At 41.4% G+C, this 72,089-nt stretch overlaps 4 protein-coding genes and 1 pseudogene across 4 annotated transcripts; 2 read left to right on the forward strand and 3 right to left on the reverse strand.

Annotated features, from left to right (window-relative positions):
• The first annotated feature begins 627 nt into the window (after positions 1-627).
• On the forward strand, positions 628-2,052 carry OR10H2B (olfactory receptor family 10 subfamily H member 2B). Its single transcript, XM_002688587.3, has one exon. The coding sequence runs from the start codon at positions 1,063-1,065 to the stop codon at positions 2,050-2,052; it is 990 nt and encodes a 329-aa protein (XP_002688633.1). The 5' UTR covers positions 628-1,062.
• An 8,556-nt stretch (positions 2,053-10,608) lies between these two features.
• On the reverse strand, positions 10,609-11,538 carry OR10H4G (olfactory receptor family 10 subfamily H member 4G). The gene has a single exon (NM_001390201.1). It carries the CDS (start codon positions 11,536-11,538, stop codon positions 10,609-10,611), a length of 930 nt encoding a protein of 309 aa, NP_001377130.1.
• A 28,319-nt stretch (positions 11,539-39,857) lies between these two features.
• OR10H1G (olfactory receptor family 10 subfamily H member 1G) lies at positions 39,858-40,712 on the forward strand. Its single transcript, NM_001389899.1, has one exon. It carries the CDS (start codon positions 39,858-39,860, stop codon positions 40,710-40,712), a length of 855 nt encoding a protein of 284 aa, NP_001376828.1.
• OR10H4JP (olfactory receptor family 10 subfamily H member 4J, pseudogene) lies at positions 60,705-61,545 on the reverse strand (annotated as a pseudogene).
• Positions 66,356-67,207, reverse strand: OR10H4 (olfactory receptor family 10 subfamily H member 4). Its single transcript, NM_001389774.1, has one exon. It carries the CDS (start codon positions 67,205-67,207, stop codon positions 66,356-66,358), a length of 852 nt encoding a protein of 283 aa, NP_001376703.1.
• Positions 67,208-72,089: the final 4,882 nt, after the last annotated feature.

Raw genomic sequence — 72,089 nt, forward strand, 5'->3', positions numbered from 1 at the left:
CATTCATCTGTCGATTGACATCTAGGTTGCTTCCATGTCCTAGCTATTGTAAATAGTCACTTAGCATAAATTCTTTAAGGGTCACCCATGTAGTAGTATGTATCAGTTCTTTATTCATTTGTGTGGCTAAATGGTATTCCATTGTAGTGATATAGCTCATTTTGTTCATCCACTCATTCACTAATGCACTTTCCAGTTTTTAAAAGTATTTTATTTTTGCATCAACCTTGCTAGTGGCAGGGAGAGAGAGAGAACCAGAGGGAGAGAGAGAACCAGAGGGAGTGAGAGAAGTACAGCTGATGGAGCAGGTGCCTGGTTAACCTTATAAGCATAAAGTTATTGACAGGAGAGTGGCATAGAAGTTGAAGAGAGGCAGGGAGCTTCAGAGAATAGCACTGGGAAGTGACCAGAGAAAGAGAGCCCAGGGGGGATCAGAGAACAGGACTCTATTGTGATGTCAGTCAGGACCACGTCCTGTGAGGGACTCATGCAAGTTAGACCACACAGCAGTAGTAGCTAAGTGCTTTAAGGTCCATTACCTCATTTAAGCACCACAGACGCTCTATGGAAAAAGGAATATTACTCCTTTTCCAGGTGAGCTGGTAAGTAGGGTTGATGAGAGATAAACTGAGCCTAAGTCCTTTCCATGTGGTAGGGGACAGTTGGCTTCTAGCGGAAAGTTGAAATTAGGGGGTAGCCTGACCTTCAAATTTAGGAAGGAGTTGGTCTCATGAAGATGGGGATAAGCACAGAGCAACCAGCATGCTCAAAGACAGAAAAGCATGGTGGGGGTGGTCCTGCATGGAGTTAATTATAGTAATAATAGTAGTCTTATTGTTATTATCAGTATTTTTTAAATTAAGTTCTTGCTATGTGGCAGTATGTGTGTTAGGGCACTTAAGATGCACAATCATTATTATGAACACCATTTTGCAGATGGATTAAACATGGCTTGGAGAGATTAATGAGCCTCTCCAGGAAGTCTTCCCAGGTAGGGCTCATTACAGCCTCTAAATTCCTTCCCACTGGGTCTTCACTCTCTCCTCAAGCAGGTATGCTGCCATGTTGGGGCTAAACTACACCTCCGTGTCTGAATTCATCCTCATCGGCTTCTCCACCTTCCCTCAGCATCTCCTGCCCGTCTTCTTCCTTCTGTTCCTGCTGATGTACCTGTTCACGCTGCTGGGGAACCTGCTCATCATGGCCACCATCTGGAGCGAGCGCAGCCTCCACACCCCCATGTACCTCTTGCTGTGCGCCCTCTCCATCTCTGAGGTCCTCTACACCTTCGCCATCATCCCGCGCATGCTGGCTGACCTGCTCTCCACCGACCGCTCCATCTCCTTCACGGCCTGTGCCAGCCAGATGTTCTTCTCCTTCACGTTTGGCTTCACCCACTCCTTCCTGCTCACCGTCATGGGCTACGACCGCTACGTGGCCATCTGCCACCCCCTGCACTACAACGTGCTCATGAGCCCCCGAGGCTGCGCCTGCCTGGTGGCCTGGTCCTGGGCTGGAGGCTCAGTCATGGGGTTGCTGGTGACATCTGCCGTTTTCCACCTCCCCTTCTGTGGTCTCAGTGAGGTTCACCATTTTTTCTGCCACGTGCCTCCGCTAATGAAGTTAGCCTGTGGAAATAATGTACTGGGAGTGGCCCTGGGCGTGGGCCTAGTCTGTAGCATGGTCTTGTTGGGTTGCTTTCTCCTCATCCTGCTCTCTTACGCCTTCATCGTGGCCGCCATCTTGAGGATCCCTTCCGCCGAGGGCCGGCACAAAGCCTTCTCCACGTGTGCGTCTCATCTGACTGTGGTCGTTGTGCACTATAGCTTCGCCTCTGTCATCTATGTCAAGCTCACAGGTCTCCACTCTCAGCAAGGCAACATCTTGATAGCCATCACCTACACGGTCCTCACACCTTTCCTGAGCCCCATCATATTCAGCCTCAGGAATAAGGAGCTGAAGAACGCTATGAAGAAGACTTTCCTCAGCAAACTATCTTTTCAGCGTCTGAGTGGCCCGTGTGGAGGTGGTCAGAATATGGTAGAAAGATGAGCATACCCTCATCTGTAAATGGGATTAATAATGACTACCGTGCATGGCTATTGTACATTGGTGTGTGTGTGTGTGTGTGTGTGTGTGTGTGTGTGAGTGACAGTACTTATCACCTACTGAGTAGGTGCTCAATAAATATTAACTGTTTCCTCCCGCTACCTTTGTCTGTGTGTCTGATAATTTTGTATTTTAATCAAGCAGCTTTGTTGAGATATAATTCACATATTGAAAGTACACAATTCAATTGGTCTTTAGTATATTTATAGAGTTATACAGTTGTCACCTTAATCATTTAAAAATAGTTTTGTCACTCTGAGAAGAAACCCATGTCCCGTCCTTTATTATCAATCACTTCCTACTTCTTCCCAATGCCCTTACCTCCCAGACTCAGGAAATGGCTTTGATGATTTATCTGTTTTGCCTATTCTGGATATTTCATATAAATGGAATCGTACACAATGTGGTCTCTTTGAGTAGATCCTTTAATTTAGCACATAGTTCAAGGTTCTTCTATGTTGTAGAATGTACCAGAACTTCATTACTCTTTACTGCCAAATAGTAAGTATGGATAAGTATGGATGGTCTTCCCAGGCAGTGTTGGTGGTAAAGAATATGCCTGCCAATGCAGGAGACATGGGTTTGATCTCTGGGTCAGGAAGATCCCCTGGAGGAGTGCATGGCTACCCTCTCCAGTATTCTTTCCTGGAGAAACCCATGGACAGAGGAGCCTGGTGGGCTACAGTCCAAAGGGTTGCAAAGAAGTTCCACAAATCAAATCTCAATCAAAATATGTAACTCTAGGAAATCCCTAGAAATCCATTGGTTAGGACTCAGCACTTTCACTACCAGGGCGTGGGTTCAGCCCCTGGTCAGGGAACTACGGGTGGATAGTGATAAGAGATAGAGTAGGATAAGTAAATAGTAGTTTGAAAGTCCCACTAGGGGATTGAATACAGAGACGGAACTTTAAGGGAGTTTAGGAGATTGTAAATTAATGACCACTCAATAAAAGAATCCGGTAACCAAGCCATAGTCCACACATGTAGTTAAAGCACAAGACCATAGATATACTGTCTATATCTTGTTACATAAAGTCAAGGAGTTAATGGACCTTGAGGAGTTGCATTTTTGAATGTAGCCAAGATAGGAATATAGGTGAAAGGGGCAAGAAATTAGGCAAAAGGGGGCATCATAGCATATGTTACCACACTTCTGCTAATATATATATGATTTAAATAGTGCCATGATAGTCCTGGTTAGACCATATATATGGTCAAAGGAAGAATTAAGGATTTAACCCTTGACGTCTGTCCCAAAATGAGAAAGAAGGTGGTCTCCCCCTCCTTTCTTTTCCTTTGATTATAAAAATGTAGCCCTCATTGTTCTCAGGGCTGCACTCCCTTGCCTGACTGCTTGTATCTCTCGCAAGCATCCTATGCTAATATACTCGTTCTTTGTCCATTGCCTTGTCTCCCTCTGAATTCTTTCTGTGATGAGACAAAAGAACCCGAGCTTCAGTAGGTCCTGACACCAGGTGAGCAATTTCAATGAAAAGGTAGTGGGTTCAAGTCTGCTCCTCAGCTCCAGCTTGTGGGATCAAGCTCCTATCTGAGGTGTGGCTGGGTTTGAGTCTCAGCCCATGGGTTCAAGCTCCAATATGAGTTTTGGCTGAGTGTGAGTCCCATTTGAGAAGGAGTGCAGTTTCAGTAGTACACCCTAAAAGGAATTTTAATGAACCTAGATTTTTGAATCATCCCCTACATAGAATATATACTAAAACCATTAACAGATTTTTACCCTTGTGACTAGCAGTAAACTTTTACTTGGTATGGACTATGCTCCACATAGTCCCTGGTAAAAATCATATATATACATATATATGTATATGTACACACACACACACACACACATACTGGCTCCTTCTGCTTTATTTTCAGAGCAGTCCCCTCAGAGTTACTGAAAGGCTGTCTTCTGGGCTAAAATCCTCAGTAAGATCTTGAATAAAACTAAACTCACAACTCTCATGTATGTTTTTCTTTAACACTTTTGGAGACCATGAAGGGACACAGAACAGACTTCTCTCCTTTGCCTGAACCCTATGAGTATCCAGAGCCTTGGTACCAGCAAGGGCTTCTTGTGTCTGTCCATCTTCTTGGCAAGTCCAGACTGGAGGGTTTCTTCTGGGCCTCAAATCTCTTGTCTTGAATGATTATCCTGAGATTTATTCAGTGGTTATAAACTCCTCACTGCAAGAAATGGATTTCCTTGAACTTAAACTCAAGAAGAGGTATCTGGATTCCCCAGTTGAAAGACACTGGGAAGGTTCTGACTGGGTGATTAGGTAAGGGCTGACCTGGTATCTTTCCTTGAATTGGTTACATTAACAGTTTGTCAGAATAAAAGTGAAAATATCATATGAGAGCCTTCAGATCTAAAGATAAGGGACATAGCTTCCACCAGCTGGTTGTGGCTTTCCCAACTAACTGAAAAAAGGAGAAAAGGAAAGATACATGCATTTGAATGCAGAGTTCCAAAGAATGGCAAGGAGAGAAAAGAAACCCTTCCTCAGTGATCAATGCAAAGAAATACAGGAAAACAATAGAATGGGAGAGACTAGAGATCACTTCAAGAAAATTAGAGATACCAAGGGAACATTTCATGTGAAGATGGGCTCGATAAAGGACAGAAATGGTATGGACCTAACAGAAGTAGAAGATATTAAGAAGAGATGGCAAGAATACACAGAAGAACTATACAAAAAAGATCTTCACGACCCAGATAATCACGATGGTGTGATCACTCACATAGAGCCAGATTCCTGGAATGTGAAGTCAAGTGGGCCTTAGAAAGCATCCCTATGAACAAAGCTAGTGGAGGTGATGGAATTCCAGTGGAGCTATTTCAAATCCTGAAAGATGATGCTGTGAAAGTGCTGCACTCAATATGCCAGCAAATTTGGAAAACTCAGCAGTGGCCACAGGACTGGAAAAGGTCAATTTTCATTCCAATCCCAAAGAAAGGCAATGCAAAAGAATGCTCAAACTACTGCACAATTGTACTCATCTCACACGCTAGTAAAGAAATGCTCAAAATTCTTCAAGCCAGACTTCAGCAATACGTGAACCATGAATTTCCACATGTTCAAGCTGGATTTAGAAAAGGCAGAGGAACCAGAGGTCAAAATTTCAACATCCACTGGATCATGGAAAAAGCAAGAGAGTTCCAGAAAAACATCTATTTCTGCTTTCTTGACTATGCCAAAGCCTTTGACTGTGTGGATCACAATAAACTGTGGAAAATTCTGAAAGAGATGGGAATACCAGACCACCTGACCTGCCTCTTGAGAAATTTGTTTGCAGGTCAGGAAGCAATAGTTAGAACTGGACATGGAACAACAGACTGGTTCCAAATAGGAAAAGGAGTTCATCAAGGCTGTATATTGTCACCCTGTTTATTTAACTTCTATGCAGAGTACATCATGAGAAACGCTGGACTGGAAGAAACACAAGCTGGAATCAAGATTGCAGGGAGAAATATCAATAACCTCAGATATGCAGATAACACGACCCTTATGGCAGAAAGTGAAGAGGAACTAAAAAGCCTCTTGATGACAGTGAAAGTGGAGAGTGAATAAGTTGGCTTATAGCTCAACGTTCAGAAAATGAAGATCATGGCATCCGGTCCCATCACTTCATGGGAAATAGATGGGGAAACAGTGGAAACAGTGTCAGACTTTATTTTTCAGGGTTCCAAAATCACTGCAGATGGTGACTGCAGCCATGAAATTAAAAGACGCTTACTCCTTGGAAGGAAAGTTATGACCATCCTAGATAGCATATTCAAAAGCAGAGACATTACTTTGCCCACAAAGGTTCGTCTAGTCAAGGCTATGGTTTTTCCTGTGGTCATGTATGGATGTGAGAGTTGGACTGTGAAGAAGGCTGAGCGCCGAAGAATTGATGCTTTTGAGCTGTGGTGTTGGAGAAGACTCTTGAGAGTCCCTTGGACTGCAAGGAGATCCAACCAGTCCATTCTGAAGGAGATCAGCCCTGGGATTTCTTTGGAAGGAATGATGCTAAAGCTGAAACTCCAGTACTTTGGCCACCTCATGCGAAGAGTTGATTCATTGGAAAAGACCCTGATGCTGGGAGGGATTGGGGGCAGGAGGAGAAGGGGGCAACAGAGGATGAGATGGCTGGATGGCATCACTGACTCGATGGACGTGAGTCTGAGTGAACTCCGGGAGTTGGTGATGGACAGGGAGGCCTGGCGTGCTGCGATTCATGGGGTTGCAAAGAGTCGGACATGACTGAGCGACTGATATGATCTGATCTGAATGGTATGTCTACTTAAAAACATTAAGTATGTCTACTTAAAAAAAAAAAAAAAAAAAAATTTTTTCGGATTTTTGATAACTTGAAACTGTAGAATTTTGATAAGTTAAATATTAGAAATTTATTGAATATTTAGATCATTCCCAGATAAAATGATACTGAAACATTAATTATGGAACATAAGCTTTATTTTTAAAGAGAAACTTTTTATGGCTATTAATAAATATGCTTGGTTCCACACTGAGAAGCTTTCTATAAGAAAGCTTGCTTTTAAAAATTATAAATAGCATTTAAAATTTTTCTAATCTATAGAATGCTAAAGTAAAAGACAGTTTATAATTGCATACTTCTTAATTTTCATTTTAGGTTTTAAAGGTTAAGGATTCTAACTAATACATATAATCAAAACTACCATTGTTTTTTTTTTTTTTAAAACTTTGTGTGGAAAAAAATGTATAAGGAATGGAAATGTATTTTGTTAAAAGGAAAGAAAATAATTTTGTCCTAAAGAGAGGTTATGAAAGAGAGAGAGAGAAATACACAAAGTATAGGACAAAATCTGAAGATAATCTGAGTTATAAAAGGTTTATGAGAAAGCGATGCTGAGAAAAAACAATCAGGACTGAATAAGATTAGGATAAATTTAGTTGAGTAAATTAATTTTTAAAGTTGAAGTATAGATGATTTACAAAATAAATATTTGTTTCAGGGGTGCAATATAGTGATTCAGTATTTTTATAGATTACATTCTAAGTAAACAAAAAATACTGGCTATATATTCCCTGTGATGTATATGTATTTTTGTAGTTTACTTACTTGTATTTTATACATAGTAGTTTTTACCTCTTAATCCCTTACCCCTGTATTGCCCCTTCCCTCTTCCCACTCCCCAGTGGGAACTGCTAGATTGTTCAATCTGTATGTTTCTGTTTTGTTATATTTATTTCTTTGTTTTATTTTTTAGATTCCACATATATGTGGTAACATAGGTATTCGTCTTTCTTTGTCTAAGAAAGCATAATACTAAGCATAATATCCTCCAGGCCCATCAATGTTGTTGCAAAGGCAAAATTTTATATTTTTAATTGCTGAGTAATATTCCATTCCATATATACACCACATCTTTATCCACTTACCTGTTGAGGAACACTTAAGTTGCTTCCATATCTTGGCTATTACAAATAATGCTGCTATTGACACTGGGGTGAAAATATCTTTTCAAATTAGTGCTTCGCTGTCTTCAGATATATACCCATGAGTGGAATTTCTGGATCACATGGTAGTTCTACTTTGTTTCTTTGAGAAACCTCCATACTGTTTGCTTCCCAGTGGCTCAGCGGTAAAGAATCTTCCTGCAATGCTAGAGTTGCAGGAAATGAAAGTTTGATCCCTGGGTCAGGAAGATCCCCTGGAGAAGGCATGGAAACCCACTCCAGTATTCTTGCCTGTAGAATCCCATGGACAGAGGAACCTGGTGGGCGGCAGTCTGTAGGGTCACAAAGAGTTGGACACGACTGAAGCAATTTAGCATGCACGCAGGCCATATGTTTTCCATAGGGGCTGCACCAATATACAGGGTACTAGGGTCCCTTTCGGAGAAGGTGATGGCACCCCACTCCAGTACTCTTGCCTGGAAAATCCCATGGACGGAGGAGCCTGGTGGGCTGCAGTCCATGGGGTGGCAAAGAGTCGGACACGACTGAGCGACTTCACTTTGACTTTTCACTTTCATGCACTGGAGAAGGAAATGGCAACCCACTCCAGTGTTCTTGCCTGGAGAATCCCAGGGACGGGGGAGCCTGGTGGGCTGCCATCTATGGGGTCGCACAGAGTCGGACACGACTGAAGTGACTTAGCAGTAGCAGTATAGTCATAAGGGATTTGATTTAGGTCATACCTGAATAGTGTAGTGGTTTTCTCCACTTTCTTCAATTTCAGTCTGAATTTGGCAATAAGGAGCTCATGATCCGAGCCATAGTCAGCTCCTGGTCTTGTTTTGGCTGACTGTATAGAGCTTCTCCATCTTTGGCTGCAAAGAATATAATCAATCTGATTTTGGTTTGGCCATCTGATGATGTCCATGTGTAGAGTCTTCTCTTGTGTTGTTGGAAGAGGGTGTTTGCTATGACCAGTGCATTCTATTGGCAGAACTCTATTAACCTTTGCTCTGCTTCATTCCATACTCCAAGGCCAAATTTGGCTGTTACTCCAGGTGTTTCTTGATGTCCCACTTTTGCATTCCAGTCCCCTGTAATGAAAAGGACATCTTTTTTGTGTGTTAGTTCTAGAAGGTCTTGTAGGGCTTCATAGCACTGTTCAACTTCAGCTTCTTCAGCGTTACTGGTTGGGGCATAGACTTTGATTACCATGATATTGGGTGGTTTGCCTTGGAAATGAACAGAGATCATTCTGTCATTTTTGAGATTGCATCCAAGTACTGTATTTTGGACTCTTTTGTTGACTATGGTGGCTACTCCATTTCTTTTAAGGGATTCCTGTCCACAGTAGTAGATATAATGGTCATCTGAGTTAAATTCACCCATTCCAGTTCGTCTTAGTTCACTGATTCCTAGAATGTCAACATTCACTCTTGTCATCGCCTGTTTGACCACTTCCAATTTGCCTTGATTAATGGACCTAACATTCCAGATTCCTATGCAATATTGCTCTTTACAGCACTGAACCTTGCTTCTATCACCAGTCCCATTCACAACTGGGTGCTGATTTTGCTTTGGCTCCATCCCTTCATTCTTTTTGGAGTTTTTTCTCCACTGATCTCCAGTAGCATATTGGGTACCTACTGATCTGGGGAGTTCATCTTTCAGTGTCCTATCTTTTTGCCTTTTCATACAGTTCATGGGGCTCTCCAGGCAAGAATACTGAAGTGGTTTTTCATTCCCTTCTCCAGTGGAACACATTCTTTCAGACCTCTCTACCATGAAAGATCCCAAATGAACACCTGAACTTTACATCTCAAAGAATTAGGAAAAGAACAGACAAAGCCCCAAATTAGTAGAAGGGAGGAACTAAAAAGAAATCAAAGCAGAAACAAATAAAACATAGATTAGAAAAACAATAGAAAATATCAATGAAACTGAGAGTTGGCTCTTTGAAAAGAGAAACAAAATTGACAAAACTTTACTAGACTACTCAGGAGAAAAAAGAAAGAAGGCTCAAATAAAATCAGAAATGTAAATGGAGACATTAAAACTGATACCATAGAAATGCAAAAAATCAGAAGAGACTATTATGAACAATTATACACCAACTAATTGGACAACCTAGAAGAGATGATAAATTCCTCCAAACACAAAACCTACCGAGACTGACTCATGAGAATTAGAATATGTGAACAGATTAATAACAAGTAAAGAAATTGAACAAGGAATCAAAAATTTTGCAACAAAGAAAAGCCCAGAACCAAATGATTTCACAGGTAAATGTTACCAAAGGATCAATGCCAATCATTTTCAAACGCTTCCAAAAACTCTTTTTAGTTCCTTCTTCATCCTGAAGAAGAGGGGACACTTCCAAACTCATTAACAATGCCAGCTTTGCCATTATACCTAAGTCAGATAACAACAATACTAGAATAGCAAACTCCTGGCCAATATCCTTGACAAATATAAATTCGAGTAATCTCAACAAAATACTAGTAAGCCAAGTTCAGAAGCACATTAAAAGAATCATAAACCAAGGGAGAGAGGCCAAGATGATGGAGTAAATAATTTTTTTTTTGTGGAGACAAATACTTTATTTTCTTTTGTGTATTTCTTATGATTTAAATAGTAATGATGATAAAACACTAGACACACTGCTTGACACATGGAAAAGATCCAATTCTGGTGGCATTTCTTATTATGTTTTGGTTATTTTGTTTATTCTTATTTTGGGGGATGGGGAAATAAAATCTTCTCTTGTTAATCCATTCAAAAAAAATCATGTGCATTAGGGTCCTGACACATCCATATGGTGCTTCCCACCTGCCTATAGATAGAGAACATATTCTTAGGCACAGACAATGGGATAGAGTTAATCTCACTGGGTATAAATAGGAGACTATGATGGCTTGAGATAATGCAAGAGGGAGAAAAATTTGAGACAAATAAAGCTAGTATGCACCTAACTTCTATGAAGTGTGGGCATTTTACAGACCAGAATCATTAAAAAACTATTATAAAGACAGACATTATTATTTCCAACCCTTCCTTCAAACTTTCCATCAGGAACTTAGGGGACAGAAGGTTCTGCAGAAGGTTCTTTTTATGGCATTCTTCAGCTCTTTATTCCTGAGGCTGAAAATGATGGGGCTAAGAAAGGGGGTGAAGATTGTGTAGGTGGTGGCCAGCAGAGTGTTACTGTCCATGGAATGGGCGCCTTTGGGCTTGAGGTAGATGAGGGAGGCAAAACCGTAGTGCACGACCACTATGGTGAGGTGGGAGACACAGGTGGAGAAGGTCTTGTGCCGGCCCTCAGTGGAGGGGATCCTCAGGATGGCAGCCACGATGAAGACATAGGAGAGGATGATGAGGAATAAGCACCCCATGAGGGCCGTGACACAGACCATGATCACAACCATGGTGACAGAGGCTGTCCCCTTCCCACAGGCCAACTTCAAGAGGGAAAGCACATGGCAGAAAAAATGGTGAATCTCATTAGACCCACAGAAGCTGAGGTGAAAAACGATCAATGTTACCATCATCCCCATGACTGAGCCTCCAGCCCAGCACCAGGACACAAGACGGGCACAGTCACGGGTGCTCATGAGCACGTTGTAGCGCAGGGGGTGGCAGATGGCCACGTAGCGGTCGTAGCCCATGATCATGAGCAGGAAGGAGTGGGTGAAGCCAAACGTGAAGGAGAAGAACATCTGGCTGGCACAGGCCACAAAGGTGATGGAGTGATGGGTGGAGAGCATGTGAACCAGCATGTAAGGAGTGATGGCAACAGTGAACAGGATCTCGGAGATGGAGAGGGCACACAGGAAGAGGTACATGGGGGTGTGGAGGCTGTGCTCTCTCCAGATGGTGCCCATGATGAGCAGGTTCCCCAGCAGTGTGAACAGGTACATCAGCAGGTACAGCAGGAAGAAGATGGGCAGGAGCTGCTGAGGGAAGTTGGAGAAGCCGATGAGGATGAATTCAGACATCATGCTGTAGTTTTGATTAGACAAGAATGCTGCATCTGGTGAGATCAGAAACAGAATGAAATCACAGTGGTTAAAACAGATTGATCACATGCAGAAGATGGAAGAACTAGTTAAATGACACCACAAGGAAGCACTCAGACAAATTCAAGGTGGATCATTCCACAGAACAATTGGTCTGGTCTCATTAATAAGCCAGGATCAAGAAAAGGATAAGGAGAAATTCAGGGGACATAACAATAATATGCAATATTGGGTACTAGATCAGATACTGATTTAGATAAGCTAGTTGTATTTTTAAGGAAATAGAGAAGATTTTGATTGTGGTATGGATAAATGAAGAAGTACAAATATTAAGGGGTTATTATTAATTAATTTTTGGTTTCCCTGGTGGCTCAGATGGTAAAGAATCTGCCTGCAGTATTGGAGACCTGGGTTTGATCCCTGGGTTGGGAAGATCCCCTGGAGGAGGGCATGGCAACCCACTCCAGAATTCTTGCCTGGAGAATCCCCGTGGACAGAGGAGCTTGGTGGGCTACAATCCATGGGGTCACAAAGAGTTGGCCATGACTGAGTGACTAAGCAGAGTACATATTAATTAATTTATTAATATTTTGTTTGGTTTAATTTTTTTGGCTGTGAAGGTAAATATCAGTAGTTTAAAGGGATACTGAAAAATAAAAAGTGATGAAAGTAGAAATGACAAATTTAAAGTTCCAGCAAATAAGATTGGAGCCACGTTTTTGTTAGACTCAGCGAACAGTCTTTATCAGAGTCACTATTCCAAGCATAGAAAAGCATACAGGTATTCTCCCCAGTGGGACCTACTAAGACCATGGGGCAAAACTTTCAGTTTTATTTGAAAATCATGGATATTGGTAATTTTCTTCATTCCCCTCTTTCTTCCTCCTACTCCTGATAAATAAGTAGTGATTATTAGTTTTCTGTACGTCTTTCTTTGTTTTGCCATCCATATTTTCTATATATTCTATTTATTCATGGATATCTAAAAGAACATGTGACTAAATACATAATTCAAAAATTAAAAAATAAAGGCATACTGAAATTAAAAAAATTCACACACATGCACACACCAAGGGACAAAGGAATATTTCATGAAGGTTAAAAGAACATTGTATCAACCTACATGTATATTGTTGCTGTTGCTGCGTCGCTTCAGTTGTGTCCGACTCTGTGCGACCCCATGGACTGCAGCCCACCAGGCTTCTCCGTCCATGGGATTCTCCAGGCGAGAACACTGGAGTGGGTTGCCATTTCCTTCTCCAATGCATGAAAGTGGAAAGTGAAAGTGAAGTCGCTCAGTCGTGTCTGACGCTTAGCGACCCCATGGACTGCAGCCTACCAGGCTCCTCCGTCCATGGGATTTTCCAGGCAAGAGTACTGGAGTGGGTTGCCATTGCCTTCTCCCACATGTATATAATTAACCTATATAAAAACATACACTTGAATGTTAGAAATTAATATTCAATACCACTTCAGTGAAATAATTATAAAATAGAAATTACTAATCAATACTAGATAGATAAGAAATGAAAGTTGGCAATTGTAAGAGAGTTCAGAATGCAATTTGGGTGTTATTAATTATAATGCACTATGATGCTTTTGAACTGTGGTGTTGGAGAAGACTCTTGAGAGTCCCTTGGACTGCAAGGCGATCCAACCAGTCCATTCTGAAGGAGATCAGCCCTGGGATTTCTTTGGAAGGAATGATGCTAAAGCTGAAACTCCAGTACTTTGGCCACCTCATGCGAAGAGTTGATTCATTGGAAAAGACCCTGATGCTGGGAGGGATTGGGGGCAGGAGGAGAAGGGGACGACAGAGGATGAGATGGCTGGATGGCATCACTGACTCGATGGAAGTGAGTCTCAGTGAACTCCGGGAGTTGGTGATGGACAGGGAGGCCTGGCGTGCTGCGATTCATGGGGTCGCAAAGAGTCGGACACAACTGAGCGACTGATCTGATCTGATCTGATCATATTCAGACATTAGCTCCTATATATATTTAAGCTCTTCACAAAACAATATTAAACATGTTTTTTTCAAGTACATAGAGGACTTTATAACAAAATTTTACCTTATTTTCAGACATAGAGAAATTCTCCATCTACTTCAAAGTATAAATAATATATAGATGATAATGTGCTAAAGTCAAAAATCACTGGAGAAGGAATAGCTTTCCAAATCCATAAGTTAGAAGGATGTAGTATTAACCTCTTGCCTCAGTAGTAAGTCATAAAATAAATGAGATATTTATAAAAAATAATTTAAGCATCAAATGTCAATTAAAAAATACCTTGAGGGGAATATGCAATTTTATATATTAAGAAGTGTATATATATATTTATATATAAAGAAACTTTACCCAGAAAAAGCATACTTACTACAACTAAAATCAAGTGATGAAAATTAATAAGATAGAAACAGGAGAAAATGCCAATGAGAAAGCATAAAATTAAAATTGGGAGACAACTATAGAAATATAGATATTTAAAATGAATAAAAATAGTAAGAAAAATGTAAGTTAAGAAATTGAAATAAAAGAGGAATAAATTCACAGAAACATAAAATTCCAAAACTGGTGCAAAAAGAAAAATAGAGAGTCTGGGTATTCAAAAACAATTCTAAAGAAATTGAAATGTTAAAAATCTTCTCCTTCAGTTGAAAAATAAAAACCATATGATTATCTCAATAGATGCAGAGAAAGCCTTTGACAAAATTCAACATCCATTTATGATAAAAACTCTCCAGAAAGCAGGAATAGAAGGAACATACCTCAACATAATAAAAGCTATATATGACAAACCCACAGCAAACATTATCCTCAATGGTGAAAAATTGAAAGCATTTCCTCTAAAGTCAGGAACAAGACAAGGGTGCCCACTTTCACCATTACTATTCAACATAGTTTTGGAAGTTTTGGCCACAGCAATCAGAGCAGAAAAAGAAATAAAAGGAATCCAAATTGGAAAAGAAGAAGTAAAACTCTCACTATTTGCAGATGACATGATCCTCTACATAGAAAACCCTAAAGACTCCACCAGAAAATTACTAGAAATAATCAATGACTATAGTAAAGTTGCAGGATATAAAATCAACACACAGAAATCCCTTGCATTCCTATACACTAATAATGAGAAAACAGAGAGAGAAATTAAGGAAACAATTCCATTCACCATTGCAACGGAAAGAATAAAATACTTAGGAATATATCTACCTAAAGAAACTAAAGACCCATATATAGAAAACTATAAAACACTGGTGAAAGAAATCAAAGAGGACACTAATAGATGGAGAAATATACCATGTTCATGGATTGGAAGAATCAATATAGTGAAAATGAGTATACTACCCAAAGCAATTTATAGATTCAACGCAATCCCTATCAAGCTACCAACAGTATTCTTCACAGAGCTAGAACAAATAATTTCACAATTTGTATGGAAAAACAAAAAACCTCGAATAGCCAAAGCGATCTTGAGAAAGAAGAATGGAACTGGAGGAATCAACCCACCTGACTTCAGGCTCTACTACAGAGCCACAGTTATCAAGAGAGTATGGTACTGGCACAAAGACAGAAATATAGATCAATGGAATAAAATAGAAAGCCCAGAGATAAATCCATGCACATATGGACACCTTATCTTTGACAAAGGAGGCAAGAATATACAATGGATTAAAGACAATCTCTTTAACAAGTGGTGCTGGGAAAACTGGTCAACCACTTGTAAAAGAATGAAAGTAGAACACTTTCTAACACCATACACAAAAATAAAGTCAAAATGGATTAAAGATCTAAATGTAAGACCAGAAACTATAAAACTCCTAGAGAAGAACATAGGCAAAACACTCTCCGACATACATCACAGCAGGATCCTCTATGACCCACCTCCCAGAATATTGGAAATAAAAGCAAAAATAAACAAATGGGACCTAATTAACCTTAAAAGCTTCTGCACATCAAAGGAAAGTATTAGCAAGGTGAAAAGACAGCCTTCAGAATGGGAGAAAATAATAGCAAATGAAGCAACTGACAAACAACTAATCTCAAAAATATACAAGCAACTCCTACAGCTCAACTCCAGAAAAATAAATGACCCAATCAAAAAATGGGCCAAAGAACTAAATAGACATTTCTCCAAAGAAGACATAAAGATGGCTAACAAACACATGAAGAGATGCTCAACATCACTCATTATCAGAGAAATGCAAATCAAAACCACTATGAGGTACCATTTCACGCCAGTCAGAATGGCTGCGATCCAAAAGTCTACAAGCAATAAATGCTGGAGAGGGTGTGGAGAAAAGGGAACCCTCTTACACTGTTGGTGGGAATGCAAACTAGTACAGCCACTATGGAGAACAGTGTGGAGATTCCTTAAAAAACTGGAAATAGAACTGCCTTATGATCCAGCAATCCCACTGCTGGGCATACACACTGAGGAAACCAGAAGGGAAAGAGACACGTGTACCCCAATGTTCATCGCAGCACTGTTTATCATAGCCAGGACATGGAAGCAACCTAGATGTCCATCAGCAGATGAATGGATAAGAAAGCTGTGGTACATATACAGAATGGAGTATTACTCAGCCATTAAAAAGAATACATTTGAATCAGTTCTAATGAGGTGGATGAAACTGGAGCGTATTATACAGAGTGAAGTAAGCCAGAAGGAAAAACATAAATACAGTATACTAATGCATATATATGGAATTTAGAAAGATGGTAACAATAACCTGGTGTACTAGACAGCAAAAGAGACACTGATGTATAGAACAGTCTTATGGACTCTGTGGGAGAGGGAGAGGGTGGGAAGATTTGGGAGAGTGACATTGAAACATGTAGAATATCATGTAAGAAACGAGTTGCCAGTCCAGGTTTGATGCGCGATACTGGATGCTTGGGGCTGGTGCACTGGGACGACCCAGAGGGATGGTGTGGGGAGGGAGGAGGGAGGAGGGTTCAGGATGGGGAACACACGTATGCCTTTGGAGGATTCATTTTGATATTTGGCAAAACTAATACAATTATGTAAAGTTTAAAAATAAAATAAAATTTAAAAGTAAAAAAAAAAGAATAAAAAAAAAATAAAATAAACCTCCCTATTCTAAAAAAAAAAAAAAAAAAAAAAAAACTTCTCCTTCCTATAATTATCAGTCCCAGTGGGTTTATGAATGTGCACATATACCTTTTAGGAACAATTGAATATCTTATACATGTTCTTCAAATAAAAGAAAAAAATGGAAAAAATTGAAATCTGCTGAGCTTATTTCATCAGGTTAATGCAATCTTGATTCTAAAACCAGGTAAAAATGTTATAAGAAATGACAGCTACTGGCTAACTTTACCTATCAATTTTTGATTTGGAAATCTATGACATCACCTAATCAATGAAATGATGTGTTAAAATTAGTAAATTATGATCAAGTGGTGTTGGTTTATCCCATGAATGACAAAATGGTTTAGCATCATATGGTTCACATAAATAAATTTAAAAAATAATGTAAGTATTTTGACCAAGGAAAAAATGTATTTTCTTAAATTTAACTTCTATTTCTGACATTTTAAATGTTCATGTAATAATTGCCTGTAACATGGGAGACCTGAATTCTATCCCTGGGTCAGGAAGATCTGGAGAAGGGAATGGCAACCCACTCCAGTATTCTTGCCTGGAGAATCCTATAGACAGAGGAACCTAACAGGCTATACAGTCCATGGGGTCACTAAGAGTCAGACAAGATTGAGCAACTAACACTTCCTTACCTTAATTTAGGTGTACAACATAATGATTTCACATATGTTTGTCTGTTTATGATTTTTAAAAGCCCCTTTGCAACATGAAATTGAAGGGGACTTTCTTAGCTAGATAAAGAATACATCCTAGAAAACTAGCAAATAGTATACTATGTAGGGACCTTTACATACATTATTTTATAATCAGGAAGAAGCCAAGGATACTCACTGTCTCTGCTGGTCTTTAACATGGAACTGAAAGTCATGAGTGGGGCTACAAGGAAAGAGAGGAAGGAGATACAGAAGGATTGAAGTGATGAGAACTGATCACCTGTCTGGAAAGAGTAGAGAATCAAGATGTAATACGTTAGAACCATAGGAGAGTGCAGTGATGCAGAAGGCAAGATTAACTTCCCAAAACCACAGTCATTTCTTGTGCCCTTAAATCAGTAGTTATCATAAAAATTTAGTTTTTAAGTAAAAAGTAAGACAACAGTCTCAAGTGACACAGATGATATAGAAAGAGTTCTCAAGCATTTTGGCCTCAGGATGCCTTCGTACTAAAAAATTATTGAGGTTCCTAAAAGGTATTTGTTTAGGTGGAATGTAACTATCAGTTTTTACCATATTATATATTAAAGCTAGAATCTTTAAAAATATTCAGTAATTCAGTTCAGTTCAGTTGCTCAGTCATGTCCAACTCTTTGCAACCCCATAGACTGCAGCACACCAGGCTTCCCTGTCCATGACCAACTCCCAGAGCCTACTCAAACTCATGTCCTTCGAGTCGGTGATGCCATCCAACCATCTCATCCCCTGTCATCCCCTTCTCCTCCCACCTTCAATCTTTCCCAGCATCAGGGTCTTTTCCAATGAGTCAGTTCTTCACATCAGGTGGCCAAAGTATTGCAGTTTCAGCTTCAGCATCAGTCCTTCCAACGAATATTCACAACTGATTTCCTTTAGGATGAACTGGTTGGATCTCTTTGCAGTCCAAGGGACTCTTAAGAGTCTTCTCAACACCACAGTCCAAAAGCATCAATTCTTCAGGGCTCAGCTTTCTTTATAGTCCAATTCTCACATCCATACATGACTACTGGAAAAACCATAAATTTGACTAGACGGATCTTTGTCTGCATTCAGTAATTAGTACACTTTAGAAACAATAATAAATCTATTACATGTTAACATTAGTAAGATATTTATAGAAGATTGATTACATTGTTCAAAAACATTTAGTGAGAAGAGTGGTCTTTTATTATGTGTTTGAAAATATATCTAATGTCTGCCTTGATAGAAAACATCCTAATGCTCATATCTATTTCTTCATTTAGTCTGTGGTAACATATTGTTTTGGGCTTCCCTGATGGTTCAGACAGGGAAAAAATCTGCCTGCAGTGCAGGAGACCTGGGTTGGATCCCTGGGTTGGGAAGATCCCCCTGGAGAAGGAGATGGCTACCCGCTCCAGTATTCTTGCCTGGAGAATTCCATGGAAAGAGGAGCCTTGTAGTGTTTTAGTTGAAGTATATGATTAAAACACATCCACACATGTAATTAGTAAAATAAGGACCTAATGACCTAAAGACCCCAGGTAATGTCTCTGGGACCCCTAGGGATTCTCACCTTGCTTTGAAAAGCACTGTAATTACAATATCTAGAAATTAACATAAAATATGCAATACATCTAAAGACTTTAAAGCATTAATAACAATGTAGAAGGTGATCTGAATACTTGAAAACAGTCTACTCCCCTGAGTGAGTTGAGCTAATATTATCATGATGTCAAGTTTTCCTAAATTATGTTGCACTAGCAATTCCAGGGAATTGATTGTGAATGTGATGAAACTTGCCTAAAATTTCTTCTGAGAATTGAATCAATATAAAACTATAACAAACTTTTAAAAATTGAGTAAACAGGAGAGGTATATCCTCCTGGATAATGAGACACATTATAGAGTCATAGTCATTTCTTAAAGTGTGATCCTGGATTAAATGAGCACTGATTAAATTGATTCTATGTCTCAGAAAATACCCCTGTATGGTTCAAAACTTAATGTATATAAAGGTGGGAGCATAAATCAACGGGAAAATATAAGATTGCCTGCTACTTTCTGGTGGGGGAAAATGTTCATTTTAGGAAGCAAAGTAAATCTGAATATCTGCCCAAGAACACATGCAAAAGTGGAATCCAGATAGATTCAAGACTGGAGTGGGTTACCATGCCCTCCTCAATGCTCTTGTAGGCATGGCAACCCACTCCAGTATTCTTGCCGTATTCTTGCTTGGAGAACCCTATGGACAGAGGAGCCTGGTGGCTGCAGTCCTTGGGGTTGGAAAGAGTCAGACAGGACTGAAGCGACTGAGCATGCACGCACTCAAGAGAGTTACTTTTTTTGATTTTAAAAAGCACAAAATTTAAGGTGATGTTTTTAAAAAAAGACATGGAAACATCAACATGAAGGACTTTTGTTCCACAAAGGAAATTATAGGTACAGTTATCAGGCAGATGAAACTTTATGAAGAATAATTTTCACTGTGGGAGACTGTCGATGGAATGCTATCCAGAAAAACGAACAAAGAGTAAGAATCTCAGTACAGGTAACGAGCGGAGAAATCATGGAAAGAGTTACACAGGCAAATGGAAAGATGCCTGGTAAAAAGGAACATGGGGAAGGAGGAAGGTAGGAAGAGAGGGAAGGGTGATGGAATTTCATCGTATAACTACTCAGTTCCCCAAATTAGAAAACATTGTGTTGGCTGGATTATGGGGAGAAAGGAATACTCTTGCAATGCTGGTGAGAATGTAGAATGATGAGAATTCAGAATATACATGCTATGTACACCAGCGAATTTGGTCCTAAGGGCTTGTCTTGATTTCTCAAACCTATTTATAGGGGAGCATTTAAGGGTTTGCTTCTTGCAGCATTGTTGTAGTGGAGGAATTGGGGGGAGGGGAGGTAAGAAGGATTGGATGCAAACATTGGAGCCTCAAACAGGTGTTAGATATACACATAGCAGTATAAAGGGATTTAAAAAATAATATTGAGTGAATGAAGCAAAGGCCAGGATGAACTCTCTACCATAATCCCTTTTGGGCACATTAAAAATTTAGTACATGAAACTACTCTGTATCAAACCAGAACAGTGAATGCATGTCATTACATACTTGTCAAAGCCATCAAATGTACAGAGAAAGAGTGAAGCTTAATGTGGACTTTGGTTAATTATGACATATCTCTATTGGTTGATCAATGGTAACAAATGGACCACATGATGCAAGATGTGAAAATAGAGAAAACTGAGCTGGCAGAGGAGGTTAAGTGGGAACCTGCTATACTATCTGATCAGTATTTCTATAAACCTAAAACTCCTATAATAAAATGAAGCCTATTCATTTAAGAAATTAAAACATTAATTTAAAGGATTTATACAAACTTGTCAAAACGTATATAAATCAAAGGGTACACATGAAGAATTTTAAGTGTTTGTCGAAACAAAAAGACAATGGGATGAAAGAAAGGGAATTAATTAATGAAATATGAGGAGGACCTCGCACAAACCAATGGTGATCAAAAGCCATAAACTGGAGATATCATTGCTCAAACCTCTGCATCTGAACTCCGTCATAAAATTAGAAGAAAATTCTATGAATAATTTGAGCCACATTGCTATCCAGAGCTCCTGAACTCCTGGCTCTGAGACAGCCCTCCCATCCCTGACGTAACGACCCCTAGCCATTTCGTTAGGACATCGTCTCTAAGAATCCCCCACAGTAGCAGTCATCTGGAACTTGGAGGACACAGAATCATCTGGACAGTGAGGAACTTGGCAGGAGTTGGGGGTGCTCTTTAGAGTGAGGAAGACTGCATTTTGGACCTGAAAAACACGTCCTCTGACCACCTAATTAAGCTCCCCATGCAGAAGCCAAGACACTGGCATCAGCTGCCTTCCATGCTTCGTCCCTCCTTTCACTCAGCATTCTCTTTCCCTACCAAGTAGTTCCAGCTCCCCTGCATCCTTATGGCTCCATTTCCTTTTTCCTAGACCACTGCCCCAGGTTCCTCCCATGTCCCCTTCTCTGGTCCCATTCTACTGTGACTCCTAGAGTGAATTTTCTGAAATACGCACAGGGTCTGCAGTCATCAGGCTCAGGGTTCAAATCAAAGAACTTTGCAGTGTTGATCCACCCCTCTCCCCAACCAAGAGCACACAGAGGACTGCCTTCAGTGGGTCCATGCAATTCACCCAAGGGCTTAGGTGCTTGTGCTCAGTTGTGTCCAACTCTTTGCAACCTTTGGACTGTAGCCTGCCAGGCTCCTCCTTCCATGGGATTTTTCAGGCAAGAATACTGGAGTGGGTTGCCATTTCCTTCTCCAGGGGATCTTCTCCACCCAGGAATCGAACCCACGTACCCTGAGGCTCCTGAATCACAGGCAGCTTCTTTACCTGCTAAACCAGCGGGAAGTCCACATAAGGGCTTAAAGTTTACCTAAGAAATGTAGTTGTTACTGACTGAGAGACTGTGTTCCTTCTTATCTGGTTTGTTGTCATCCTTCTGTACTTGATACATCACCAGCTGACCCCATTCTAAACTTGTGGTCTCTGACCCCAGAGGACTTAGACCCTCTGGTAACCACACAACACAGTTCCCCCCAGGAGGCTGATTCAACCTCCACTCTCTTCTCCAGCCCCTACCTCACCCCTGTAGTCTACCTTTCCACCTCCTGCATGGTGGAACACCATGATTATTAAGGCTGGCCTCTCCCATCTTCTCTAATAGGTGGACAGAATTTTGTCTCCTTTGGTCTCATGGAGGAGTGCTTGTGCACCAGTGCTGAGCAAACATCAGACACATCACAGGAGTGAAGCCTGCTCACACTTCTGTCTCCTCCGGAGCCTCCCCTCCAGGTTAGCTGGGCCAGAGCAGGACAGAGCAACAAAGACAAGATAACCTAGAACAGGATTTCTCAGCTTTAGCATTAGTGATGTTTGTTTCTGTTTTGCAAACTTTAAACTTTTTATTTTGTATTGGGGTATAGCCAATTAACAATGTTGTGGTAGTTTCAGGGGAACAGCGAATGAATTTAGCCATGCATATACATGTTTCCATTCTCCCCCAAGGGCTTCCTTGGTGGTTTAGATGGTAAAGAATCAGCCCACAGTATGGGAGACCCAGGTTCAGTCCCCTGGTTGGGAAGATCCCCTGAAGAAGGAAATGGCTACACACTCCAGTATTCTTACCTGGAGAATTCCATGGACAGAGAAGCCTGGCGGGCTATGGGGTCATAGAGTTGGACACAATTGAGCAACTAACACTTTCACTTTTACTTTCACTGGCTTCAATTCACCAGAGGCCTGCAGCATCCTCTCCCCACCATAAATTCTGATGACCAAAAAGCTTCAGATTTGTCCAGATGTCCACCATGGGGCAGAATCATCCTGGGTTGACAACTGCTGACCTAGAAGCTGCAAAGGACACTTAAGCTAAATGAGAAGAAAGGACCCAGAGTGGGCAAAATGAGAAGACCCCGAGCAGCTTTCCAAGACCAAGCTTCTCTCTTACTACTCTTTTCCCCAGCCCCGGTCTCATCCCCAGGCTGAGAAGCACTGCTCACAATGGTAGGTTCTGCCTCCGTAGCTTTCTGTCCTGGTTTCCCTCTGCCTGGGCTGCCTCTTCCAGAAATGGTCAGTCGGGGTAAGCAGAAGCTCTCCTGCTTGTTGCTGTCAGCAGCACCCCCAGGCAGGTGGAGTGAGATCTAGAATCTCCCAAATGATCTGATATACAGTGTGCTTTATCCCTGCTGCAGCCTCAAGCAGGCTGTTCCCAAGAGCATCTTCATGGAACCAACTGCAAGGGCAGTCCTCAGGGTCTGGAGAGGCTGAGCGGGACCTCAGGGGGAGCTTCTGGGATCTTCAGTCTCAGCTATTCACACACAACAGAGATTCCCTACTGCCTCCCTCTGCCCAGTGTGATGGCAGCTGCTTCTGAGGGCTGAGCTCTCAGTCTTGGGGGATACAGGGCTGGATACAGATGCCCTCGACCCCTTGCGGGTAAAGAAAGGGTCAGAGGGAAGTCAGGAACTGAAGGAGCCCAGAGTAAGAATCCATGGCTGTGCCCTTGGGTAAGGCCAGTTGGAAAGCTGTCCAGAACAAGGGTACTTTGGAGCTGGCTCCTAGGGAGTGGTTTCTCTTGCACAAGGTAAGTGCTCAATGTCTTCTAGCCACACTGGAAAGTCTCACCTTCCTCTCCATCTATCTCTTGATTCCAACTTGTGCTTCCTCCAGCCCAGCATTTCTCATGATGTACTCTGCATAGAAGTTAAATAAGTAGGGTGACAATATACAGCTTTGACATATTCCTTTTCCTATTTGGAACCAGTCTGTTGTTCCATGTCCAGTTCTAACTGTTGCTTCCTGACCTGCATACAGGTTTCTCAAGAGGCAGGTCAGGTGGTCTGGTATTCCCATCTCTTGAAGAATTTTCCACAGTTTATTGTGATCTGCACAGTCAAAGGCTTTGGCATAGTCAATAGCAGAAATAGATGTTTTTCTGGAACTCTCTTGCTTTTTCGGTGATCCAGTGGATGTTAGCAATTTGATGTCTGGTTCCTCTGCCTTTTCTAAAACCAGCTTGAACCTCAGGAAGTTCACAGTTCACATATTGCTGAAGCCTGGCTTGGAGAATTTTGAGCATTCCTTTACTAGCATGTGAGATGAGTACAATTGTGTGGTAGTTTGAGTATTCTTTGGCATTGCCTTTCTTAGGGATTGGAATGAAAATTGACCTTTTCCAGTCCTGTGGCCACTGCTGAGTTTTCCAAATTTGCTGGCATATTGAGTGCAGCGCTTTCACAGCATCAGCTTTCAGGATTTGGAATAGCTCAACTGGAATTCCATCACCTCCACTAGCTTTGTTCAGAGTGATGCTTCTTAAGGCCCATTTGACTTCACATTCCAGGATGTCTGGCTCTAGGTGAGTGATCACACCATCGTGATTATCTGGGTCGTGAAGATCTTTTTTGTAAAGTTCTTCTGTATATTCTTGCCACCTCTTCTTAATATCTTCTGCTTCTGTTAGGTCCCTACCATTTCAGTTACCATATGTTATCTCTTTATATTTTCTTTTAGCCTCTCCACACGCTTTGTAATCCACTGGGCTTCCCAGATGGCACTAGCAGGAAAGAATATACTTACCAGTGCAGGAGATGCAAGAGACATGGGTTTGATCCCTGGATAGGAAAGATCCTCTGGAGAAAGAAATGGCAACGCACTCCAGCATCCTTGCCTGAAAAATTCTGATAAAGGAGCCTGGTGGAGACCCCCTGGTCCATGGGGCCACAAGGAGTGGGACACAGCTGAGTGACTGAGCACACATGGTCTTTGAATTACCAATTACTTAAATTTCTAGTATTAAACGGTATAGTGAGACTACTCTGTTTATTAGAAAGCAGAGCATCTAAGCTTACTTCTCACGTGTACCTGATTTGATTCTCATTTCTCAGAGCAGCTGAGATGAGGAAAGACCACTATTCATGTAAACATTTAAAGTTCACAGATGGCCAGCATGAGGCAGGGTGCTCAGGTCTGGTGCACTGGGATGACCCAGAGGGATGGGATGGGGAGGGAGAAGGGAGGGAGGTTCAGGAAGGGGAACACATGTACACCCATGGCTGATTTATGTCAATGTATGGCAAAACCACTACAATATTGTAAAGTAATTAGCCTCCAATTAAAATAAATAAATAAAAATACACTTATTGCTACACTGAACTAGCTGTTACTGTTGCCCTCAAATTGTAGGGCCAATGAGATTAATGGCAAGTTCTGGAAAGGTGTAAGCATCCCTCTTGCTGTTTAAGATAACAAAAAGTATGCACAAAATGTATAATCTTTGATTTTAAGATCTTTTAATCACAAAAATAACAGTTAATCATTGTTTAGCACATCTTACAGAATATTGATAATAAAGTTAGGTAACAAAAATATTGTATCCTAGCCACCAAACTATACTTTAGCTTGTGTGATAATAGAATTTGGGATTAAATGCTGATTTTATCAATGTAACATTAAATGTTTTAGGACCAAAAAAAAAACAAAAACAAAAACAAAAAAGAAAGCTGTGGTACATATACACAATGGAATATTACTCAGCTATTAAAAAGAAGGCATTTGAATCCTTTCTAATGAGGTGGATGAAACTGGAGCCTATTATACAGAGTGAAGTAAGTCAGAAAAAAACAAACCACCAATACAGTATATTAATATATATATATATATGGAATTTAGAAAGATGGTAATGATGATCCTATATGCAAGACAGCAAAAGAGACAGAGATGTAAAGAACAGGCTTTTGGACTCTGTGGGAGAAGGCAAGGATGGGGTGATTTGAGAGAATAGCATTGAAACATGTATATTATCATATGTGAAATGGTTTGCCAGTCCAGGTTTGATGCATGAGACAGGGTGCTCAGGGCTGGTGCACTGGGATGACCCAGAGGGATGGGATGGGGAGGGAGGTGGGAGGGGGGTTCAGGATGGGGAACACATGTACACCTGTGGTGGATTCATGTCAATGTGTGGCAAAAATCACTACAATATTGTGAAGTAATTAGCCTCCAAGTAAAATAAATAAATTAATTTACCTTTGTGCTTGCTGTCTCTTCTTCCTAGAAAGTCCTCTCCCATCTGTGTACCTCACCTGGATCACACCTCCTTACCCTTCAGGTCTCACTTGAGACATCACTCCCATCCAAAAGTGATGTCTTAACAACTGGTCTTTGTTAAGCCACAGACCAGTCTCTGATCTACTGTTAGCTCTCACAGGCTCTTAGGCTTTCCTCATCACACCTTGGGCCACTCTGTGTTGTCACCTTTGGTTACATGACAGCTTCCCCACTGGGGCATAAGAAGATGAGTGTTGAAAGTGAAAGTGCTAGTGACTCAGTCGTGTCTGACTCTGTGACTCCGTGGACCATAGCACTCCAGGCTCCTCTGTCCACGGGATTTCCCAGGCGAGAATACTGGCATGGGTTGTATTTCCTCCTCCAGATTGGGATCTTCCCAATCCAGGGATCGAACCCTGGTCTCTTGCATTGCAGGTGGATTCTTTACCATCTGAGTCATCAGGTCAGCTCTGTCCTTGGTTATTGCTGGATACTACTACCGCACAACTGCACTCATCTCACAGGCTAGTAAAGTAATGCTCAAAATTCTCCAGGCCAGGCTTCAGCAATATGTGAACTGTGAACTTCCTGAGGTTCAAGCTGGTTTTAGAAAAGGCAGAGGAACCAGAGATCAAATTGCCAACATTCGCTGGATCATGGAAAAAGCAAGAGAGTTCCAGAAAAACATCTATTTCTGCTTTATTGACTATGCCAAAGCCTTTGTCTGTGTAGATCACAATAAACTGTGGAAAATTCTTCAAGAGATGGGAATACCAGACCACCTGACCTGCCTCTTGAGAAACCTGTATGCAGGTCAGGAAGCAACAGTTAGAACTGGACATGGAACAACAGACTGGTTCCAAATAGGAAAAGGAGTACGTCAAGGCTGAATATTATCACCCTGCTTATTTAACTTCTATGCAGAATACATCATGAGAAATGCTGGACTGGAAGAAACACAAGCTGGAATCAAGATTGCCGGGAGAAATATCAATCACCTCAGATATGCAGATGACACAACTCTTACGGCAGAGTGAAGAACTAAAAAGCCTCTTGATGAAAGTGAAAGTGGAAAGTGAAAACGTTGGCTTAAAGCTCAACATTCAGAAAACGAAGATCATGGCATCCAGTCCCATCACTTCATGGGAAATAGATGGGGAAACAGTGGAAACAGTGTCAGACTTTATTTTTCTGGGCTCCAAAATCACTGTAGATGGTGACTGCAGCCATGAAATTAAAAGACGCTTACTCCTTGGAAGGAAAGTTATGACCAACCTACATAGCATATTCAAAAGCAGAGACATTACTTTGCCCACAAAGGTCCGTCTAGTCAAGGCTATGGTTTTTCCAGTGGTCATGTATGGATGTGAGAGTTGGACTGTGAAGAAGGCTGAGCGCCGAAGAATTGATGCTTTTGAGCTGTGGTGTTGGAGAAGACTCTTGAGAGTCCCTTGAACTGCAAGGAGATCCAAGCAGTCCATTCTGATGGAGATCAGCCCTGGGATTTCTTTGGAGGGAATGATGCTGAAGCTGAAACTCCAGCACTTTGGCCACCTCATGCGAAGAGTTGACTCATTGGAAAAGACTCTGATGCTAGGAGGGATTCGGGGCAGGAGGAGAAGGGGGCAACAGAGGATGAGATGGCTGGATGGCATCACTGACGCGATGGACGTGGGTCTGGGTGAACTCCAGGAGTTGGTGATGGACAGGGAAGCCTGGCGTGCTGCGATTAATGGGGTCGCAAAGAGTCAGGCACGACTGAGCGACTGAACTGAACTGAACTGAGTGCCTAAAATGTTTCCACATTAAATACTTATTTAATAAGCTTTTGTGACTATATAAATAACGGCAAGTGCTGTAAGTGTTGCAAAGAAAAGCAAATTCTGACTTTATGTTGGAACTGTTTCTTTGACTTGCTTTTCATTGTCTTTGTTATTATAATCATATGCAATGACCTACCTCAGTGAATCCTGCCCCATGCCTGACTGTTAAAGTGCCTTTGTTCAGAATCCTGTCCACCTGTAGATGGCAGGAAGGAAGATATTAGCACACCCCTTACCTGAGGCTTGCCATTGTAGGAGATGTTTGCAAGATTAATGGCCTTTTTACTTTGTTTCCTTCCCTCTGCTCATCTCTAATCTATAAAAGAACCTGGCATCCAGACTCCATAGAATGGTTTTAATGACATTAGTCTGTCATCTTCTTGGTCATTTCAACTGGAGAATTTTGATGGACAAGGAAGAGATCCCCAAGCAATGTTCTGATAGCATTTAAAGCAGAAGGAATAGTTTGAGCAAAGGCATGCAGGTGTGCTGAGCATGGAAGGAGAGAGATTACCAGTGGCTTGAAGGGCCACAAAGAATAATTGCTCTGGCCCCCACAAAGAAGCAGGTAAAAGGTATAGACAGCTAGAAGGTAGAATTAGATCCCTACATGGTTTTTACGGGAAGCATAGGGACTGAAAAGGCCCACCTTGGCCAGCACCATACTAACCATCTGCATGAGTTGTGTATGAAAGGAGGTCCTAGTAAGGAACACGGAACTAATAAGCCACCACTACCCAGAAGAGTTTGGGAAAGGTCAAAGGGAGACACCATATGTCTGATCATCTCCCAGGAGACTCCTCAATGGCACCCATCTTGGCTGAGTGATGTGTGAGCCACCAGGAAGGAGTCTTGAATCGGAATGATTGGCCAAAGACAACCTGGAAACTAGTCCTGTCACCATAAAATCCAAGGCTGTGAGCCATGTGGCAGAGCAGTTTTCCTGGGTTCCCTTACCCTACTGCCCTCTGCCTAGGTGCCCCTTCCCAATAAAGTCTTTGTCAGCATGTAAGTCTCCTCAGACAATTCATTTTTGAGTGTTAGACAAAATTCCACTTTTGGACCCTGGAAGGGATCCCACTTCCTGCAACATGGCCATCCATTTCACCTAAGCTCCAGGTAATACACGTTGTCCTGGATCTAAGAAATTATGGAGAATATGACGTGGCTCACATATGTACATTGATATCAGGTTTCCTCAGCTCAACAAAAATCAGAAAGGAGCTGGGAGAGGGCCATACATTCTGTCAACAAAAGAATTGCTGGGGTTCATGAACTCATTCTTCATTGATGTCTCTGGTACCCAGAAGTCAGAGAAGAAAGAAACGTATCATACAATCTCAGGGATGGAGAAGAGATAGGTCAGGGGCAGGGGCTCTGCTTCTTCTCACAGATCCCCTTGTCCAGATGACTGTTCTACAGGAAGTAATCCTAGTGACTATGATGGAGCATCTTGATGCAATCTTCAGATTCTTAGGTGTTGTTTGTTCACAATGTTAACACATCTCTGAAAAGACACAGATAACTGTAGGCAGGAAAAAAAAATTCCCTTCTTGACTCCAGGATTACAGATATGATTTTGTTCCATCAAAGCAAAATTCTGGTCTCTTTGATAACTAAGATTCAAAAAGGAATCCTCAACTCATAGCACATCTCAGAGCAGCCAATTTGTCAACCTCACTAGCTTTTCAGAAGAAACTGGGACTCAGAAAGAGGAAGTAACCTGGTGTGGGTCCTGCTGTTTCATCATGCAGTCTGTCATGGTGCCTCCTCTGAATGCCCAGCTTATGGTTGTCTTTCTTCTGGTGTGTGTGGTGCAATCCCCTTAATTGTCTGCAACAGCCTGAAACTAAATCCTGGACCCAGCTTTGTGAAGCTGGACAAGTGACTTGTTTTTGCTGAACTTCAATTTTCCCTTTGGTGAAAGACCAATCTGTAAGGACAGAAAGTCCTGTGCATGTACAATACATAGGATGTATTAGGTCCTTGGTCTGTCAAGTCCAGGGCACCAAGACTCTTTGGGGAGATGTGATAACTTATGACAACCTCCAGTAAGAGTTGAGTGCCCTCACCGTAGACACACACACACGCATTTTAGACTAGCTCCAGCTGTGTGACCTTGCACGTTATCGAATTTACCTAACCTCAGTTTCCTTCGGTGGAACACAGTGGTAAAAATAGGACTGTACCTCATAGTTTGTTGTGAGGATTCAAGGAGTTAATGTGTGAACAATGCCTGACACTTAGGAAATACTCACAGAAGGGGTTCTAGGAGTATGATAACAGGGCATTGTACTCTGTCTTCCTTTCCAGGGGAATATATCTAGCCTTCAACACATCTTGAGGACCAGGCTCTGGAATAGTCACAGGACCACAGAGATGAATTAGGTGCTATTTTTTCTTTTCATACACTCCCACTTTGTCAGAAGACCAGACCCATGAGAATAAAACCACACTAAGGGTGGTGTGCTAGGAGATGTTGAAAAATAATGAAGGAGGGGTATTTTATTGCCAGCATAAGAATCAGTAGGGGTTCTCCAAGAGAATGAAGAAAAAATCAAGCTGCCAAGGAGAACTCCGAATAAAAGTAAAAAGGTATGAGAGTGCAGAGTATGGGCTCAAGGAATAAGAGGAGAGGTCTTGAGGGAGATGGGTCCCTAAGCTTCCCTTTCCCTTTCCTCATGTTCAGAGCTGAGAGATAAACCAGATTTAGCCTTTGTGAATGTTTGAGAGAGCTCCTGGCCTTAGATTTCACCTCACTAGCTTCATGAAGCCTTAGTAGAAGACTGGGCTGCATCTCTGCAAACTCATTCTAGGTTTTGAGCATAAGACAGCCTAGTAGCAGCTCTACTCTGGAGTCTGAGCTGCCCTATTACCACAGCATTATTCTGGGAGAATCTACTCAACCTTTGGAATCACTGACTACACCACCTTGCCTCCATAAATCTCGCACATGACTCTTTCTAATTTATCACGGAGCCCACCATACAAAAGTATCCAAATGGTTATTGTTGTTCAGTTGTAAAGTCTTGTCTGACTCTTTAGCAACCCCATGGTAGCTAAACCCTATGAGGCAGCACATCAGCCTCCTCTGTCCTCCACTATCTCCCAGAGTTTGATCAGATTCATGTCCATTGAGTTGGTGATGTTATCCAATCATTTCAGCAGCCCCCTTCTCCTTTTGCCTTCAGTCTTTCCCAGCATCAGGGTACTTTCCAATCAGTTGGCTCTTTGGATCAGGTGGCCAAACTATTAGAGCTTCAGCTTCAGTATCAATCCATCCGATATTCAGGGCTGATTCCTTTAGGATTGACTGGTTTGATCTTCTTGCAGTCCAAGGGACTCTCAAGAGTCTTCTCCAACACCATAATTTGAAAACATCAATTCTTCAGGGCTCAGCCTTCTTTATGGTCTAATTCTCACATCTGTACATGACTACTGAAAAAAAATGTAGCTTTGACTATATGGACCTTTGTTGGCAAAGTGATGTTTCTGCTTTTTAATATGCTGTCTAGGTTTGTCATAGTTTTCCTTCCAAGGAGCAAGTGTCTTTTATTTTTAAAATTTTTTTAAAATTTTATTTTATTTTTTAACTTTACAATATTATATTGGTTTTGCCATATATCAACATGAATCCACCACAGGTATACACGTGTTCCCCATGCTGAACCCTCTTCCCTCCTCCCTCCCCATACCATCCCTCTAGGTTGTCCCAGTGCACCAGCCCCAAGCATCCAGTATTGTGCATTGAACCTGGACTGGCAACTCGTTTCATACATGATATTATACATGTTTCAATGCCATTCTCCCAAATCTCCCCACCCTCTCCCTCTCCCACAGAGTCCATAAGACTGATCTATACATCAGTGTCTCTTTTGCTGTCTCGTACACAGGGTTATTGTTACCACCTTTCTAAATTCCATATATATGCGTTAGTATACTGTATTGGTGTTTTTCTTTCTGGCTTACTTCACTCTGTATAATAGGCTCCAGTTTCATCCACCTTATTAGAACTGACTCAAATGTATTCTTTTTAATGGCTAATACTCCATTGTGTATATGTACCACTGCTTTCTTATCCATTCTTCTGCTGATGGACATCTAGGTTGCTTCCATGTCCTGGCTATGATAAACAGTGCTGTGATGAACATTGGGGTACACGTGTCTCTTTCCCTTCTGGTTTCCTCAGTGTGTATGCCCAGCAGTGGGATTGCTGGATCATAAGGCAGTTCTATTTCAAGTTTTTTAAGGAATCTCCACACTGTTCTCCAGAGTGGCTGTACTAGTTTGCATTCCCACCAACAGTGTAAGAGGGTTCCCTTTTCTCCACATCCTCTCCAGCATTTATTGCTTGTAGACTTTTGGATCACAGCCATTCTGACTGGCGTGAAATGGTACCTCATAGTGCTTTTGATTTCATTTCTCTGATAATGAGTGATGTTGAGCATCTTTTCATGTGTTTGTAAGTCATCTGTATGTCTTCTTTGGAGAAATGTCTGTTTAGTTCTTTGACCCATTTTTTGATTGGGTCATTTATTTTTCTGGAATTGAGCTGTAGGTGTTGCTTGTATATTTTTGAGAATAGTTGTTTGTCCGTTGCTTCATTTGCTATTATTTTCTCCCATTCTGAAGGCTGTCTTTTCACCTTGCTTATAGTTTCCTTTGTTGTGCAGAAGCTTTTAAGTTGAATTAGGTCCCATTTGTTTATTTTTGCTTTTATTTCCAATATTCTGGGAGGTAGGTCATAGAGGATCCTGCTGTGATGTATGTTGGAGAGTGTTTTGCCTATGTTCTTCTCTAGGAGTTTTATAGTTTCTGGTCTTACATTTAGATCTTTAATCCATTTTGACTTTATTTTTGTGTATGGTGTTAGAAAGTGTTCTAGTTTCATTCTTTTACAAGTGGTTGACCAGTTTTCCCAGCACCACTTGTTAAAGAGATTGTCTTTAACCTATTGTATATTCTTGCCTCCTTTGTCAAAGATAAGGTGTCCATATGTGCATGGATTTATCTCTGGGCTTTCTATTTTGTTCCATTGATCTATATTTCTGTCTTTGTGCCAGTACCATAATCTCTTGATGACTGTGGCTTTGTAATTAGATCCTGAAGTCAGGCAAGTTGATTCTTCTTTCTCAAGATTGCTTTGGCTATTCGAGGTTTTTTGTATTTCCATACAAATTGTGAAATTATTTGTTCTAGCTCTGTGAAGAATACCATTGGTAGCTTGATAGGGATTGCACTGAATCTATAAATTGCTGTGGGTAGTATACTCATTTTCACTATATTGAGTCTTCCAATCCATGAACATGGTATATTTCTCCATCTATTAGTGTCCTCTTTGATTTCTTTCACCAGTGTTTTATAGTTATCTATATATAGGTCTTTAGTTTTTTTAGGTAGATATATTCCTAAGTATTTTATTCTTTTCATTGCAATGGTGAATGGAATTGTTTCCTTAATTTTTCTTTCTATTTTCTCATTATTGGTGTATAGGAATGCAAGGGATTTCTGTGTGTTGATTTTATATCCTTCAACTTTACTATATTCATTGATTAGTTCTAGTAATTTTCTGGTGGAGTCTTTAGGGTTTTCTATGTAGAGGATCATGTCATCTGCAAACAGTGAGGGTTTTACTTCTTCTTTTCCAATTTGGATTCCTTTTATTTCTTTTTCTGCTCTGATTGCTGTGGCCAAAACTTCCAAAACTATGTTGAATAGTAATGGTGAAAGTGGGCACCCTTGTCTTGTTCCTGACTTTAGGGGAAATGCTTTCAATTTTTTACCATTGAGGATAATGTTTGCTGTGGGTTTGTCATATATAGCTTTTATTATGTTGAGGTATGTTCCTTCTATTCCTGCTTTCCTGAGAGTTTTTTATCATAAATGGATGTTGAATTTTGTCAAAGGGTTTCTCTGCATCTATTGAGATAATCATACGGTTTTTATTTTTCAATTTGTTAATGTGGTGTGTTACATTGATTGATATGCAGATATTAAAGGATCCTGCATAGGATAGGTGTTAGCTCTTCTCTAAATTTTTGGTAGAATTCAGCTGTGAAGCTGTCTGGACCTGGGCTTTTGTTTGCTGGAAGATTTCTGAATACAATTTCAATTTCTGTGCTTGTGATGGGTCTGTTAAGATTTTCTATTTCTTCCTCGTCCAGTTTTGGAAAGTTGTACTTTTCTAAGAATTTATCCATTTCTTCCACGTTGTCCATTTTATTGGCATATAATTGCTGATAGTGCAAATGTCTTTTAATTTCATGGCTGCAGTCACCATCTGCAGTGATTTTGGAGCCTAGGAAAATAAAATCTGCTTCCACTTTTTCCCTTTCTATTTCCATAAAGTGATAACACTGGATGCCATGACCTTTTTTTTTTTTTAATATTGAGTTTCAGGCCAGCTTTTTTCACTGTCTTCTTTCACCCTCATGAAGAGGCTCTTTAGTTCCTCTTCACTTTCTGTCATTAGAGCTGTATTATCTGGTGAGGACCCAAATTATTCTGTTTCACCAAGAAGAATGAGGCTCAAAGAAGGGAGTAGAACCAAGAACTGAAACCATATGGGCTCCACCAGTGAGTGTCTGCCCTTCAGTGTCCACTGGGCAGCATGTGGCAGTCAGATAATGGAGTGAAAGTGAAAGTCACTCAGTCATATCCTACTCTTTGTGACTCCATGGAATACAGTCTACGGAATTCTCCAGGCAAGAATACTGGAGTGGGTAGCCTTTCCCTTCTCCAGGGGATCTTCCCAACCCAGGGATCAAACCCTGGTCTCCAGCACTGCAGGTGGATTCTTTACCAGCTGAGCCATAAGGGAAGCCCAAGAATACTGGAGTGGGTAGCCTATCCCTTTTCCAGTGGATTTTCCTGACTCGGGAATCTAACCAGGATCTCCTGCATTGCAAGTTGATTCTTTACTAACTGAGCTACCAGGGAAGCCCAGATAATGGGTTTTTGGCCTCCAATAATGACAGCCACTGCATATGGAGTATCTAATATGTTCATGCTTTATATAACTTTCCATTTTGGTTCTAACGTATCTGGTTTCATAGGAAAAGCTACTTGTAATAAAGAAGAGTAGTTTGCATTTTATGACTCCCTACCATCTTGAAGAGATTTGATATTGAAGGATATTCCTTTTTAAAGATGATGTTTGGAGAAGGCAATGGCACCCTACTCTAGTACTCTTGCCTGGAAAATCCCATGGAAGGATGAGCCTGGAAGGCTGCAGTCCATAGGGTTGGACACGACTGAGTGACTTCACTTTCACTTTTCACTTTCATGCATTGGAGAAGGAAATAGCAACCAACTCCAGTGTTCATGCCTGGAGAATCCCAGGGATGGGGGAGCCTGGTGGGCTGCCGTCTATGGGGTCACACAGAGTCAGATACGACTGAAGAGACTTAGCAGCAGCAGCTGTGTGTAGGTTAGGAGAGAAGGAAGGAAGGAGGAGGAAGAGATGGAGATAGAGGGCAATTTTATCTCTGGATGTGAAATAGTCAATAGAAAGAGACTGCCTTAAGAACTACTTAATACATCACTTGTTCTATTCTTAGAATGATTGTGTGTGTGTGTGTGTGTGTTGAATAGTGCTGTTAGTCAAAGGCTACAAACTTTTAGTTATAAGAAGATTAAATGCCCAACAGTGTGTCAACAGTCAATGTATTAACTTTAGCATATTATATTCATGCAATATATTTCCCTCTCTGTTCTAGCCAAAAACCAATGGTGAATTGATTGCAGGGAGGCAAAGAAAAGAGACAAACTGATTTAGGATCCGGTCACCCCCTGTGATTGTAAAGTATTAGGGAGGCACCAGGGTGGACAGGTGCTGTGATGGTAAGGAGTCAAGGATGAAAATAGGGAGGATAAAGGGAGGCAGCAGGTGGCTGAGATGGGAAGGAGGGGATGCAGAAAGGGGAACACAAACAGCTTCATGAGCAGAGAGAGCCAGGATGGGGGCAGACAGGTAAGGCAAGTTGGAGACAAACAGACCTAGCCTGTGGTTCTCCACCAGGGGTGGTTCTCCTCCCCAGGGGACACTGTGCAATACCTGAGATACCTTTGATTGTCATAGTTGGAGATGCTACTGGCATCTAAAGAGTGACAGGGATGCTGCTCAATATCTCCTAATGCCCAGAGCAGCCGCCAACCATAGAAAATGATCAGCCCCTAATGTTCCTGATGCTAAGTTGGAAAACCCTGCTGCAGTGGTACATGTAGACAGGGTTTGTCCACAGGTGGGTTTGACCTCTGAGTTCTGAGAGGGGACTGGCCCCTCTGTGAGTTCTTTTAAGTCCCGGGTCACACTCCTTCTCTGGGGTTGTTCAGTTTAATTGCAGAGGAGCCCCTAAATGTTCTCCTGGTAGATCAATGCCAAGAGATGTCAGTCCACCTCTCTGCCATCCTGAACTCAAACCCATCAGGGTTCTAAGGCTTTTTGTTTTGCTTTAAAAAATTAGGAGACTTTACTTCTTGGAGCAGTTTTAGGTTCACAGAACACTGAGCAGATGGTGCAGAGGATTTCCACATACCCTCTCTCCCCCTAAACTCAGTTTCCCCTGTTATTAACACCCTGCATTAGTAAGTGACTGGGTTACAGTTGCTGAACCAATACTGACACATTATTATTAACTAAAGCCCGCAGTTTACCTTAGGGTTCACTCTTGGTGCTGTTCAACCTATGAGTTTTGACAAAGGGGAAATGTCATATATTCACCATAGTATCATACAGAATTATTTCATCAGCTTAAAAAAAATGGAGTTCCACCTAATGGAATTGGAGTTTCATCCCTTCCTCTCTCCCCCCGAGTCCCTGACAACCACTAGTCTCTTTACTGTCTCCCTTTTCCTAGAATGAACAGAAACCAATCTTAGCTGTATTCTGTATCCCTGTCATCCCAGAAGGTGTATATTAAGTCTTGGGCCACCTCCCCAGGATGTGGTGAGCTCTTCTCTTATAGTTCCTCTCTTTCTGCCTTCATGACTGTGGATCTTAATTAATAAACAGAGGGAGTCTGTGGATGGTCTGGTATGGTGAAGCTAAAAACTCCCCGGTTCTGGGGAGTAGCTCTAACATTCATTAGCAGCCACCAGTAAGTGATAAGCATAACAGAGAAGTGAGCAGAAGATAGGTTTTGGGGTCATTCAGATGTCGGTTCAGATCCAGGCTCTCCCACTCAGGAGCCATGGTCCCTTGGCAAAGCTATGTATCCTCTGTGGATACAGCTGCCACATCTGTAAAGTGAAAGGTAGTCACACAGTTGTGTCTGACCCTTTGCAATGCCATGGACTATAACCTGCCAGGCTCCTCTGTCCATGGAATTCTCCAGGCAAGAATACTGGTGTGGGTTGTCATTTCCTTCTCCAGGGGATCTTCCCGACCCAGGGATTGAACCCGAGTCTCCTGCATTGCAGGCAGATTCTTTACCAACTGAACCATTTCTGTAAAACAGGGATCAAAGCAGGTGCCTCATAGTATTAGGATAATGGTTTAATAAGACACACATGAGCACAGGTGCCAACATCCCATAAAGAGTAGCTATTCTCAGCAATCACTCAAAATCCAGTGCCAGAGACACTTGAATCTCTAAGACGACACACTATAATGATGGCCATGAAAAAGTCAGAAGCAAGGATTTTAAGACTCACTCAGAAGTTGTTTTGGAAGCACCCAAGAATGAATTACTAGATCTGTTTTGGAAAGAGATGTCCAGGAAGGCTACACAGAGAAGGTGACACTTAAGCTGAGTCTTAAAAATGGACAAATGTTGGTCAGTTGGAGAAGGAGAAGAACCTCAATTTGGCAGAAAGAGTGGTTAAGGAATTACAACTGTGCTGTCTAGATCATTGGTTCTCAACTTGGGATGACTTTGCCCCCTTCCCCATGGGGACATTGGCAATGTCTGGAGATAATTTTGGTTGTCACTCCTGAGCGGGGCTACTGGCATCCAGCTGGTGGAGGTCAGGGGTGCTGCTACACACCTTACAGTGCACAGGAGAGCCCCCTGAGCCCAAAGCAACGGACGATCTGGCACCAAGTATTGAGAAACCTCGCACTAGCTGTTGGAGAGCTTCAGGAAGTTGAGGGCACAGCCCACATGATCCCAGTCTCATGCATTCAGTCTCTTCTTGGAGGCTCTTGTTTCTAATCATTGACCTTGACCCACCCGCTCTGTGATCTCAGAGTATCAGGACTGAGTGGGACTGTTATGGCTACCATCCTGGGGGCATACAGCAGGTGCTGACCCAAAATTGAGGGAAAGATGCACAGGACTCCAAGGAAGGGAGGCTGAGAAACCCTGGAAACCAGGGATGTTTGGGGGAGTGCAGCCTCCATTCACCCAAGTGTCTGGTTCCCCCAGTTTGGTTTGCTCTCAGACCTTCAGGGTTTCATTTAGGGCATGAGCCCACTGAATAGAGAGAACATTCATTACATTTTCCTATTTTTTTCATTTTGGTAAAATACACATAACATAAAACTTACCATGTCTCCATTTTATAGCATACAATTCAGTGGCATTTAGTACATTCACAGTATTGTGCGACCACCTCTTGTAACTAGTTTCAGAATCTTCTCAGAACCCACAAAGGAAACCCCATGTCCATTAGCAGTCACTCTCCATTCTCCCCTCCCCGCAGCCTCTAGAACCACTGGTATGTCAATCTAAATGTTCATCAGTGGGCGAATGGGCAGAAAAAAAATCTTGTTTATCCATGTGTGCATGTGTGCTAAGTCACTTCGGTTGTGTCCAACTCTTTGTGACCCCACGGACTGTAGACTGCCAGGTTCCTCTGTCTATGGGATTCTCCAGGCAAGAATACTGGAGTGGGGTGCCATGCCCTTCTCCATGTTTATTCACAAAAGGATATTATTTGGCCTTAAAAAAGAATGAAGTTTTTATACATGCTGCAACATGGATGAACCTTTAAAACAACATGGTGAGTAAAAGACACCAGATCCCAAAGTCCACATAATGTATGATTGCATTTAGATGACTTGCCTAGAGCAGGCAAATCTATAGACACAAAAAGTAGATTAGTGGTTTACTGCCTTTTAAACTTGACATTCCTAATTTTAAAAGATCATGTAAAAACAGGCAAGTTATTTATAAAAAGACATTGAAAGCTCATTAAACTGAAGTTTTACTGAGCACAGACCAGTTACATTTTCTCACTTATCATAGATAGCTCCTATTGTTTTCCAGATCACAGTTCAAGAATAATTCATTTAATTCTCATAATAGCTCTTTGAGCCAGGTGGAGAGAAATGGAGGTGCAAAGAGGTGAAGAAATTGCTCAGTTTCACACAGTGTGGGCAGAGCAGGGATTTGAAGTCTATCAGCCAACTCTCTCATCCATTTGTCAGATGACTATGTTGCATTGCCTCAGAACACATAGATGGTCCTCATGGAATCAGGAAAACAACCAGAACATTATTTCTACACAGTGTCTTGCCTCAGGTGCCTTGCACGGATAACTCCAGAGGAAGAATCTGATTGGTGCATGTTAAATTAAAGAAGCCCACTGGTCCCAAGTGTTGTAGCCATGTGGTAGGGATCTTGTGATTTCTGAAGCTCTGGGAAGAACGGAATTTATCAGAAGGGAGCAGAAGGGCAGAGCAGCAGTGGAAGGAAGCTCTGGTGAAGGAACATTTTGATTTTTGGAGGCAACCTAGAGGGATAGAAAGGTAGCAACTTTGGGGACAGCCAGTCACGGGTTCTGGCATTTTGAAAGCTTTACCATAAACAAGTTTCTTAGACTGTTTCCAATTTTCTCAACGGGTAGTCTCAAGATACTCAAGAGAGTGATCAAAACAGCACCTCCCCCACTACATTGATGAGAATATTAAATTGTAGGAGGCACAGAGTAGGAACTCAGCCAATGTCACCTGTCATTTATCAGGAGCAGCCCCTGGGGCAGAGCCAGGAGTGATGGAAGCTGATCACCTCCCTCCATCCAGTAGCTGACCTCTCCACATCACATGTCACTTCAGGTACAGCCTCCACGCAGGACGCCAACTTCTCAGCAGTGACTGAATTCATCCTCATCGGCTTCTCCTCCTTCCCCCACCTTCAGCTGATGTTCTTCCTGCTGTTCCTGCTTGTGTACCTGTTCACGCTGCTGGGGAACCTGCTCATCATGGCCACCGTTTGGAGCGAGTGCAGCCTCCACACCCCCATGTACCTCTTCCTGTGCGCCCTCTCCATCTCTGAGATCCTCTACACCTTCGCCATCATCCCGCGCATGCTGGCCGACCTGCTCTCCACCGACCTCTCCATCTCCTTTGTGGCCTGTGCCAGCCAGATGTTCTCCTTCACGCCCGGCTTCACCCACTCCTTCCTGCTCACCGTCATGGGCTACGACCGCTACTTGGCCATCTGCCACCCCCTGCGCTACAACGTGCTCATGAACCCCCGAGGCTGCGCCTGCCTGGTTGTCTGGTCCTGGACTGGAGGCTTAGTCGTTGGGCTAGTGGTGACATCTTCCATTTTCCAACTCACTTTCTGTGGGTCTAATGAGATTCGCTATTTTGGCTGTCATGTGCTGCCTCTCTTCAAGTTGGCCTGTGGGGACAACGTCTCTACTGTGGCCAAGGGCGTGGGCCTGGTGTGTATCGCCGCCCTGCTGGGCTGCTGTCTCCTCATCCTGCACTCTTACGCCTTCATCGTGGCCGCCATCTTGAGGATCCCTTCAGCCGAGGGCCGGCACAAAGCCTTCTCCACGTGTGCGTCCCACCTCACCGTGGTGGTCGTGCACTACGGCTTTGCCTCTGTCATCTACCTCAAGCCCAAGGGTCCCCAGTCTCTGGAAGGAGACACGCTGATGGGCATCACCTACACGGTCCTCACTCCCTTCCTGAGCCCCATCATCTTCAGTCTCAGGAACAAGGAGCTGAAGGAAGCCATGAAGAAGACCTTCCTCAGCAAACTCTAGCCAGAAAAATAATGTGATTATCTGGGAGGAATTCCTTGGAACTGACCAAACTGGATTACCTGATGCTACCATCAGAGTTGGCACCTGTAAGCATGTAATAACCTGTGTTTGTCTGATGCTTTATGGTTTACAGGGACATTTGTAGGCTATATCTATGTGTTTGCAAAAATGGTTAAACAGTGTCATGCATATATGCAGGGTGGAAAGATGTATGAGATGATAATACACAGAAAGTCAGATTCATTGATTTCTTATCTGTTTCAGAGCACTTTGTCAGGTACCATTAAACTTGGAATTTGTTCTCCTGTGAGAAAGCAGGGTGGTGTAATTACTCCCATCACCATAAACCCATAGTGCCAAGAGAAATGGAAGATGTCAGGTCTCCACCACCTTGTAGGCAGCAACAGGTAGCTACATCACAAGTATTTTGAGACTGCTACTGCTACTGCTACTGCTACTGCTACTAAATCACTTCAGTTGTGTCCGACTCTGTGCGACCCCATAGATGGCAACCCACCAGGCGCCCCCATCCCTGGGAGTCTCCAGGCAAGAACACTGGAGTGGGTTGCCATTTCCTGCTCCAATGCATGAAAGTGAAAAGTGAAAGTGAAATCACTCAGTCGTGTCCGACTCTTTGAGACCCCATGGACTGCAGCCTCCCAGGCTCCTCCGTCCATGGGATTTTCCAGGCAAGAGTACTGGAGTGGGGTGCCATTGCCTTCTCCGATTTTGAGACTATGGCAGACTAAACCAGATTACAGCAGAGGAGAGCGAAGCAGTCTAAATTTGAGCGTTGGTGATCTGTGCAGTTGCAGTCGGCAATGATAATATGCAGGTGGCACTAGTGGTAAAGAATCCACCTGCAATTCAGGAGACACAAGATACTCAGGTTCCATGGATCCCTAGGTGGGGAAGATCCCCTGGAGGAGGAAATGGCAACCACTCCAGCATTCTAGCCTGGAAAATTTCATGGACAGAGGACCCTGGCAGTCTATAGTCGATGGAGGGTTGCAAAGAGTTGGACATGATGACTGAGCATCAACCACCACCAATGTGCAGATTCAGAAAAAGTTGAGGAAATCTCCATGTTTCAAGTGTGAATCTCAAGCAGCTGCAGAGAGACAGAGAAGTCTGTATAATTAGTTCAAGGGAAAAAGTCCCATCGTGAGAAATTGCCTGCCGTGGTAAGAGTGTGAAGTGGCACAGCCACCAGGGGGAACTCTTTGTTGACTCACAATAGTGAGTGCAGAGCCCAAAATGAAGGTATGTCTCGTGGTCACATCAGTTTAAATATTCCCATTTGCACTAAGGGGGATTTAAGGTGACTCTTGAGAGTCCCTTGGACAGCAAGGAGATGAAACCAGTCAATCCTAAAGGAAAATCAATCCTGAATATTCATTGGAAGGAATGATGCTAAAGCTTGAAGCTCCTATACTTTCGCCACGTGATGCAAAGAGCTGACTCACTGAAAAATACTCTGATGGTGGGAAAGATTGAAGGCCAAAGGAGAAGGGGGTAACAGAGGATGAGATGGTTAGATAGCATCACTGACTCAATGGACATCAATTTGAGAAAACTCCAGGAGACGGTGGAAGACAGAGGGGCCTGGTGTGCTGCAGTCCATAGGGTCACAAAGAATTGGACACGACTTAGCGAGTGAACAACAACATCCTTCCCACCTCCATGTCCACTCATCCGTTCTCTACATCTGCTTCTCTATTCCTGCCCCACAAATAGGTTCATCTGTACCATTTTCCTAGAGTCTACATATATGCATTAATATGCAAGGTTTTTCTTTCTGACTTACTTCAGTCTGTATGATAGACTCTCATTCCAATCAAGTCTTTACAAATGACCCAGTTTTGTTCCTTTTTTATGACTGAGTAATGCTGCAGCACGAGTCCCAATAAAGCCTTGCCTGAATATTTTGTCTGACCTCTTCTCAGTTTCTAATGACCCACTCCAGTATTCTTGGTCTTCCCTTGTGGCTCAGCTGGTAAAAAAATCTTCCTGAAATGTGGGAGACCTGGGTTCAATCCCTGGGTTGGGAAGATCCCCTGGAGAAGGGAAAGGCTACCCACTCCAGTATTCTGGCCTGGAATTCCATGGGGTCACAAAATTGTCAGACACAACTGAATGAATTTCAATTCAATGAGTCCAAGAACCTGGATCGGTAACACAACCAGTAGATGAACAAGATAATGTTTATTGCAGCATAGTGGTTATAGGCAGTAATACTATTATAAACTTCAGAGTTGTTAAGACACTATTCCCACTACAAAAAAAAAAAAAAAGAGGAAATTATGTGATACAATAGAGGTGTTATTAGCAAACACTATAGTGGTGTTTTGCCAAAAGGTTTCACTTTCATCTCAGGTCTAAGGATTTGTTAACAAAATAAGCCACTCTTATATACAAATAAATAACATAAATATTTCTTAGAGAATTATCTTGATAACTTTTGAAAAGAGAAATAGAAAGAGCAGAGAATCACCAAATTGGGTTCTGACCAACATCCAGACTTAAATAGCGCTGGGAAGCCCTGTGTCACAGCACATTTGGAATCCCAATTGGGAAAGGGTCCCAGGCAGCATGTCCGCTCCATGGTTGAGATCTCCAAGACTGCAGTTGTGGTGGTGGTGGTGTGGGGTAGTTTCCTGCTTATAATCCCAGGATGGTCAAAAACTGATATCATCATCAATCTGTGACCAAATGAAGGCTCTGGTTTCATGTTAATGCTGTTTGTTTTGTTGTGTAAAACTTGGGATGCTGCCAAGCCTGGGGCTTGGTTGGCCAGGCCCTCTCCAAGGGCTCAACAACCTTGAGATTTCTTCCTCGCCTTATCTAAGGTGTGCAAGTCTTGCACTCACAGCAGGCTCATCATCATCATCATCATCACCATCACTCCCAGTCAGGCCAGTGTCCAGGCAGGTTAGAAGCAAGGTCAGAAGCCTGCTCTGCGTTGTCTCTGAAACCTAAACAAGACTATTCACTTAATTTCCCTAAGAAGTGGTAACCATACTGCAATATATAAATAGATCAAATCAGCACATTGTATACCTTAAACTTACACAATGTTATACGTCAATTATATCTCAATTTCTTTTGCAGTGTAGTTTATTAACAATGTTGTGTTCATTTCTGGTGTGCAGCAAAGGGATTCAGTTATACATACACATGTACCTATTTTTTTCTGAAGCTCTTTTCCCATTTAGATTGTTACATAATACCTCTCAATTTTTAAAAAGCTTCTTTGATGTATTTAAAGTGTTCCAAATATGAATTTATGCTTTTTTTGTTTTAATTTATTTTATTGGATGAAAATTTTTTACAATATTATGATGGCTTTTGACATACATCAACATGAATCGTCCGTAGGCATATATGTATCCCTTCCCTCCTGAACACCAGGGGCTCCCACCTCCCTCCCCATCCAATGAATAAGGAAGTTGTGGTACATATACACAATGGAATATTACTTTGCTATAAAAAGAATGCATTTGAGTCAGTCCTAATGACGTGGATGAACCTAGAGCCTTTTATACAGAGTGAAGTAAGTTAGAAAGAGAAAGACAAATATCATATATTAATGCATGTATATGGAATCTAGGAAGATGGTACCAATGATCCTATGTTCAGGGCAGCAAAGGAGACACAGGCATAAAGAACAGACTTGTGGACAAGTGGGAGGAGAAGGTGGGATGATTTGAGAGACTGGCATTGAAACATGTACATTACCATATGTAAAATAGACAGCCAATGGGAGTTTGATGTATGCATTTATTTAAAAATAAGCCTTGGAGGAGCTAAGATGGCAGAGGAATAGAATGGGGAGACCACTTTCTCCCCCACAAATTCATCAAAAGAACATTTAAACACCGAGTAAATTCCACAAAACAACTTCTGAATGCCGGCAGAGGACATCAGGCACCCAGAAAGCAGCCCATTGTCTTCGAAAGGAGGTAGGAAAAAATATAAAAGACAAAAAAAGAGACAAAAGAGGGAGGGATGGAGCTCTGTCCTGGGAAGGGAGTCTTAAAAAGAGAGAAGTTTCCGAACACCAGGAAACACTCTCACTGCCAAGTCTTGGAAGCACAGAGGACAACATAACAGGGAGGAAAAATAAATAAACAATTAAAATCCACAGATTACGAGCCCAACAATAACTCCCCCAGCAGAGAAGCAGCGCAGACGCCTGCACCCGCCACTAGCCAGCGGGGGCAGGGCAGGGAGGCGCAGGCTGCAACGCTGAGAGTAAGGATCTGGCCTGAAGCCCTGAGCACTATCTGAGCAAACTAACTTGGGCTAGCGACTTTGGGATAACTACCACGCGAAAAGCCAGCCCTAACCTAAGACACCGCCAGGCCCGCGCACAGAGCAAAGGACTGAACAGAGATAGCTGGCTGCAGACCATCCCCCTCCGGTGACAGGCAGCCAGAGCCGGAAGGGGGCAATCACAGCCCCAGAGAGACATTATCTACAAAACTGTAAGCAGGCTTCTTTGCTAACTAAGACTTCTTGGGGTTCTGGACGGTCAACATCCACCTGAGAAGGTGCGCTGGTTGTACACCCAGAAAACTGAGTGGCAGGGAGGCGATAAGTTGCAGCGACTGCACTCGCCAAACACCTCATCACCTGAGCTGCTCGGATCTGGGAAGGGCACAAAATGCAGGCCCAACCGAGTCTGCACCTCTAAGGACTACCCAAGTGCCTGAACCTGAGTGGCTTAGACCTGGGAGGTGCATGCAGCCCAGGGCTGGCCTCGGATGGTTCCTGGTAGAGCAACCTAGAGCCTGAGCAGTGTGGGCAGGGAGGGCACATGTGCCGTGAGTAGGGGCAGGCCCAGTGTGGCTGAGGCATTGCGAGCACACGCCAGTGTTATTTGTTTGCAGCATCCCTCCCTCCCCACAGTGCGACCGAACAAGTGAGCCTAAAAAAACAAAACAAAACAAAACAAGTGTCCACCACCGCCCGCTTTGTGTCAGGGCGGAAATCAGACACTGAAGAGACCAGCAAACAGAAGAAGCTAAAATAGAGGGAACCGCCTTGGAAGCGACAGGTGCAATAGATTAAAACCCTATGGTTAGTACTGACTACATAGGACTGCTACTGCTACTGCTAAGTCACTTCAGTCGTGTCCGACTCTGTGCGACCCCATAGACGGCAGCCCACCAGGCTCCCCTGTCCCTGGGATTCTCCAGGCAAGAACACTGGAGTGGGGTGCCATTGCCTTCTCCCGACTACATAGGAAGGGGCCTATAGATCTTAAGAAATATAAGCCGGACCAAGAAACTAGCCGAAAATGAACTGACCCCACAATACCCACAACAATACCAAAGTAAGTCCTAGATATATTTTTACTATTTTTACGATAATTCTTTCTTTTTTTTTAATTAAAAAAAAATTTAAGTCCTCTATTACTCCTTTAATTTTCACTTTTATAACCTACTATTACTTTGCAAAAATAAAGACCCTATTTTTTTTAAAAGCAAACTTCATATATATATTTTTTATAATTTTTGTGACTTTGTTTTTTTTCTCTCTTTCTTTCTTTTTTATTTTTTTTCTTTCTCTTCTTCTCTTTAACATTGTATTTCTGAAATTCCAAACTCTACTCTAGATTTTTAATTTTTTCTTTTTGGTATTTGTTATCAATTTTGTACCTATATTTTTAAAATAGTTTTTGTGATTTTTTTCCCCCTCTGTTTATTTTTCTTCTTCTTTTCTTTAACACTGTATTTTTGAAATTCCAAACTCTACTCTAAATTTTTAATTTTTTCTTTTTGGTATTTGTTATCAATTTTGTACCTTTAAGAACCCAATCTTCAGTACCCATTTTTACTTGGGAGAGAGATTACTGGCTTGACTGCTCTCTCCCTCTTTGGACTCTCCTTTTTCTCCACCAGGTCGCCTGTGTCTCCTCCCTAACCCCTCTCTGCTCTACTCAACTCTGTGAATTTCTGTGTGTTCCAGATGGTGGAGAACACTTAGGGAAATAATTACTGGCTGTATCTGTCTCTCTCCTTTTCATTCCCCCCTTTTATCCTCCTGGCCACCTCTGTCTCCTTCCTCCCTCTTCTCTTCTTTGTATAACTCCATGAACATCTCTGAGCGGTCCAGTTGTGGAGTGCACATAAGGAAGTGATTACTGGCTAGCCTGCTCTCTCCTCTATTGATTCCACCTCATCTTATTTGGGTCACCTCTAACTCCCTCCTCCCTCTTCTTTTCTCCATGTAACTCTGTGAACCTCTCTGGGTGCCCCTCACTGTGGAGAAAGTTTTCATCTTTAACCTAGATGTTTTATCAGTGGTGCTGTATAGAAGGAGAAGTTTTGAGACTACTATAAAAATAAGACTGAAAACCAGAAGCAGGAGGCTTAAGTTGAAACCCTGACTCCAGGGAACTCCTGACTCCAGGGAACATTAATTGACAGGAGCTCATCAAACACCTGCATACCTACACTGAAACCAAGCACCACACAAGGGCCAACAAGTTCCAGAGCAAGACATGCCACGCAAATTCTCCAGCAACACAGGAACACAGCCCTGAGCTCCAATATACAGGCTGCCCAAAGTTACTACAAAACCATAGACATCTCATAAGTCATTACTGGACACTTCATTGCACTCCAGAGAGAAGAAATCCAGCTCCACCCACCAGAACACAGACACAAGCTTCCCTAACCAAGATACCTTGACAATCCACCTGCACAAACCCACACACAGTGAGGAAACTCCACAATAAAGAGAACCCCACAAACTGCCAGAATACAGAAAGGACACCCCAAACTCAGCAATATAAACAAGATGAAGAGATAGAGGAATACCCAGCAGGTTAAGGAACAGGATAAATGCCCACCAAACCAAACAAAAGAGGAAGAGATAAGGAATCTACCTGATAAAGAATTCCGAATAATGATAGTGAAAATGATCCAAAATCTTGAAATCAAAATGGAATCACAGATAAATAGCCTGGAGACAAGGATTGAGAAGATGCAAGAAAGGTTCAACAAGGACCTAGAAGAAATAAAAAAGAGTCAATATATAATGAATAATGCAATAAATGAGATAAAAAACAGTCTGGAGGCAACAAACAGTAGAATAACAGAGGTAGAAGACAGAATTAGTGAATTAGAAGATAGAATGGTAGAAATAAATGAATCAGAGAGGAAAAAAGAAAAATGAATTAAAAGAAATGAGAACAATCTCAGAGACCTCCAGGACAATATTAAACGCTATAACATTCAAATCATAAGAGTCCCAGAAGAAGACAAAAAGAAAGACCACGAGAAAATACTAGAGGAGATACTAGTTGAAAACTTCCCTAAAATGGGGAAGGAAATAATCACCCAAGTCCAAGAAACACAGAGAGTCCCAAACAGGATAAACCCAAGGTGAAACACCCCAAGACACATATTAATCAAGTTAACAAAGATCAAACACAAAGAACAAATATTAAAAGCAGCAAGGGAAAAACAACAAATAACACACAAGGGAATTCCCATAAGGATAACAGCTGATCTTTCAATAGAAACTCTTCAAGCCAGGAGGGAATGGCAAGACATACTTAAAGTGATGAAAGAAAATAACCTACAGCCCAGATTATTGTACCCAGCAAGGATCTCATTCAAATATGAAGGAGAAATCAAAAGCTTTACAGACAAGCAAAAGCTGAGAGAATTCAGCATCACCAAACCAGCTCTCAAACAAATACTAAAGGATATTCTCTAGACAGGAAACACAAAAAGGGTGTATAAACTCCAACCCAAAACAATAAAGTAAATGGCAACGGGATCATACTTATCAAAAATTACCTTAAATGTAAATGGGTTGAATGCCCCAACCAAAAGACAAAGACTGGCTGAATGGATACAAAAACAAGACCCCTACATATGTTGTCTACAAGAGACCCACCTCAAAACAGGGGACACATACAGACTGAAAGTGAAGGGCTGGAAAAAGATTTCCCATGCAAATAGAGACCAAAAGAAAGCAGGAGTAGCCATACTCATGTCAGATAAAATAGACTTTAAAGCAAAGGCTGTGGAAAGAGACAAAGCAGGTCACTACATAATAGTCAAAAGATCAATCCAAGAAGCAGATATAACAATTATAAATATATATGCACCCAACACGGGAGCACCGCAATATGTAAGACAAATGCTAACAAGTATGAAAGGGGAAATTAACAATAACACAGTAATAGTGGGAGACTTTTAATACCCCACTCACACCTATGGATAGATCAACTAAACAGAAAATTAACAAGGAAACACAAACTTTAAATGATACAATAGACCAGTTAGACCTAATTGATATCTGTAGGTCATTTCACCCCAAAACAATGAATTCACCTTTTTCTCAAGTGCACATGAAACCTTCTCCAAGATAGATCACATCTTGGGCCATACATCTAGCCTTGGTAAATTAAAAAAAAATGAAATCAAACTATTAAAAATTCCAACATATGGAAGCTGAACAACACGCTGCTGAATAACCAACAAATCACAGAAGAAATCAAAAGAGAAATCAAAATTTGCATAGAAACGAATGAAAATGAAAACACAACAACCCCAAACCTGTGGAACACTGTAAAAGCAGTCCTAAGGGGAAAGTACATAGCAATACAGGCATACCTCAAGAAACAAGAAAAAGGTCAAATAAAACACCTAACTCTACACCTAAAGCAACTAGAAAAGGAAGAAATGAAGAACCCCAGGGTTAGTAGAAGGAAAGAAATCTTAAAAATTAGGGCAGAAATAAATGCAAAAGAAACAAAGTAGACGATAGCAAAAATCAACAAAGCCACAAGCTGGTTCTTTGAAAGGATAAATAAAATTAACAAACCATTAGCCAGACTTATCAAGAAACAAAGGGAGAAAAATCAAATCAATAAAATTAGAAATGAAAATGGAGAAATCACAACAGACAACACAGAAATACAAAGGATCATAAGAGACTACTATCAGCAATTGTATGCCAATAAAATGGACAACGGGGAAGAAATGGACAAATTCTTAGAAAAGTACAACTTTCCAAAACTGGACCAGGAAGAAATAGAAAATCTTAAGAGACCCATCACAAGCACGGAAATTGAAACTGTAATCAAAAATCTTCCAGCAAACAAAAGCCCAGGTCCAGACGGCTTCACAGCTGAATTCTACCAAAAATTTGGAGAAGAGCTAACACCTATCCTACTCAAACTCTTCCAGAAAATTGCAGAGGAAGGTAAACTTCCAAACTCATTCTATGAGGCCACCATCACCCAGGTACCAAAACCTGACAAAGATGCGACAAAAAAAGAAAACTACAGGCCAATATCACTGATGAACATAGATGCAAAAATCCTTAACAAAATTCTAGCAATCAGAATCCAACAACACATTAAAAAGATCATACACCATGACCAAGTGGGCTTTATCCCAGGGATGCAAGGATCCTTTAATATCTGCAAATCAATCAATGTAATACACCACATTAACAAATTGAAAAATAAAACCATATGATTATCTCTATAGATGCAGAGAAAGCCTTTGACAAAATTCAACATCCATTTATGATAAAAAAAATTTTCAGAGAGCAGGAATAGAAGGAACATACCTCAACATAATAAAAGCTATATATGACAAACCCACAGCAAACATTATCCTCAATGGTGAAAAATTGAAAGCATTTCCTCTAAAGTCAGGAACAAGACAAGGGTGCCCACTTTTACCATTACTATTCAACATAGTTTTAGAAGTTTTGGAAGTTTTTCAGAGCAGAAAAAGAAATCAAAGGAATCCAAACTGGAAAAGAAGAAGTAAAACTCTCACTGTTTGCAGATGACATGATCTTCTACATAGAAAACCCTAAAGACTCCACCAGAAAATTACTAGAACTAATCAATGATTATAGTAAAGTTGAAGGATATAAAATCAACACACAGAAATCCCTTGCATTCCTATACACTAATAATGAGAAAATAAAAAGAAAAATTAAGGAAACAATTCCATTCACCATTGCAACAAAAAGAATAAAATACTTAGGAATATATCTACATAAGAAACTAAAGACCTATATATAGAAAACTATAAAACACTGGTGAAAGAAATCAAAGAGGACACTAATAGATGGAGAAATATACCATGTTCATGGATTGGAAGAGTCAATATAGTGAAAATGAGTATACTACCCAAAACAATTTATAGATTCAATGTAATCCCTATCAAGCTACCAACGGTATTCTTCACAGAGCTAGAATAATTTCACAATTTGTATGGAAATACAAAAAACCTTGAATAGCCAAAGCAATCTTGAGAAAGAAGAATGGAACTGGAGGAATCAACCTGCCTGACTTCAGGCTCTACTACAAAGCCACAGTCATCAAGACAGTATGGTATTGGCACAAAGACAGAAATATAGATCAATGGAACAAGATAGAAAGCCCAGAGATAAATTCACGCACGTATGGACACCTTATCTTTGAATAAAGGAGGCAAGAATATGCAATGGAGAAAAGATAGTCTCTTTAACAAGTGGTGCTGGGAAAACTGGTCAACTACTTGTAAAAGAATGCAACTAGAACACTTTCTAACACCATACACAAAAATAAACTCAAAATGGATTAAAGATCTAAATGTAAGACCAGAAACTATAAAACTCCTAGAGGAGAACATAGGCAAAACACTCTCCAACATACATCACAGCAGGATCCTCTATGACCCACCTCCCAGAATATTGGAAATAAAAGCAAAAATAAACAAATGGGACCTAATTCAACTTAAAAGCTTCTGCACAACAAAGGAAAGGAAACTATCAGCAAGGTGAAAAGACAGCCTTCAGAATAGGAGAAAATAATAGCAAATGAAGCAACTGACAAACAACTAATCTCAAAAATATACAAGCAACTCCTGAAGCTCAATTCCAGAAAAATAAATGACCCAATCAAAAAATGGGCCAAAGAACTAAATAGACATTTCTCCAAAGAAGACATACAGATGGCTAACAAACACATGAAAAGATGCTCAACATCACTCATTATCAGAGAAATGCAAATCAAAATCACTATGAGGTACCATTTCACGCCAGTCAGAATGGCTGCAATCCAAAAGTCTACAAGCAATAAATGCTGGAGAAGGTGTGGAGAAAAGGGGACCTTCTTACACTGTTGGTGGGAATGCAAACTAGTATAGCCACTCTGGAGAACAGTGTGGAGATTCCTTAAAAAACTGGAAATAGAACTGCCTTATGACCCAGCAATCCCACTGCTGGGCATACACACTGAGGAAACCAGATTTGAAAGAGACACATGTACCCCAATGTCCATCGCAGCACTGTTTATAATAGCCAGGACATGGAAGCAACCTAGATGTCCATCAGCAGATGAATGGATAAGAAAGCAGTGGTACATATACACAATGGAGTATTACTCAGCCATTAAAAAGAACACATTTGAATCAGTTCTAATGAGGTGGATGAAACTGGAGCGTATTATACGGAGTGAAGTAAGCCAGAAAGAAAAACACCAATACAGTATACTAACGCATATATGTGGAATTTAGAAAGATGGTAACAATAACCCTGTATACAAGACAGCAAAAGAGACACTGATGTATAGAACAGTCTTTTGGACTCTGTGGGAGAGGGAGAGGGTGGGATGATTTGGGAGAACGGTATTGAAACATGTATAATATGATACATGAACGAGTCGCCAGTCCAGGTTCAATGCATGATACTGGATGCTTGGGGCTGGTGCACTGGGACGACCCAGAGGGATGGTACGGAGAGGGAGGAGGGAAGAGGGTTCAGGATGGGGAACAGGTGTATACCTTTGGCGATTCATGTTGATACATGGAAAAACCAATACAATATTGTAAAGTTAAAAAGTAAAATAAAATAAAAGGAATTAATTAAAGAATTCTTGGATTATCTAAAAAAATAAAGATAAGTCTTTATAATACTTAATGAACACTAGTTATGGTAATTCTGTTATACACAGCAACAAGTGTAATTAAAACATACAAGCAATTAATTAGACAAAGTAGCCAAAGTTAAAGGAAAAGAAAATATGTGTATTTATGTTTAAGTTGATGGGTAGCTCAGCTGGTAAAAATCCCCCTGCAATGCAGGAGACCCTGGTTTGACTCCTGGGTTGGGAAGATCCCTTGGAGAAGTGATAGGCTATCCACTTCAGTATTCTTGGTCTTCCCTGGTGGCTCAGACAGTAAAGAATCTGCTTGCAATGCAGGAGACCTGGGTTCGATCCCTGGGTTGGGTAGGAGGAGGGCCCAACTGGAGGAGGGCATGACAACGCACTCCAGTATTCTTCCCTGGAGAATCCCTTAGAGGAGTCTGACCACCTGTAGTCCCTAGGGTTGCACAAAGTTTGATATGACTGAGTGACTAAGCACATGCACACACACGTTTAAGTTGAAGAGTAAACTATACCTCATTTGTCCTAAAGTTGAATTCAGTCCTTCTTTATAAGTTGAGCAGTAAACACCTCTCATGTTAACATGAAGTGTGAGGATGTGGAAACAAGTCCAGTCAAACTGGGGAACCCTGAGCAGCCTCCTTTGCAGAATATATGGCAGGTTGCCTGTTATTCTTCACATATGTTATCTCATTACATATATGAATGAGCCTCACAAAGAGGGATCAGGGCAGATAAACTCACACCCACTACGTCTGATAGAGGGGAGACTGAAGCTCAGGATGGTTGTATGACTCATTCAAGGTCACTCAACTTAGGCTTCCAATGTTTGTCTTTCAATCCAGCCCTTCACACATCACTTTCCTGCAATATGATATATCCACATCTTAGAATGGGCTTCCCAGGTGGCATTAATGGGAAAGAATCTGTCTGCCAACAGAGATGCAAGAGACATGGGCTTGACCCCTGGGGGAGAGGATGCCCTGGAGAAGGAAATGGCAACCCCCTCCAGTATTCTTGCCTGGAAAGTCCATGGGCGCAGGAACATGGAGGGCTACAGGCCATGGGAGTGCAAAGAGTGGCACATGACTGAAGCACTCATGCAACCTTCACACTTAGAGAAAAGTTGAAATAAGAGAGTCGCCATGTGGTAAAGAATCTGCCTGCAATACAGGAGACCAGGGTTTGATCCCTGGGTCAGGAAGATCCTCTGGAGGAGGGCATGGCAACCCACTCCAGTATTCTTGCCTGGAGAATCCCTTGGACAGAGGAGCCTGGTGGGCTAGTGTTCATAGGGTTGCAGACTGAGACATGATGGAAGCTACTTAACACACACGCATGCACCTGTTGGGATGGCTCAGAGAGTTAAATAACATCCTCTATGTAGGGCACTGACCATGATTGGCATGCAGTAAGGACGCAGTAAATGCCAGCTTTCAAAGATCTATTTAATAGTTACCTATGGCCTTCTGTGTCTCAACTCTTGTACTAGTTTTGAGAGTACAGAGATGGATCTGTTGTTAGTCTCTCTCTTCGAAGAGTTTCCATGGTGCTTAGTGGCAAGACACACAGAGAAATGTCAGAGCTCTCCCCAAGACATGGATCAGGTTCTAGTGTTAGTGTGTTATTCACTCAGTCGTGTTTGACTCTGTGACCCCATGGGCTGTAGCCGGCAAGGCTCCTGTGTCCGTGGAATTCTCCAGACAAGGATACTGGAGTGGGTTGCCCTTCCCTTTTCCAAGGGATCTTCCCAACCATACTTCCTCCAGGGGGTCTTCCTGACCTAGGGATCAAAGCCTGGTCTCCTGCATTGCAGGCAGATTCTTTACTCTCTGAGTCACCAGGGAAGCCCAGACCAGGTGCTAAGGGCCATCAAAAGGAGTGTGACTCTGCAGCTTGGGAGCATCAGCCAGGTTGTCCTTCATTCCTGTACTCCAACAGCTCTCACAAGCGACCCCTTCAAAGGATACTTGGGACTTTCTGGAGACATTTTTGATTGTTACAACTGGGGGAGGGGGAGATGTGCTATAATGTCTAGTGGGTCAAGGCCAGGGATGCTGTTCAACTTCCTAGAATGCACATCGACTTAAAAAATAGTCACAACCTAAAAGTTGAGACTTAGGTTTTATTTGGTGGAAGACACTTGCTCCTTGGAAGAAAAGCTATGAGAAACCTACACAACATATTAAAAAGCAGAGGTATTACTTTACTGACAAAGGTCCATCTAGTCAAAGCTATGGTTTTCCCAGGAGTCATATATGAAAGTGAGAGTTGGACCATAAAGAAAGCTAAGTGCCGAAGAATTGATGCTTTTCAACTGTGGTGTTGGAGAAGACTCCTGAGATTCCCTTGGACTGTAAGGAGATCCAACCAGTCCGTCCTAAAGGAGATGAGTCCTGGACGGATGCTGAAGCTGAAACTCCAATACTTTGGCCACCTGATGCGAAGAACTGACTCATTAGAAAAGATCCTGATGCCCAGGAAGATTGAAGGCAGGAGGAGAAGGGGATGATAGAGGATGAGATGGTTGGATGGCATCACTGACTGGATGGACATGAGTTTGAGAAAGCTCCGGGAGTTGGTGATGGACAGGAAAGCCTGGTGTGCTGCAGTCCATGGTGTTGCAAAGATTTGGACACAACTGAGTGACTGAATTGAATTGAAGGAGCCCCGGCATCATCTCTAGCAGCCTTGAGCAAATGACTCAGTGGAGGTGAGGGGAGGATCCAGGTTATATAGTTTATATAGAAGTTTTGTAATAAGGGCAGGTAGTGTGAACATCAAAAGGTTACTATTAAAGAAAACCAAATATCCCAAGTTAAGGAATTCAGGGCTTTTCTGTGTGTGGGAAGATACAGGAATCTGGGCTCACTGAAATCTTTCCTTTCATAGGCACCTCACATATCTTGGGCCAGTTTCCTGTGTGTTTCACATGCCTGAACTCCCTTGGGGCTCACTGTTGTTGTTTTTCAGTGACTAAGTCGTGTCTGACTCTTTGTGGCCCCATGGACTGCAGCACACCAGGCTTTCCTGTCTTTCACTATCTCCCAGAGTCTGCTCAAACTCATGTCCATTGGGTTGGTGATGCCATCCAAACATCTCATCCTTTGTCTCCCCATTCTTTTCCTGCTCTCACTCTTTCCCAGCATCAGGGTATTTTCCAATGAGTCGGCTCTTTGTGTCAGGTGGCCAAAGTACTAGAGCTTCAGCTTTAGCATCAGTCCTTCCAATGATTATTCAGGGTTGATTTCCTTTAGGATTGACTGGTTTGATCCTCTTTCTGTCCAAGGGACTCTCAAGAGTCTTCTCCAGCATCACAACTAGAAAGCATTAGTTCTTCAGCACTCAACCTTTATGACCCAGCTTGCACATCTGTACATATGAGTTCCTACAGGGCTCACCGTAGGGAACGGGTATAGTCTGATGGCTGCTAGAAGGTATTCTTCTCCTTCCAGAATGCCTTTAGGGCTCACCAGCTCACATTGGAGGGCTGCAATTGCCAATGATTGTGACCTGCTTGTTTACTGATATTGCAGGAAATAGTCCATCTCTCATACAGAATAGATCCCACTGCAAAGATGAGCCAGCTTCAGATGTCAGCAGTGCCAAGGAGGATAAACCCTGCAGTATTTACTTAGCAAGTGCTTCCCTGGCGGCTCAGTGGTAAAGAATCCACCTTCCACTGCAGGAGACGTGGTTCAGTTCCAGGGTTGGAAAGATCCCCTGGAGGAGGAAATGGCCCACTCCCATATTCTTGCCTGGGAAATCCCATTGACAGAGGAGCCTGGCAGGCTACAGTCCACGGGATCTCAAAGAGTCGGACATGACTGAAGTGACTTAGCACACACACAAGGGGAAGTCACTATAGTAGGGTTAGGACTAGATGCAAGCAAATCCCCTTGACAACTAAATTTAAGGGACCACCACACAATTCAGTGGCCAAGAAAAATCACATTTCATGCAATATTTTTAAAAATCAAAAGTAATGTAAAAAGTTCACAGTAAACAGAGTATCAGCATTTTAAATAAAAATGGGCTACAACTCTGCACTTTCATCAACCTGCCTCACTCTTCTTACTCTGATCCAGCCCTTGGGGTCTAGAGCATGACTCTTAATTCTATGTACATTCACTAAGTTCAACTTCTTTGGTTGTTTTTAATTTGTAAATTAAATTAATGCCATGTAAAAATTCATAAATTTGTAAAGCAATTAATACAAAATATGGTAAAGGAGTAAAAATACAGTTTATTAAATTTCAGAATGCAATGACATTAGTCAAACTAGAATGAGTTGATTTTTTTCTTTAGTGATCCCAGGGAAGCACACTGACCCTTCTTGGATATAATTCAGAAGTCACCTATGCTGTCAATACTCTCATATTCACATGGTCTGATTCTTACCCATTTCCCAGGATGATCAGTGTATTCTAAGATGTCTCCAGATTTGTGATCAGTCATGGCGCACTGGCTATACCCCGGGGCTTGTGTTAGCCACTTAGTCATCCATTGTACATAACTCTTTCAAAAGAGGCAGTCCTTACCATCTGGGACTTCTTCACAATTTATAGTAGAGACAAAGGATGTTTCCAAATATTGCTAGTGAACTAACATGATTCTTTCAATACAACCCAGGAGGCTGACTTTATAAAAGGAGTCAAAATTATTTTTAGCTCAAGAAACTGTATTTAAACACAACAGTCTTTTTGTATTAATAAACCTGCTAACAAAACCAAACAGAAAAAGCATATAGCCTGTTTCATTAAACTTAAGACTTGTCTCTCCGGGCCCCTCATATTGGGTGTTTCTTCCTAACCACCTGAGAACAGTATATTTTAAGCTTTGGCTTCATTTCATTGATGTCTGCTAAAGTTGGTCTCTTCTTTCCAATCTAGGTTTTCATCCCTTCCTGGAACAGGGTGGCCTCTCCTCCTCATAACCCAAAGAAATGAATGCCTCTGAGCTCCAGCCCCAATTTAATGAATTCTGTTTTTTCCACTTAAGGGGCAAGCAGCTGATAGAGAGCCAAGTAGGAGCCAGCTCTTGCTTATAAGGTGGCTGAATAGAGGTCACTCATTTTCTGCAGGCTCAACTCTATGCTGTTATTGTTGTTTAGTTGCTAAAAGTGGTGTCCAACTCTTTGGGACCCCATGGACTGTAGCCCACCAGGCTCCTCTGCCCATGGGATTTCCCATGCAAGAGTACAGGAATGGGTTGCCATTTCCTTCTCCAGGGGATCTTCCCGACCCAGGGATCGAACAACCCAGGTCTCCTATATTGCAGGAGGATTGTTTACTGAGCCACCTGGGAAGCCCGTGGCTTGAACAAATAGCTCAATCTATCAGATTTTCATTTTCCTCCACTCAAAAATATGGGTAACAATAGATGTGGGTGTAACATATGGATGCATGCGTCAGTCGCTCAATCGTGTTCAATTCTTTGCAACCTCACAGAGTAGCTTGCCAGGCTCCTTTGTCTGTGGGATTTATTTTTCAGGTCAGAGTATTAGAATGGGTTGCCATTTCTTCTTCCAGGGGATCTTCCTGACCCAGGGATCAAACCTGCATCTCCTTCATTGCAGGCAGTTTCTTTACCTCCTGAGCCATCAGGGAAGCCCATAAATACAGATATATATGGATGTATTTTGTGAGTTTGAGAAGCTAACATAAATGAAATCTTACCACAATGTAAGACAAAATGCAGGCACTCATATATGATAGATATTCTTAAGATCCCTGTTTTAAAATCTCTTCTGCCTCCAACTTGAGGTCTGGTCTCACCCCAAGCTAAAACTTTACATCCCATGGAAGGCCCCCTTCCTGGATCCTCAGTCATATCATCCCCACGGGATCCAGCATGGGAATCAGATAGACCTAAACTTCCCCATGAGTCCACTCCCCGCCCCCCGCCCCCTGCCTTTATTTTGGCTGTGTTTGGTCTTCATTGCAGCATGCAGGCTCCCTAGCTGTGGTGCATGGGCTTAGTTGCCCCAAGGCATGTGGGATCTTAGTTCCCTGACCAAGGATTGAACCCACGTCCCTGCATTAGAAGGAGGACTATTTACCACTGGACTACCAGTGAGGTTCCCCCCATAAGTCTTTTATTCAGCAGTTGTGTGACCTCCACCCACATTTCTCATCTGCATAATGGGAGTATCCAAAAGTAGCCTCTGACCTCTGCGCCTTTTTTAGATAGCACTTTACCCTTGAACATACACCCCAAAGAGAAACAACTTATACACAGTCATGAGAAATTAATATTTTACTTAATGTATGTGCAAGAAAGGGGAAAACGAATTTTCATAATATGTCAGCTAGAAACATCCTTTTAACACACTTTAGGTTCTTACTTAAGAACTGACCCTCTATTCTTTTTTCTTTCCCCCTCCTTTCTCTCTCTCCCTCCTCTCATTCACTCTATTTCTCTCCTATTTCACTCCCTCTTCCTCTATACATCCCTTTCTAAACCCCTTACATTTCCTCTTTTTCTTCTTCCTTATATGCAATTGACACCACCCTTATGGCAGAAAGCAAAGAACTAAAGGGCCAACAGTTTCATTCTATCTCTCTTTCCCAGATTTGACTCCGTTTCCTATTTTCAAAAAAAAAAAAAAATTATGGCCTGCACTGGGTCTTCATGACTGCTTGGAGACTTTCTCTAGTTGCGGTGAGTGGGGATTACTCTTTTCTGTGGGGCCTGGGCTTCTCACTGAGGTAGCTTCTCTAGTCATGGAGCACAGCATCTAGGTGCGTGGGCTTCGGTAGCTGTGGCCCACATCACTAGATCGTTGGCTCAGTAACTGTGCTGCAAGGGCTTAGTTGCCTCATAACATGTGCAATCTTTTCAGACTGGGGAGGAAACCCCTGTCTCCTGTGTTGGCAGGTGGATTCTTAACCTTTGGACCACCAGGGAAGTCCCCCATTTCCTATTTATCCAATGTATTTTACAGATGAATTTAAAAGATTCCCATTCACTAGTTCATTCTCTTTTTCTTTCCACCTGCATTCTGACCTACTTCACTCAGCTCAGCTCAAGGCAGAAAACGTCTGGTAGGTCTATCCATTCCAGAGATAATATGGAAATGTAAATTGCAGACCATTATCTTGGAAACATATAGTGTTCTTGTTTCACATGTTTTGTAACTAAGATGATGACAATTAAAAGACATTGGAGGGAACTTCTCTGGTGGCTCAGATGGGAAAGAATCTGCCTGCCATTCAGGAGACCAGGGTTCCATCTCTGGGTCAGGAAGATCTCCTGAAGAAGGAAATGGCAACCCACTCTGGTATTCTTGCCTAGAGAATCCCATGGACAGAGGAGCCTGAGGGCCCCAGTCCATGGAGTCATAAAGATTCGCATATGACTGAGTGATAACACACTCTCCCTGGTGGCCCACTGGTTAAGACTTTGCCTTTCCAGTGCAGGGGCTGTGGGTTTCAACCCTGGTCAGGGGGCTAAGATCCCACATGTCTTGCAGCCACAAAATCAAAACATAAAATAGAAGCAATATTGTAAAAACTTGAACAAAGACTTTTAAAATGGTCCACCTCAAAAAAAAAAAAAAATTAAAAAGACATGTAACACAGTGCTTCATACATAAAACTGCTTAGTGTTTGGGTGGTACTTACTGGGCTGGCCAAAATGCTCCTTTAGGTTTTCTATAACATCTTACAACCATTTTGGCCAACCCAATATTATCAGCTTCACAGTTATCTTTTTATTTTTATTTTATATGAAAATCTTCTCTTGCTTGCCCATTCAAGACAATCCACCTGCATCTGTGCCTCCACACCCATCTGATGCTCCCCATCTGCTTATAGATAGATTACCATTCTAAGGCATAGATAATGAGACAGATTTTATCACATGAGGTATAAAAAAGAGATCATGATGGCTCAAGTCTATGCAAGAGGGAGACAAAAACATTGAGGCAAAACAAATAGCCAGTGTGTATCAAACTCTATGAAGTGTGGGTATACTCACAAACCTAAATCCTTACAACAGTTCTAAGGAGATAGACATTATTACACCAGCCCTTTGTTCATATTTCTCCACCACCCAGCTGGCCATTAGAAGCCTAGAGAAGAGAATTTTCTGTGGAAGCTTCTCTGAATGGCAATCTTCAGCTCCTTATTCCTCAGACTGAAAATGATGGGGCTAAGAAAGGGGGTGAAGACTGTGTAGGTGGTGGCCAGCAGAGTGTTACTGTCCGATAGAATGGGGGCCCTTGGGCTTGAGGTAGATGATGGAGGCAAAACTGTAGTGCACGACCACTATGGTGAGGTGGGAGACACAGGTGGAGAAGGTCTTGTGCCGGCCCTCATTGGAGGGGATCCTCAGGATGGCAGCCACGATGAAGACATAGGAGAGGAAAATGAGGAATAAGCACCCCATCAGGGCTGTGACACAGACCAGGATCACACCTGTGGTGACAGCGGCTGTCCCCTTCCCACAGGCCAACTTCAAGAGGGCAAACACATGACAGCCATAATGGTGAATCTCATTAGACCCGCAAAAGGTGAGGCGAAAAACTATCAATGTCAGTATCATCCCCATGACTGAGCCACCAGCCCAGCACCAGGACACAAGACGGGCACAGTCACGGGTGCTCATGAGCACGTTGTAGCGCAGGGGGTGGCAGATGGCCACGTAGCGGTCGTAGCCCATGATCATGAGCAGGAAGGAGTGGGTGAAGCCAAACGTAAAGGAGAAGAACATCTGGCTGGCACAGGCCACAAAGGTGATGGAGCGGTGGGTGGAGAGCATGTCCGCCAGCATGCGAGGGGTGACTGCAACAGTGAACAGGATCTCGGAGGTGGAGAGGGCACACAAGAAGAGGTACATGGGGGTGTGGAGGCTGTGCTCCCTCCAGATGGTGCCCATGATGAGCAGGTTCCCCAGCAGTGTGAACAGGTACATCATCAGGAACAGCAGGAAGAAGGTGGGCAGGAAATGCTGAGGGAAGCTGGAGAAGCCAATGAGGATGAATTCAGACACTGTGCTGTAGTTCTGACTAGATGAGGATGCTGCACCTGGGGAGATCAGAAAGAGAATCAACAATGGTTAAAGCATAGGCTCTGATGTAGATCAAATGGAAATTTAAGAGCTGTGTACTATTTTAAATGTCCTTAATTTATCTGGGTCTCACCATCTTTATGGAGAAGGCAATGGCACCCCACTCCAGTACTCTTGTCTGGAAAATCCCATGGACGGACGAGCCTGGGAGGCTGCGGTCCATGGGGTCCCTAGGAGTCAGACACGACTGAGCGACTTCACGTTCACTTTTCACTTTCCTGCATTGGAGAAGGAAATGGCAACCCACTCCAGTGTTCTTGCCTGAAGAATCCCAGGGCGGGGGAGCCTGGTGGGCTGCCGTCTCTGGGGTCGCACAGAGTCGGACACGAATGAAGCGACTAAGCAGCAGCAGCACCATCTTCATCAGTAAAATGGGCGAAATCATAATACTTCTTAATATTCAGTCTTGTGATAAAGATAAACTGAGATTAAATGCTTACGTGTATCAAGTGCTTAAGACATAGTTTGGCCACTGGGTTCTCATTAGAATCTTTTCTTTCAAAAGTAAATCATAAAATAAATTCAGAAATATTTCTAATTGAATAGTTCAAACATCAAATATCAAAGTTTTAGGGTAAAATAATACTGGAGTTAAATATACAAATTTAGATATTTTATTAAGAAATTTTATCCAGGAAAAAAATGTGCTCAAATAAAGTCAAATTAGATATCTGGGAAAGATTAATAAGATAGAGAGACAGAAAGAAAAGATACTAACAACTAAACATGAAATTAAAATTAGGAAGTAAATATAAATATAATGAATATTGGAAATTAACAAAAATAGTAAAACAGTATGTCAACAGATATGAAACTCTAGATGAAATGAATGAACTCTTAAAAGAGTGTAAAATTCCAAAAATGGCACAAGAAAAATTAGGAGTCCCAGATACATAAATATTTTGTAAAAGTTTTAGTTAGGTAAAAAGCTTTCCTCCCTAAAATCATTTCCCCGATTGGGTTTGCAAGTAAGCTCTTTAAACTTTTAAGGAACAGTGGGTAAGTATCATATGCATGTTCTTCAACAAACAGAAAAATACATGAAATTGCCCAGCTCATTGCATCAGGTTCATGCAATCTGGATTCTAAAACCAGGTAAGAATATTTGTAAGAGAAGATAATCATGAACTCATTTTATCTACTCATGCAGATTTAAAAATTCATAGTAGGATATAACCCAGTAAAATCTCAAGGTAGTAAAAATAATATATTATGATCATGTAGCTTTGATTTATCCTATTAATGACAAGGATGGTTCAACATCAGAAAATCTATCATGTGATTCACTACATCAATAAGCTATAAAAGAAAAATCATTTATTACTATTCCAAATAAGGCAGGAATAATGTCCTAATATTCAACTTTTATTCACATTAAAAAAAAAACAAACTCTTTTGACCATGTGGGAAGGTGACTTTCATAGCTAGATTAAGAATATATACTAAATGTCTGAAAAAGAGAGGATATATGTATACAGGGATCTTCTTGATACCTTAGATGGTAAAGAATCCACCTGCAATGCAAGAGACCCAGTTTCAATACCTGAGTCAAGAAGATCCCTTGGAGAAGAGAATGGCCAGCCACTCCAGTATTATTGCTTGGAAAATCCATGGACAGAGGAGCCTGGTGGGCTATGGTCCATGGGGGTCATGGAGAGTTGAAAATGACCAAGCAACTAACACTTTCACTTTTTCGTATGTACACATATAGCTGATTCACTTTGCTGTACAGCAGAAGCTATAATAACATAGTAAAGCAACTGAATTCCAATAAAAATAAGTTTAAGAACAGAAAATACACCATAAAGCCAGCAAGTAGTATACTAATGGGGAAACTAGATGCATTATTTTAGGATCAAGAACAAGCCAAGCATACTTACTGTCTCTGCTGTTCTTTAACATGGAACTGAAAGTCATGAGGGGTGCTACAAGGGAAAAAAGAAGATACATAAGGATTGGAAGGGAAGACCTGAGCATCTATCTAGAAAAGATAAAAGAATAAAGATGTAACATGTTAGAACAATAAGAGATCACAAGGCTACATAAAGAAAGATGAACTTCCAAAGATTCATGATCTTTCTCATAATATTATATCTAATAATCATTCAAAGTATACAATTTTAGTTAAAATGAAGATAAAACTCCCAATAGCAACAGCAGCTATACAAAAACACTCTCAAGCATTTTTGTCTCAGGATATCTTTACACTAAAAAATTACTGAGGCCCCTAAAAGGTTTTTGTTTGAGTGGATTGTAACTATCAACTGTTACTATGCTAGAAATTAAAACCAAGAATTAAAAATATTTAATTATTAGTACATTTAAAAGAACACTAAGAAAACTAGCACATGCTAATTTAAGTACCATATTTTAGTCAAGTAACATTTTCAGAAAAACTTAAAGTGAGAAGAATGGCTTTGTTGCACTTTTTTTTGAATACACCTAATATGTGCCTTGTAGGAGACAATTTGATGGCAGTGTCTGCTTCTTCATTCAATCTAAAACATGTTGTTTTAGTTGAAGTAGATGATGAAAAACATTCTCATTGGTCGAATAAGGATCTCACAGACCTGCAGAAAAGTTGTCAGGAACCCCAAGAAGTCTTCACATCACATTCAGATTATCTCTGTTACAAAACAGCTGGAGTTAACCAGAAATGTAAATATTCCAAAGACTTGGGTCTGAGAACCACTGACTCACAAACTGAAAAGGGCACCTATGTAGGGTGAGAGCTAAAGACTCAGATGGACAAACTGAGAAGACCTCAGGCAGCCTCCCGAGATGGAGCTCTTCCCTAATGACCTTCTCCCCAGAACTGACCTCCATTGCCAGGTTGGGTGATGCTTCCCACAACTGTAGGGTTCTTCCTTCCAACCATTCCCTCCAGGTCTCCCTCAGCCTGGCCTGCCTTTTCCATGAAGTGACCAGTAGGGAATGGCAGAAGAATCTCAGCTGCGTGATGCTATCAGTGGTACCCATAAGCTGGGGTGGGCTTGGACCTCCTAGAGCAGATACTGTCTGCTTATTTCTGCTGTAGCCTTTCCTGCTGGCTGCTCCCTAGGGTCTCTTCAGGATGCCAGCCTAGAAGATCTGTCCTTAGAGTCTGGAGAGGCTGGCAGGGGCCACAAGGGATCTTCAGGGACTGCTGCCTCTAAATTTCCTCCAAATATCCACACACAAAAAGACTCCCTGCTTTCTGTATTCCGAGAAATCTCAGCCCATGTTCAGGGCTGAGAAGCTCCCAGGCATTGAGGAGACTAGGTTGGACACAGATAATGTCATCAACTTGGGATCAAGGAAGGGTCAGAGGTATGGCAGGAGCTGGAGAAATCCCAAGTGGGAATCAGTGACTCTGCCCTGGGGTGAGGGCAGCTGGAGGGCTTCCCAGACAAGGATAATTGAGAGCTGAATCTTGGATACAGGTTTCTCTTGGGCATTTTAGTGTTCAACATCTCTGGTCAAATTGGATCATCTTACTTCTCTTCTCAATCAAATTACACCCTATTCCCATGGTCCTGGTGACCTAGTCACATAGTCTGACATTCACATATGCGTCCTTGTTATATTATAAGACACAAATATTTGGGGTTTTGGTGTTGTCCTTGGTCTCTGACCCTGTGATAAGAGTGTCTTTTGTATGCTAATGAGATGACTGGTGGCTGTGGGTTTATCCTTATAAAATGTCTTTTGTTTGCAACTCAAATATTTGACCTCATCTTTTAAGTTAATAATTTACATTCCACAGAGGAATGTGAATTCCTGGATCCTCAATCATATATTCTGAAATTTCAGCATGGGAGTGAAACAGATATACGTGTTATGTGACCTCCACCAACATTTCCTTTCTGCATAATGAAGATACCTGTAGGTAACCTCTGATCTCTCTTTGTGCCATCTTGAGATAGCCCTCTGCCCTTTAAACACACTACCCCAAAATATACAACTTTAACACAGTAATGAGACATGTATGTATTACTGAAAGTTAAGTGTGGGAAAAAGGTTTCTGTAAGACATGAGATAACAACACACTTTTAACATGTGTACGTGCTTACCTAAGCATTGATGCCTCTTCCCTTTCTCCTTCCCTCTGTCACCCTTCTTTCTCCTCTAAATCACTCTTTACTTCTTACTTTTTCTCCCTCCTTCATTTTCGCTTCTACTTCTTCTCTCTCATAGCCCTGTAATTAATAAACAATTGCCATGGAGACAAATAATTTATTTATTTATTTTTTACATTTGTCATAGCTAAAAAGATAGTTATAAAACACCGGACACAGTGCTTGATATAGAGAAAATTTTCAATGTTTGTTGGTTTTTATAATTATTTTCTGTTGTTGTTTTTTATTTTATATTGGTGGGTAAAGAGAAAAATAAAGTCTTTTCTTGCTTTTCCATTCAGAAAAAACCATGGGCATCAGGACCAACACTCATTCATGGGATGCTCCCTACTTGACCATAATACATGTTCTAAGACATAGATGATGGGATGGAGTTTATCACACAGTGTCATGAAAGAGTGGTGCCAGAAGGACTGCAAATGGAGGAAAAATAAATAGCTAGTATGGAATGTAGATATTTTAACACATCTGAATCCTTACCATAGTTCTACGGAGACAAATATTATGATCCTAGCCCATTTTCTTCACCACCCAACTGGTCATCCAGAGTTTAGAGAAGAGAATTTTCTGCGGAAGCTTCTCTGTATGGCATTCTTCAGCTCCTTATTCCTGAGACTGAAAATGATGGGGCTAAGAAAGGGGGTGAAGACTGTGTAGGTGGTGGCCAGCAGAGTGTTACTGTCCATAGAATGAGGGCCCTTGGGTTTGAGGTAGATGATGGAGGCAAAACCGTAGTGCACGACCACTATGGTGAGGTGGGAGACACAGGTGGAGAAGGTCTTGTGCCGGCCCTCAGTGGAGGGGATCCTCAGGATGGCAGCCACGATGAACACATAGGAGAGGACGATGAACAATAAGCACCCCATCAGGGCTGTGACACAGACCAGGATCACACCCATGGTGACAGAGGCTGTTTCCTTTCCACAGGCCAACTTCAACAGGGCAAGGACATGACAGGCAAAATGGTAAATCTTATTAGACCTACAGAAAGTGAGGTGGAAAACTATCAGTGTCACCATCATCCCCATGACCGAGCCTCCAGCCCAGCACCAAGACACAAGACGGGCACAGTCACGGGTGCTCATGAGCACGTTGTAGCGCAGGGGGTGGCAGATGGCCACATAGCGGTCATAGCCCATGATCATGAGCAGGAAGGAGTGGGTGAAGCCAAACGTAAAGGAGAAGAACATCTGGCTGGCACAGGCCACAAAGGTGATGGAGCGGTGGGTGGAGAGCATGTCCGCCAGCATGCGAGGGGTGACTGCAACAGTGAACAGGATCTCGGAGATGGAGAGGGCACACAGGAAGAGGTACATGGGGGTGTGGAGGCTGTGCTCCCTCCAGATGGTGCCCATGATGAGCAGGTTCCCCAGCAGTGTGAACAGGTACATCAGCAGGTACAGCAGGAAGAAGGTGGGCAGGAGCTGCTGAGGGAAGTTGGAGAAGCCAATGAGGTTGAATTCAGACACTGTGCTGTAGTTCTGTCCAGATGAGGATGCTTCATCTGGGGAGATCAGAAACAAGATGAAGGCCCAGTGGTTAAAACAGAGGTTCTAAAATAGGTTAAATGATAATTGAAGGCTTCTATATTATATAGCTACCTTCTTAACTTTTCTGGGTCTCAAAATTTTCATCAGTAAAATGGAATAAATCATAATGGCTGTTATCATTCCATAATGTGATAAAAATAAAATGAGACCAGTATATTTAATGCTGAAGACATAGTTTAGCTCCTGGGTTTTCCACGGTGATGACAACATGAAAAGTTTTCACTTTTTGGAGGTATTGGAGACAAACATAGGTGATCAGGATCATATTCTCTTGAATAATGTGCCTGTTGTAGGAAATACTTATCTGGTTCTCAAGGCTGTAAAATGTTTTTCCTCTCAGACTCTTTGTCTTTTAATTGATAATTTATTACATCCATATTTATTTTAATACTATATTAATGGAACTGTTTTTTCTGTGTTGTTTCATATTGATATTTCCTATTCTAAATGAGCTGAACAGAAAAGTTTGAAAACAAATGGGTGGAAGAATATATGCCAGAAAAAATGTACCAAGTGACAGCTGAGGCAGTAATTTTGAAAACAGACAAAATGAAATTTAAAGAAAGTAATTATCTTCCATTTACAATTGCAACTCAAAGCATCAAGTTTCCCTGGAGAAATCTTCTGAGAAAGAAACCAAGCTTAGGACATCTTGTGCCAGTGTGAAAGGAAACTTTCAGTGAGTAATGGCTTAATGTGAAATGCATGCCAGAACCAGATTGCAAATGTGCCGACTAAGCTGATTGCCAGAATGAAGGATCATTGTACAAAGAATGGAGGAACAAGCTAAATGACACCACGAAGATGCAATCAGACAAATCTAGAGATGGAACATGCTACAGAACAATTGATTTTGTAATGTAGATATCACTCTCACTAAAGAATATGGAAAATTCAAGGGACATAACAAGCAATTGCAATATACAGTCCTAGCTTGGATACTAGTTTAGATGAGCCAGTGTAAACTAATTTTAAGGCAACAGAGGAAATTTTCAATATATTATGAATGAATAATTAGGTGTAAATACTGTGAGATCATTATTAACTTAATTATTGAGCAGGCCAAAAAGTTTATTCAGGTTTTTCTGTAATATCTTATGGAAAAACCTGAGTGAACTCTTTGGCAACCCAATATTAATTTTAAATGTGATCTTGTGATTTTGTGCATGATGAAAGCATTCTTAGTTTAAATGCAGACTGAAATTAAAAATTACAGAGACACACACACATTCACACTTCAAGAGAAAAAGAAAATTATTTTATTAAGTATAGAAGAACATCATAATGATTGACTTAAATATCACTAATCTATGTAACTGTATACTTTGGAATAGGAAGTGATAAATAATCAGCATAATTTCAGTGAATAGATATAAACAGGAAAAGATAAATCAATATGAGTTACATAGATGTAATATGTAGCTAGATTTGCTCAAAGTATAGAAAGGTAACTTATGAATTATTAATTAGAATGCAATTAATAATATTTGTAAATGGTGGCTTAGTAAAGAATCTGCCCACAATGTGTGAGACTTGGGTTCTATCCCTGGGTTGAGAAGATCTCCTAGACAGTGCATTGTAACCCACTCCAGTATTCTTTTCTGGAGAATCCCCATGGACAGAGGTGCCTGGCAGGCTACAGTCCATGGGATTGCAAAGAGTTGGACATGACTGAGTGACTAAGAACAGAACAGCATAAATTAGTTATTGGATATATTTAGACTCTTAAATAAAGAGATAGTAAACAGTTTCTTTAAAGAGTTCATGGAACTTTTACAAAAACTGAACTTGTATATAGGACATAAAGACATTTTCCATGAATTTAAAGTATAAAAATGAGGTAGATTACAGTGCATTAAAAGTAGACATTGTTGTTTAGTAGCTTCTTAGATCCACTGTGTTTGGGAGCTAAAGGTTGTATTAAATAATACTTTGTAACAGTAGTAAAATGTAAAGTAAATTTTAATACTTTATAAAATTTTATAATTAAATAATTGAAACACATAATCACAAATTTTAAACTAAATTTGTACTATGAAAAAACACAGGAGGCAAGAATATACAATGGAGAAAAGACAATCTCTTTAACAAGTGGTGCTGGGAAATCTGGTCAACCACTTGTAAAAGAATGAAAGTAGAACACTTTCTAACACCATACACAAAAATAAACTCAAAATGGATTAAAGATCTAAACGTAAGACGAGAAACTATAAAACTCCTAGAGGAGAACAGAGGCAAAACATTCTCTGACATACATCACAGCAGGATCCTCTATGACCCACCTCCCAGAGTAATGGAAATAAAAGCAAAATAAACAAATGGGACCTAATTCCACTTAAAAGCTTCTGCACAACAAAGGAAACTATAAGCAAGGTGAAAAGACAGCCTTCAGAATGGGAGAAAATAATAGCAAATGAAGCAACTGACAAACAACTAATCTCAAAAATACACAAGCAACTCCTGCACCTCATTCCAGAAAAATAAACGACCCAATCAAAAAATGGGCCAAAGAACTAAATAGACATTTCTCCAAAGAAGACATACAGGTGGCTAACAAACACATGAAAAGATGCTCAACATCACTCATTATCAGAGAAATGCAAATCAAAACCACTATGAGGTACCATTTCACGCCAGTCAGAATGGCTGCGATCCAAAAGTCTACAAGCAATAAATGCTGGAGAGGGTGTGGAGAAAAAGGAACCCTCTTACACTATTGGTGGGAATGCAAACTAGTATAGCCACTCTGGAGAACAGTGTGGAGATTCCTTAAAAAACTGGAAATAGAACTGCCTTATGACCCAGCAATCCCACTGCTGGGCATACACACCAAGGAAACCAGAATTGAAAGAAACACGTGTACCCCAATGTTCATCGCAGCACTGTTTACAATAGCCAGGACATGGAAGCAACCTAGATGTCCATCAGCAGATGAATGGATAAGAAAGCTGTGGTACATATATACAATGGAATATTACTCAGCATGATACTGGATGCTTGGGGCTGGTGCACTGGGATGACCTAGAGGGATTGGATGGGGTGGGAGGTGGGAGAGGGGTTTGGGATGGAGAACACATGTACACCTGTGGCGGATTCAAGCCAATGTATGGCAAAACCAACACAATATTGTAAAGTAAAAAAAAAAAACAAAAAACACACAGCTTTCAATATATTTATGGAGAAATTTTTACAAGAAGAAAGTCATGCTTAATAAAATCAAAATCAGGTTGTTGTAGAAGATTAAAACAAGGAGAAGATGCCAATAAGAAAACACAAAAAATAAAATTGAAAAATAACTAGAGAAATAATGGATATTTTTAAATTAATAAAGATAGAAAAATACAAGTTAGGAAATTTGAAATAATACACTAAGGAAATAAGTTTAGAATATATATGGAAATGTAGCTTAGAAAACTATTAAATTCCAAATCTGGTGCTAGAAAAAATAGAGACCTTGGGGACTCAAGTTTCCCCAATTTTGAGGAAACTGAAAAATTTGATGAAATGCAGTCATTCCTCAATAACCTTGGCCCCAGTGGGTTTTCAGGTAACCTCTCTTAAATTTTTAAGGAACATTTGAGGAGTATCTTATACTCATTTCTAAAAGCCAGAAAAATCATATGAAGTATGCTCTCCCCTTTTCATTAAGTTAATGCAATCTTGGTTCTAAATCAAGTTGAATGCTAATAAGAAATGAAAATTATGGGTCCATTTCACCTACCCATGCAAAGTTTTAAAAACTAAGTGTTCTTGCCTGGAGAATCCCAGGGATGGGGGAGCTTGGTGGGCTGCTGTCTATGGGGTCGCACAGAGTCGGACATGACTTAAGCAACTTAGCAGCAGCAGCAGCAAGAAGACATAGCCTAGTCAAATCCATTCTTTTTTCAAAAGTAGTGTACGATGATAAAGTGTTTTGACTTCTCCCGTACATGACAAGAATGGTGCAACATCAGAAAACCTACCATCTGACTCATCAGGTGAATAAACTAAAGCAAAAAATCATATAATTATTTCTATCAAGGCAGGAATCTATTTCCTAAAATTCCAGTCCTATATTTATGATTTTAAAAATTGGCATGTATTTAATATAAGTATTAGTATATATACATAAAATATTGTTTTATATATACAACATAATGAATGATATATATATGTGTGTGTATATATATACACACACATATATTTACATATACACACACAATCAGTTATGATTTTAAAAAGCCTCCACAACATGTTACGGAAAGGGATTTTCTTAGCTAGGTAAAGAATATACACTTTAAGTACTGGCACAAAACAGACACATACAATCAATTGAACCGAATGGAGAGATCATAAATAAACCCACACACCTATGTTCATTTAATCTATGACAAAATAGACCAGAATATAAATTGGAGAAAAGATAGTCTCTTCAATAAGTGTTGCTGGAAAAACTGAACTAGGTGTAAAACAATGAAATTAGAACATTTTCTCACAACATATTAAAAAATAAACTGAAATGGATTAAAGACGTAAATGTCTTTACCTCTCCCACGAAATTCCTGGGAGAAAACATGGGCAGAACATGTTTGACATAAATTATAGCAATATTTTTGTCTCCTAAACCAAAAGAAAAAGCAGAAATAAGTGAATGGAACCTAATTAACTTTAAAAGCTTTTGCACAGCAAGGGAAACATGGACAAAACAAGAAAACAGCCTACAGAATGGAAGAAAATATGACTG

Source organism: Bos taurus, chromosome 7, assembly GCF_002263795.3.
Source record: "Bos taurus isolate L1 Dominette 01449 registration number 42190680 breed Hereford chromosome 7, ARS-UCD2.0, whole genome shotgun sequence".
Classification (NCBI taxonomy): domain Eukaryota; kingdom Metazoa; phylum Chordata; class Mammalia; order Artiodactyla; family Bovidae; genus Bos; species Bos taurus.

Bases quoted from the DNA above. Each gene is read 5' to 3' on its own strand.
- OR10H2B (XM_002688587.3), top strand. From the start codon at position 1,063: ATGTTGGGGCTAAACTACACCTCCGTGTCTGAATTCATCCTCATCGGC.
- OR10H4G (NM_001390201.1), bottom strand. From the start codon at position 11,538: ATGATGTCTGAATTCATCCTCATCGGCTTCTCCAACTTCCCTCAGCAG.
- OR10H1G (NM_001389899.1), top strand. From the start codon at position 39,858: ATGTTCTTCCTGCTGTTCCTGCTTGTGTACCTGTTCACGCTGCTGGGG.
- OR10H4 (NM_001389774.1), bottom strand. From the start codon at position 67,207: ATGTACCTGTTCACACTGCTGGGGAACCTGCTCATCATGGGCACCATC.